Here is a 70,335-nt window from a genome sequence, read left to right as displayed (position 1 = left end):
TTCCAGCTGGGAATTGTGTGTGGGAGGGTTGAGACATGGGGCAGTATAGAATCCCAGACAGGTTTGGGTTGGAAGGGACCTTACAGCTCACCTCATTCCACAAGGCAGGGACACCTTCCCCTATCCTGGGTTGCTCTGAGCCCTGTCCAGCCTGGCCTTGGGCGATCCAGGGAAGGGGCAGGCACAGCTGCTCTAGAAAACAGAGAATTGCAGATTTCCAGCTCTGTGAGATGAGGACAAACTCTGCAGATTGGGTCACACCATTCTGGGAGATCAGGTCCAAGGGGGAATCCCTGATTGATGCCATGAAAAGGGGATCAGAGGCATTAAACCTCCCCGGACATACCAACCTATTTCCAGTTTGCCCCAAAGAGGAGGAAAAACAGGCTATGAACTCCCAGTGTCAACACTGATGAAAACCTGCAAGAAACCCCATTTTCCTGCACAATCTGCAGCTTTGTCCCTTCCCAAACACAGCCCCAAAGCTCAAAGCCCAACAAAATCCATACAAAGCCTTCAGTACCTGTCCTGTTCCAGAGCCAAGCCCTAATGAGCCAATCTGGCTTGTCCTTCTGCACAGAGGTTGAATTCCCTCTTCAAGGTTTTTACTGCCTCAGGAAAAGCTAAAAGTAGACAAGAACCCCCTTTACTCTATCAGAAAGGTGTCCTGGCCATGTTTTATCCTTGGAGCAATACAAAACCTGTGGCCAGGTGTGAAATATTTGCAGGTAGGAGTGACTCCCTCCTTTGAGCTGAAATTCCCGAGAATCCCAGAATGGTTTGGGTTGGAAGGGACCTCAAAGCTCACCCTGCCATGAGCAGGGACACCTTCCACTATCCCAGGTTTCTCCAAGCCCTGTCCAACCTGGCCTTGGGCATTTCCAAGGCTGGAGCACGCAGGATTTCAGGGTTGGCACCAGAGCCACGAGATGGCACTCCAGGATCGGCAGTCCCAGCTCGCTCCCCGCTCTCCAATCAGCACTTGGAAGATTTCCCTTGGTTTATCCCTTTATTGGAATGCAAACACGGCTGGGAAGGGCTGTCCCGGCCAGGGGAAGGAATCCCTTTATCGGGAATTCTCAGCACCAGTGCAGGAGGAGGATTTAGGAACTGCTGGACTTTGAGGCCAGGTCGGTCCTGCCTGGAATAAGGACCAACGTCCCACCCCGCTCTGAAAAGGCAGGTCCAGCCCTGGCTGCTCCTCCAGATCTTGTCCATCCTGGCAGGGCTGGTCTTCAGAGTCACAGTTCCCCCTGCACCTGACTCATTTATTCTTGGTCAGGGTGGTGCCTTGTGCAGGCTGAGCTGGAATAGAGACCAGACAAAGCTAAAGAATGAAGCAGGGAGTAAATAAATTATATAAAAATAGAAATGAAAAATAAGGGGGAAAAAATAGGGATTTAAAAAAGGGAATAAATTTGGAGGCCTCAATGGATCCACCTTGGGCAGCACAAGACCCCAGCCCAGGTGAACCCAAAATGGTCACAAAATGCATGACAGATCATGGGGTCTCTCACTTTTATCAGTTCTGCTCCATTTGCATATTGCAGTTAATCGTCCAATTACAGCTTTAGCCCATGAAGTCCCATCCTTGTTTTTCTCTCTCAGCCCACATTGTTTGTGCTCTTGGGCCTGAGATTTGGATCATTTGTCCTTGGTCCCCAGCTAGAGAAGGAATTGTTTTGTCTCCCTGCTCTGTGCAGAGAGCTCTCCATCCCCTAATGTGAACCCAGACCCACATACTAAAGCAGCACAGAATCTGAAAAATATAAAAGCCAAACCTGAGGCAGCAATAGTAATGAGAAAATTCCTGTGACAGACCTGAGGGCAAGTCCCATGTGCCCAAAATCCAGGGCTGGATCACTCTTGTGCTTGGACACAAGGGATTCCCACCAGCTGGGCTGGGAATCCCAGGGATTTGGGATCCCCGGGATGTGGGGGGGTAAATCCCACTCCCACCATCCTACATCACATCCTCCTCTACAGCCAGCTCAGTTCTTACACAGTGCAAGAAGACAATAATTAATTTCTGACCCAAATCACCTGGATCTCCCCCTCCACATCCCTGCTCCTGCTGGGGATGGAATCTCCAGGCCCCACCAGTGGTGGAGCCTTAATTTACCAACAAATAAAGCCAGCAGCCCCTTGTCCCTCAGCGCTGCAGAAATGAAGACACAGCAGGGACCTGGATCTCTCTCCTGGCTTCTTGCTGAGCAATTCCACTTGGGCCTGTCTGCAACTAGAGGGTGTTGTTTCATCAAAGGGGGATTACTTTCATCTGGCCACACCATTGTTTTCCAGTTGTTCAGTAACTGAGGTATCTCAAAGCTTGCTTTCATTTCAATCTCGCTTATAGTTTCCATATTCTCAAAATCTTTTGCCCGACAATCATATTTATAAGGCTTTCCTGTTTCATCTTCCCCAGAATTCCAGAATCCCCTACTTGTTGTAGCCCCACAAAAAGAGCCAACCTTGTCTTCCACCCCTCAGCCCTGCAGCGATCACAGCTCCCAGGGGCCCTCAGCAGAGCTGTGATGGACAAACCATCCTTGGCCACCACAAAGCAGCTCCTCCTGCCTCCTGCCATTCCATCAGAAATACACACACAGCCACCAGCTCAGAACCACCAGCTCTTTATTTGTGCCAAAAGCCTTGCTTGGGGCTGGGTGTGCACAAACCCCAGCAGCTCTCCCATCGTGGTGGATCTAAACAGCCTTGGCCAGTCCAATGCGGTTGTTGGCCCGGTCAAAGATGCTGTAGTACACCCTGATGAAGACATCTCCTAAGATCCAGAGGTCCCCAGAGGTGTCCTGGAAGCTGCTCATGCAAGATTCTTCACTTTGCTGCGTTCGAGCACGAGAAGGAAATTGGGGAAATGTGGGAAATCTCTTCTTGCATTGCCCTGGAGGCCTTTGGCCATTCATCTCCCAAGGGAATGGGAGAAGCCAAGGCCACTGGAGAGAACAGAAGGACCTTGAGAGAGGTTCCTGCAGCCAGGAGCTGCTGGTCCCCACTTACCTGCTCGGTGTAGGCCAAGGCTGACACAGGGTACTGGACCCCATCGATGACAAAGATGACATCAGGCATGGCAGGGATGGAGCTGCAGTTCACACTGTGCTGCAGGGAGCAGAGGAGAGGGCTCTCAGCAGGGAAACGTGTTCAGAGGGTGAGGAGTGAGGGGAGACCTCACTGGGGCCTCCAACCTCCTCCTGAGGGGCAGCAGAGGGACAGCTCCAATGTCTGTGACAGGGACAGGACCCAAGGAAGGGCTGGGGCTGGGCCAGGGCAGGTCAGGCTGGAGATCAGGGAAAGGTTCTTCCCCCAGAGGGTGCTGGCACTGCCCAGGCTCCCCAGGGAATGGGCACAGCCCCAAGGCTGCCAGAGCTCCAGGAGAGTTTGGACAGCGCTGCCAGGGTTGCCCAGGGTGGGATTGTTGGGGTATCCTGGGCAGGGGTTAGACTGGATGAATCCTGATGGGTCCCTTCAGCCCAGGACATTCTGTGATTTTCTGTCCCACTGACACAAACCAGAGAGCCCCAGGGTATCCCTGTCAGGGTTGCCATGAGCACGGGGCGGTTTCCCCACACGGTTTCCCCAGCCCTTGGCTGGGCTCTGCTGTGCCAGCTGCCTCCAGAGCCAGCAGGGTGAGCTCTCACCTCTCCATACTCGCCATTTGTGGCCCCAACGGTGCTCTGGATGCTCCTGATGCCCGAGGGGGGCCCGGCCACGAGGGAAGTGCCGGTGTCAATGATGGCCTGGCAGCCACCAGCGCACGCGACCTCCTGGCCGCCCACAATGATGCTGTGGAGAGAGACCAAGCAGAGGCTGTGAGAGAGCCAACGGGGCTGTGAAATAACCAAAGGGGCTGTGAAATAACCAACAGGGTCGTGAGATAACCAATGGGGATGTGAAATAACCAATGGGGATGTGAAATAACCAATGGAGCTGTGAAATAACCAAAGGGGCTGTGAAATAACCAACGGGGCTGTGAAATAACCAGCAGGGCTGTGAAATAACCAACAGGGCTGTGAAATAACCAACAGGGCTGTGAGATAACCAATGGGGCTGTGAAATAACCAACGGGGCCGTGAATTAACCCACGGGCCTCAGGGTTGGTTTCTAACTTCTTTTATAAGAGTTGAAGCTGGGTAACCCCGAGTGCTGCCTGTGAGCCTGCTCCTGTCTGGAGTTGCAGAGCCACCATTGCAGATCTGAACACATCCCAGCAGCTGGGACCCACTGCAGCCCAACAAAATGAGGTTTTGACCCATGATTTTGCTCTCCTCATCACCAGACATTCCCTAAATCACAAGACAGGAACTAGGCTGTGCCCCAGGCACAAAGCATCCTCATTTTGGGTGTCAGTTACCAAAGCACTACGGAGTTTGTCTCCTTATCCCCCTGCATCCCTCAGCCCTGGGGTGGGGATGTCACTGGAAGCCTCTGGTGCTGATGGGCCCAATGTCTCTTTAGAAGCAATGCTTTGAGGTGATCACAGAGCAACAGAGCTGGTTTGTCACCTGTCCATGGAGATCTGCCAGTAGCCCTGGTAAGCGACAGGGATCCAGTTGATGGGGCCAGTGAAATAGGATTCATCGATGCCCCCGAAGATGACCACGCTCCCTGCTGCCTCCCTGGATGGTGCAGGAAACAAAAACAAGGGAGATTTGCCTTGTGGTTCAATGCAGGGCTGTGTGTCCCAAGGGTAGGACACTGATTGTCCCCACCTCCTCACACAGCAAAGCAGCAGGGCCAGAGACTTTGGCACCAGGAGCAGTGCTGGGAATTGTTTCCCAGTGAGCCCTGAGCCCTCTGGGGAGGCTGGAAATAGGAGCCTCCTTGAGCCAGGTCTCATGAGCTCTTGGAGGCCTATTTGACACCCAAGATAGCTCAGCTACTTTAGAAGGCATAAAATCAGCAGGATGCCTTCTGTTGCAGTGTTGGAAACAAAAAGGTTTTAATAAAAGGCAAAATAACAAAACTGTCTACAGAGAAAAACTGAGCCAAGTGCAAGAGGTTCTTGCTTCTAGTAAAAAACCTCACAAAAGCGATTATTTTCTTTGTTCTCTTCTTTTTCTGGTAAATTGCCTAAACAGGATCTTTTTGGCTCCCATCCAATTAGCCATCCTTAAGTTTGAGGTGAAGTCCCCCAAACCTATGTGATGCCTTTTCCACCTAAGGGAAAAGAAAAACTTCTGAGCTTATTTCCTTTTTAAAGAGACAAAAAATAGCTTTGTCACTCTATCAACAAGAAGCACATTCCTACAGCCCCCAACCCTTGCACATGGTGGCACAGACACAATATCTGATGGCAGCAGTGACAAGGGAGGAGCCAGAGCCGCCAGCACACCGTGCATGAGGTGCATCCCTGTTGAAGATTGCAATGCAAAATGTTTTCAATTACCATCTATTGTCAAGTGGGCAGTTTGGCTTATCTCTCTCTTTGAGTGACCACATTCACACCTCCCTCTGAGGAGTCCTCTGCAGATAACAGCTATTGAATGTTCCTGCATGGCTGATAAGAACTACAGCATCCCATTGGGAGATGGGAGCCCAGAGGGAGGAGCCAAGCATTCCTACCCGGATATAATCTAGAGATTCTGGAACACCAGCACAGCTTCTGCACTGGATTGCCCAGAGGAACAGCAGCTGCCTCTTCTTCCCCTGGATCTTCAGAGGCAGAGACTGCACCTTTCTCCAGGATCCCTGCTCCAGCAGAACCAGCCCTGACACTGCAGGAGGGCTGAGCCACAATTCCAATGGGACTGCTGCCACCACCCTGACCCACAGGGTGTCAGGTTGGGTTCTGACTCTGGCAGTGTTGTTCTAGTGCACTGCATTGTTTATTTTGTCCTTTTTTTTTTCCTTCCCTAGTAAAGAACTGTTATTTCCTGCTCCCATATTTTTACCTGAGAGCCCCTTAATTTAAAATTTATATAAAATTTATAGCAATTCAGAGGGGTGTGGAGGGTTTACATTTTCCATTTCAGGGGAGGCTCCTGCCTTCCTTAGCAGACTTCTGGCTTTCCAAACCAAGACAATCCCCCCTTCCTCAGCCCCCCAAGCCCACGTGGCTCACCGGGACAGGTAGACAGAGAAGAGGTTCTCCTGCAGCAAGCTTTGGTTCACCAGGTTATCAAAGACAGGGGTGATGCCATCAGCAGCCAGGTTTGGGTATCCCAAGCCCAGGATCCCATCGAATTGGACGTGGACAAAGAACTGGCCGGGCTCAGCGGTGCTCAAGCCAAAGAGCTGGTTGGTGTCCACCAGAGAGGCCACCTGGGGACAGGGAAGTGAGGCCTGGAGCAGGCACTGGGATTCTGGTGTTAATCTGGTTAATTTGGGGATCCCCTGCTGTCGGAGCTCAGTGCATCCCTCCGGGTGTCCAGAGTTGCCAAACACCAGTCCCAGTCACTCCAGTGGAACAGAAATAATCTCTTTTGTTAAATATACAAAAAAAAAAAAAAACTTCTAAGGCTGAAATTCTCACTGAGGTTTGAGAGAGGAGAGATGTACAAGGTGCCCAGCTGGGAATTCCCTCCTTGTCACAGGGATGACAGAGAGGAGGCAGCTCAGGGATTCCATCCCTCACAGCACCCCCAGCCCCAGCAGGAGAAGCCCCAGCACCTCCTGCATCTGAAAAGGCTCCTGCAGACACCACTGCAGGTGAATGAGTAACACACAGACTCTGGATCTCTTCAGCTCTCAGAGCTCAGTGCATCCCTCTGGGTGTCCAGAGTTGCCAGGACCCCGCCAGGGGGCTCAGAGACCCTGGCACACAGCCCAGAGCATCTGGGGATTTGATTTTGACACAGGAAGGTAATGTAATGGTTCTTATAGGCTGTATGGAAATGCTATAGGATTTGTATCTTGTACTAGATTGGTTAGTGAGAATCAGAATGCTCAGCACAGGAGATTTATTGTATTGTAACGGGAACTTCGCTCTCTTGCCTTTTACTCTCTCACCCCCTCATCCTCTCTGCCCCTCTCTTCTCTCAGCCCTGCTCCAGCTGTGGCTGGCAGCTCCCAGCAGGGCCCTGCACCCAGGCCCTTTGCAATAACCCACAAGTTCCCAGCCCTGCCTGCAGAGATCTCTCCTCTCCATCCATCCTGACCGTCCCACCCCTGACGCTCCTACAACAGCGGGGACAGACGGAGGGCCCTGCTGGGAGCTGCCAGCCACAGCTCGGAGTAGCCCCAAAGAGGGAGAGAGAGGTAAAGAGAGAGAAGGCAAGAGTGTGGTTAAGAGGACGAGAGAGAACAAGGAAGAGTAAAAAGAGTGGAGTTCCCGTTACAATACCATAAATCTTCTTCTGTGTTGAATATTCTGATTCTCACTAACCAATCTAGTACAAGATACAAATCCTACAGCATTTACATACAGCCTATAAGAATCATTACATTACCATACTGTGTTACATTTTAAACCCTAAAAACTCCTCTTTGGGCCCTTCTGCCAAGCTGTAGGGTCTGCTCTGACCCTTGGAGCTGCCTGCAAGCAGAGGGTGTTGTTCCATCAAAAGGGGATCACCTTCAGCTGGCCACACCATTGTTTTCCAGTTGTTCAGTAACTGAGGTATCTCAAAGCTTGCTTTCATTTCAATCTCACTTATAGTTTCTATATTCTCAAAATCTTTTGCCAGGCAATCATATTTGTAAGGCTTTCCCGTTTCATCTTCCCCAACAGACTGTCCTACCCCCGTTGGCCCTACAGGTGGGATGTGGGATATTCCCCATGGATGTTCCCCACGGATGTTCCCCATGGATGTTCCCCAGCCGTTCCATGGGGACACTCACAGTGACGGTGTCTGAACCCACGGTCCCCTCCATCTCTCCTGTGCCGTAGTGGATGGACAGACTCAGCCCTGTGCTCTTGTAGGTGGAGGACTGAGAGGGGTCAAACATCTGGTGGGTTTCTATAAGTGGCAAAACACAGAATTAAACCTTCAAGCAAGGCCAAGCCTAAGGGACGTGTGGGAGAAGAAGCCCTGAGTTGCTCTACATTATCTTGCCTTCAAGAATAATTCAGCTGTGAGTATTTGCTGCTCATCCTTCCCCTCCTCCAGCAACTACAGGCATTCCCACCCCCCTTGGGCACGTGGGGAAACTGAGGCACAAAGCAGAAATCACATCACCTGAGGAATGCAGCCCTGAGCAGCCCCTACACCCCAAACATCCATCACTCACAGCTGCCATTCCCCAGCAGGGTGAATCCCCCTCCCCTGGCAATGTCACCCCAATTTCTGGGCTTGGTGGAGCCATTCCAAACCCAGAACATGCAGCTGGGCCCTACTCACGGCAGGCCAGGCTGGGGCAGGACACAGAGGGCACCCAGAGGTCGGAGGAGCCGGTGTCGAAGACCACGCTGAAGTCCTGCGGGGGGGTGCCAATGGAGATGGTCCCATAATATTCCACCTGCAGGCCAGAGATGGATTTGGAGTCATGAAACCAAACCTGGACCTTCCCCTGCTTCATGGAGACCCCCTGTGTGACCGTGTTCACAGGGGTCCGAGGATGAGGGAAGAGATGAGGATCTGACTCCATGTTTCAGAAGGTTTGATTTATTATTTTATGATATATATTACATTAAAACTATACTAAAAGAATAGAAGAAAAGGTTTCATCAGAAGGCTGGCTAAGAATAGAATAGGAAAGAAATGATAACAAAGGTTTGTGGCTTGGGCTCTCTGTCCGAGCCAGCTCACTGTGATTGTCCATTAATTAGAAACACCAACATGGGCCAATCACAGATGCACCTGTTGCATTCCACAGCAGCAGATAACCATTGTTTACATTTTGTTCCTGAGGCCTCTCAGCTCCTCAGGAGGAAAAATCCTAAGGAAAGGATTTTCCATAAAAGATGTCTTTGACACCTGTGCTTCCAGCAGAGCTCCTGGGGGATATTTCTCTGTTCAGTGTGGGCAAGGAGGGGTGAAGGATGTGAGTTAAAGGTTCTGGGATGAAGGATTTGGTTTGGACATAGGGATGGACATCCCACAGGCCCTGCCAGGGCTGTGTTCCGGGGGACTGGAGCCCATACTCACATCCAGGGCGTTCAGCAGGGGCTCGGTGGCCAACCCGGTTCCGTTGGGGAAAGCGTGCGGGAATTTGGTGCCGATGTCGTAGTGGTGATGCTGGAAGAACTGGTGCAGCAAATCCTTCTCCCTGAGGACATCTCTCAGCTTCTTCCCCCTCTCCAAGGGCAGCCTGGCACAAGGAACAAGGGAAATAAAAGAGGGAGATGAGATTTTGCTGCCTGCAGCTCCAGTGTTTGACACTTCCCTGATCCAACAGCAGGAGCACAGGAAACTCCCCCAAAACTCTGAATCTGGGATTTCCTCAAAAATCCCTAAACAGCCTAAGAAATCTGCCCCCTCCCCAGGCACACCCTCATTCTCTGCACCCCAGGAGCAGCTTTCTGCAGCCTCAGACCTCACCTGCGCTCCCCAAAGACACAAAAAGCCTCCAAATTCCCATTTCCCCCTCACTTTTCCCAGTGTCCCTGGCAGTGATGCTGCTGCGGCTCACCTGGTGACTCCCTGGCACAGGGCAGAGGCAGCACAGAGGAGCACGAGGAACCACATCCTGCCAGGACAGGCCAGGCCAGTTCCCTCAGGTTTATAAAGCCCATGAAGCCCCTGCCCACCCCCCGTGCCGTGCCAAGAGCAGCCAGGACCAGCAGGAGCTGCCCCCTCCCCTCCTTTGGGCACCCAGCCAAGGCAGGTGACAGCCAGGGCCTGAAGGACACAGCACACACGAGCCACACGTCACCTGGCAGGGTGGAATTGTCCCCTAATGCCAACCATGGTCCTCTCCTGGGACCCCATGCTCCCTTCTAGATCCCAAATCCAAACTCTCCATCCTTGAGGCCCCAAATCCTTCATCCCAACCAGGCACTGCCTGGCTGTGGGCATGGATCCAGAAATCCAGGATAATGCCTGTTGGAAGGGACTTTAAAGCTCATCCAGTCCCAAACCCTGCCATGGCAGGGACACCTTCACTGTCCCAGGTTGCTCCAAGCCCCATCCAGCCTGGCCTTGGACACTGCCAGGGATCCAGAGGCAGCCACAGCTTCTCTGGGAATTCCATCCCAGCCCCTCCCCACCCTCCAGGGAAGGATTCCTTCCCAAAAATCCCATCCATCCCTGCTCTCTGACAGTGGGAGCTATTCCCTGTGTCCTGTCCCTCCATCCCTTGTCCCCAGTCCCTCTCCAGCTCTCCTGGATCCCCTTTAGCTCTGGAAGGGGCTCTGAGCTCTACCTGGAGCCTTCTCTATTTGTGGCACTGTGTGCCAGGGTTTAGTTGAGGTGTTGGAGTGTCACAGACATGTTTTATGAAAAATCCTTTCTTTAGGGTTTTTTCTCCTGAGGAGCTGAGAGGCCTCAGGAACAAAATGTAAACAATGGTTATCTGCTGCTGTGGGATCAACAGGTGCATCTGTGATTGGTCTCATGGGGTTGTTTCTAATTAATGGCAAATCACAGTCAGCTGGCTCAGACTCTTGGTCAGACACAAGCTTTTGTTATCATTCTTCTTCTTGCTTGCAAGCCTTCTGATGAAATCCTTTCTTCTATTCTTTTAGTATAGTTTTAATACAATATATATGTCATAAAATATTAAATCAAGCCTTCTGAAACATGGAGTCAGATCCTCGTCTCTTCCCTCACCCTGGGACCCCACTGAACACCACCACACTGGGGCTGCGTTGGATTAGATGATCTTTAAGGTCTCTTCCAACCTGGTCATTCTGTGAGTTCTGTGAGTTCTCCTCCCCAGGTGAGCACCCCCAGCTCACCCAGCCTGGCTGCAGAGCAGAGAGCTCCAACCCTGGGATCATCCCTGTGGCCTCTTCTGGAATTGCTCCAGCATCTCCATGCCATGATGCTGCAAACCCCAGAGCTGGAGACACCGTTTGGGCTTTTCAGCCTGGCACCCTTGGCCATTTCAAAGAGCAGAGGGGCTCTGTGTGCCAGACACCCACTCCTGTGTGCAGGACTCTCCTGTTTGCAGGCCATAGATCTCAGAGAGATGCTGAGTAAGAATTTATGATAGATTTATGATAGAATTTGTTTTATTTTTAGGGTTGTGCTTTGTTTTAGCGGGGTTGGCAGTTCATCTAACCCCTCCCCTTATTACAGGGTGCTGGGGCTGGTTGCAGTAGCAGTTGCAGGGTGTGGTTGGCTGGTAAGTTTGGGGGTTTCCTTTGTGTCTTTGGTGCTTGTTATGGTTTATTTAGGGGGGATGTTGGTAGTGTTTGTTTATTCAGTGTTGTTGGTGGCGGATCCTTACCCAGAACCTGGGCCAGCTGGGGCGTTGTTGGTTATGGCCTTGGGATGGGGTTGGTTGTGGTGGTGGGGGCTTGCTGTAGGGTGTGTGTTGGGGTTACTGGGGGACGAGGGGACGGTGAATAGTGGGGGTCTGTTGTTGGTCCGATCAGATTTCGGTGGAGTGGCCATGCTTTATTCAAACTCCTGTGTGCAGGACTCCTCTGTGTGCAGGACTCCTGTGTGCAGGACTCCTGTGTGCAGGACTCTCCTGTTTGCAGGACTCTCCTGTGTGCAGGACTCCTGTGTGCAGGACTCCTGTTTGCAGGACTCTCCTGTTTGCAGGACTCTCCTGTGTGCAGGACTCTCCTGTGTGCAGGACTCTCCTGTTTGCAGGACTCTCCAGTGTGCAGGACTCTCCTGTTTGCAGACCCTCCTGTTTGCAGGAGCCCCCCAGGCTGGCACGAGGGGGCCCCTGTGGCTGCTGACGTGGGTGACCCCCCCTTATCTCTGACCCCGGGATGCAAACAGGACAAGGTGACCCTGTGGGTGCTGGGCTGGTGCCAGGCTGTGCCCGGAACAGGGAGCCCCGTGCCACTGGGATATTTAATGAAAAAATCCCTTTGCTAGGATTTCTTCTCTTGGGAAGCTTCTGCTTCTTCTTGTTTTGCTGCTTTGGAATGTGATTTGGAGAGTTGTTTACTCAGCATGTGAATTGTTTTAATTTAATGACCAATTTCAGTCCAGCTGTGTTGGGACTCTGGTCAGCCACAGGTTTTTATTATTCATTCCTGTTTGGCCTTCTGATGTCTCCTTTCTCTTTCTTTAGTAATATAATATAATATAATATAATATAATATAATATAATATAATATAATATAATATAATATAATATAATATAATATAATATAATATAATATAATATAATATAATATAATATAATATAATATAAATTTTCTGTACTTACATTATATTTATATTACATTATATTACATTATATTAACCTATATTAATATATAATGATATATAATTATAAGTCATGTATGATGATAATTATTTTAATTATTATGTAACCATAATAATATAATTACTATCATTATATTAACATAATATATGCTATTATCTATATTATTATAATTAATATAATGGCATAAAATGTAATATAATGTCATTATATAATATAATTAATATAATATAATATAATATAATATAATATAATATAATATAATATAATATAATATAATATAATATAATATAATATAATATTATATTATATTATATCATGTCATGTCATATCATATTATATTATATTATATTCATATACTATTATATATTATATTATATTAATATATAATTATATATTATTATAATTAAAATTTTATCATAATCATTATAATTATTATATAATTATAATCATACATGTATTATATTATTATAATACATAATAATATCTATATAACTACAATTAATAAAATGTCATATAATCTCATCTAGTATGATATAATATAATATAATATAATATAATATAATATAATATAATATAATATAATATAATATAATATAATATAATATAATATAATATAATATAATATAATATAATATAATATAATACAATATAATCTTTCACTTAATATAGTTAATATAATTAATACAATAATTTCTATAATTATATTTTATTATATTATATTAATATAGAATATTATATAATTATAATTAATCTATTATAATTGTTATAATTATTATGTAATTATAATAATATAATTACTATCATTATATTAATATAATATATGATAATATCTACATTATTAAAATGTAGCATAACATCACATTATGTCATACGATGTCATATAATGTCACAATATAGTATAATTCATTTAATTAATATAGTAATTTCTAATATGATATTATATTACATGATATTATAATAATACTGTGTTGTATTATAATGATATAATATATAATAATATGTTACTATAATTAATATATTATAATTATTACTGTAATTATTATTTAAGTGTTGTAATCATTATATTAATATAATATATAACAATATCTATATAATTATAATTCATATAATGGCAATATATATTATATTATATTATATTAAATTATATTATATTATATTATATTATATTAAAATATATTATATTATATTATATTATATTATATTATATTATATTATATTATATTATATTATATTATATTATATTATATTATATTATATTATATTATATTATATTATATTATATTATATTATATTATATTATATTATATTATATTTCCTAGCAGTAAAAGGACATTTCCTAGGATATTTCCCATTTCCTAAAAATTAAAAGGATATTTCCTATAAGTCAAAAGGCTATTCCCAAGGATATTTCCTAGAAGTTTCTTGCTAAGATGTTGTGGTGGGAGAAATATATTTCTGCTGGGAGAAAATAAAGAGGGGCTGTGGAAACTGATGGGCAGCATCCAGGAGCCAACACCTGGGGAAGGGATTTGTGATGCCACGGAGAATCCAGGAGGATCCTTAAAACCCCTCTTGAATTTCCTTCGGCCCTACAAACCCCGGGCGGCGCTGCGGGGAAGGAGGGACGCGACTGGACGAGAAAGTCGAGAAAAAGAAGGAAAAAAACCAAAATATCGCAACTGCGCCGCGTGCTCTGGGGGAAAACCAGCGGGGAGGGCTGTTTTGGGGGGGCGGGTTTGCTGCGAACGCCCAGAGCCGGGCCCGGTGCCGGGAGAGGCGGCAGCGGCACGGCGGGGCCGGGGGATCCCGGGGCCGGCGGATTGCGGGGCGTCCCCAAAGCGGGGCGGCCCCGCGGAGCCGAGCGCGCCCCGAGCGCTTTTGGCCCTGCGGAGCCGCCGTGGCGGGGGTGACGTGAGCGCTGCGGAAGTGGAGGCGGGCGGCGATGGAGGGAACGCTGGAACAGCACCTGGAGGAGACGTGAGGGGACAGCGGGGACAGGGCGGGACACGGGGGGATGTGGGGGACAGGGGGACACGGGGGGACACCGGGGATGGGGGGGGACATGAAGGCATGGGGAGGTATAGGGGAATGTGGGGGACATGAGGGGGTACGGGGGGATATTGGGGGACATTGGGGAATGTGGGGGACGCGGGGGAAACGGGGATTTGGGGGGATGTGAGGGGACAAGGAGGGACGAGGGGGACGGGGGGACGTTGGAGGATAGGGAAGCATGAGGGAACAGAGGGGGATATGGGGGGATAAAGAGGGACACGGGGGATGTGGGGGGACACGGGGGGAACATGGAGGCACTGGGAGATATGGGGGACATGGGGGGACACGGGGGATGTGGGTAACACGGGGGACACAGGGGATGTGTGGAGATAAAGGGGGACATGGGAGGATATGGAGGCGGGGGGGACAGGGGGGAATATGGGGGCCACAGGAAGGACATGGTGACACAGGAACGTGGGGGAACATAGGGACACGGGGGACGGGGGGATTGGGGGGGCACGGGGAACACTGGGGGCACATGGAGAGACAAAGGGGATGTGGGGGGGACACGTGGGAACGGGGGAACATGAAGGCACGGGGAGATGTGGGGGATGTGGAGGGACGTGGGGGGATATGGGGGGCACAGGGGGACGGGGAAACAAGGGGGGACATGGAAAGGACACAAGGACATTGGGAGACATGGGGGACACGGGGATAAAGGGAGACATGGGGGGACATGGGGAGGGGGGATATGTGGGACATGGGGGGATACAGGGGAGTATGGGGAGATATGGGGGGATATGGGGACACGGGGGGAACATGGATGCACGGGGAGATGTGGGGGACAGAGGGGGACACGGGGAATGTAGGGGACATGGGGGGACAGGGGGGACATAGGGACATGGGGAACGTGGGGACATGGGGGATAGGGGCAACATGGAGGGATATGGGGGACACGGGGGGACACAGGGAGACATGGGGTGATATGGGAGGATGGGGGGGACACGGGGAACACTGGGGGTGTCCCCCCCACAGGGGAATGATGGGGACATGGGGACGGGCTGTCCCCCTGAGGGGGCTGTTCTGTCCCAGCTGTCCCTGCTCTGAGCTCTGCTCTCTCTCTCCTGCAGCATGAAGAGCCCGGCCGTGGTGGGTGTGCTGTGCACCGACTCACAGGGCCTCAACCTGGGCTGTGAGTGAGGAGCTCCGGGCATGGGGGGCACTGGGGGGCGCTCCTGGCACTGCCCGGGCACTCGCAGGGCTCCTGGGGCTGGGGGCACCTGGCACTGCCCCATAGGGATTGGGGTGCCCCAGGTCCTGCCCCACAGGGGATTGGGGTGCCCCAAGTCCTGCCCATGCCCTCTGAGGGGCTCCCCAGGATGATGTTGGGGTGCCCCAGGTCCTGCCCCACAGGGGATTGGGGTGCCCCAAGTCCTGCCCCACAGAGATTGGGGTGCCTCAGGTCCTGCCCCACAGAGATTGGGGTGCCCCAGGTGCTGCCCCACAGGGGATTGGGGTGCCCCAGGTCCTGCCCCACAGAGATTGGGGTGCCCCAAGTCCTGCCCATAGGGATTGGGGTGCCCCAAGTCCTGCCCCACAGGGGATTGGGGTGCCCCAGGTCCTGCCCATACCCTCTGAGGGGCTCCCCAGGATGGGGTTGGGGGCACCAGGCGCAGCCTTCCAGACCCTCCCTGTCCTGCATCACCCTGGGGACACCTGCCCTGCCCCACTGCCCTGTCCCCTCCTTTGGGTGTCCCCAAGGGCCACCACCTGCCTGTGCCCACCAGGGTCAGCTCCTCCTGTCACCTTAATTTGGGATTTTGGGTGGAGGGAGAGGAAGCATTTGGGGAGGTGCTGGGACAGCCCTGAGGGAGGGAAATGGGCCCAGGGCAGGAGCAGGGAGAGAATTGGGCAGAACCAGGGAGGGAAATGGGCCAGGGCAGGATTGGGGAGGGAAATGAGCAGGACCAGAAAGGGAATTGGCCCCAGGCAGGAGCAGGGAAGGAAATGGGCTGGGGCAGAGAGGGAAATGGACCAGTGCAGGAGCAGAGAGGGAAATGGGCTCAGGAAGGACCTGAGAGGGAATTGGGCTGGGGCAGGACCAGGGAGAGAATTGGGCAGGACCAGGGAGGGAAATGGGCCCGGGCAGGACCAGGGAGGGAAATAAGGCCAGGAAGGACCAGAGAGGGAATTGGGCAGGACCAGGGAGGGAAATGGGCCAGGGCAGGAGCAGGGAGGGAAATGGGCCCAGGAAGGACCAGGGAGGGAAATGCCTGGGGCAGGAGCACCCCCTGGGCCTGGGGGATGATCAGGGCTGTCCCAGAGCAGTGCCCTGGCACAGGGAGGGGTTACCCATGGCCTCCCCCCTGCAGGCAGGGGCACCCTGTCAGATGAGCACGCTGGCATCATCTCCGTGCTGGCCCAGCAGGCGGCCAAGCTCACCTCGGACCCCACGGACACGCCCGTGGTGTGCCTGGAGTCAGACAGCGGGTGAGCCCCAGCCCTCTGAGCCCCCCCGGGCCCTCCCCTGCCCTGGCAGTGCCTGAGGGAGAGTCTGGAGCAGCCCTGGGGGAGGCACTGCCACAGGGACTGGGATAATGGGGGTGGAAAAGCAGGGGAAACCTTCCAGGGGCTGCTGGTTACTGCAGCTCAGGAGCTCTGCTCCCTTGGGGTCCCTGTGGGTGACACAGCCTGGGGATGACAAATCCTGGGGTTCCTGTGGGTGACAGAGCCTGGGGATGACAAATCCTGGGGTCCCTGTGGGTGACACAGCCTGGGGATGACAAATCCTGGGGTCCCTGTGGGTGACAGAGCCTGGGAACTCTGTGGGTGACAAATCCTGGGGTTCCTGTGGGTGACAGAGCCTGGAGTCCCTATGGGTGACAGAGCTTGAGATTCCTGTGGGTAAAGTATCCTGGTGTCCCTGGGAATGACAGATCCCTGTGGGTGACAAATCCTGGGGTCCCTGTGGGTGACAAATCCTGGGGCTCCTGTGGGTGGCAGAGCCTGGCGTCCCAGTGGATGACAATTTCTGGGATTCCTGTGCATAACAAGGCTTGGGATTCATGTGGGTGACAAATCCTGGGGTCCCTCTGAATGACAAATCCTGGGGATCTCTGTGGATGACACAGCCAGAGGTCCCTGTGGGTGGCAGAGCCTGGGATCCCTGTGGGTGACACAACCTGGGCACGACAAATCCTGGGATTCCTGTGGGTAAAATATCCTGGGGTCCCTGTGGGTGACACAGCCTGGGGTTGCTGTGGATAGCAGAGCCAGGGGTCCCTGTGGGTGACAAATCCTGGGTCCCTGTGGGTGACACAACCTGGGCACGACAAATCCTGGGATTCCTGTGGGTAAAATATCCTGGGGTCCCCGTGGGTAACAAATCCTGGGATTCCTGTGCATAACCAGGCTTGGGATCCCTGTGGATGACAAATCCTGGGGTCCCTGTGGGTGACACAGCCCTGATGTCCCTGTTGGTGACAGAGCTTGGGGTCCCTGTGGGTGACACAGCCTGGGGATGACAAATCCTGGGGTCCCTGTGGGTGACATCCTGGGGTCCCTGTGATAACAAATCCTGGGGTCCCTGTGGGTGGCACAGCCTGTGGGTGACAAATCCTGGGTCCCTGTGTGTGGCACAGCCCATGTCTCCATCGCTGCCCATGGGGTGGGGAGATGGAGCAGCCACGCTCTGGGGTGGGGATGGGCCCTCAGTGGGGGCTGCTCAGGGATTCCCCTGCCCCCTCCCCACCCCCAGCAGCCCCTGCTGGCCCAGCTGCCCCCCCAGCCCTTTGTCCTTACTGCAGGAACATCATGATCCAGAAGCACGACAGCATCACCGTGGCAGTGCACAAGCTGCTGTCCTGAGCCCTGGCACAGCTCTGCCCCAGCTCCTCCCTGCACTGCCCCCCTCCCTCTGGAGCTCCTCACCTGGGATGAAGGCTCTCCCTCCCTGCCTGCCTCTCCAGCTCACATTTCAGCCCTTGTGCTGCTGAGGATGAAGCATGGGCACCCCCCAGGCCCTGTAACAAGCAGATCCTCCCTGCTCTATTTGGGGGGGGGTTCATTTGTTGAAAAAAATTAATAAATTAACTGTAAAAACCTTCCTTCCTTCTCTTTGCTCTAGCTGGCAAGGTAACTTTTCCCACTGCCTTCATTAGCATTTCTCTGGAGAAACATTGGAACTCATGGAGGCTCCTCACCAGAAAAGCTTTCTGAGGAATTTCTCCCAGGAAACATTTCACCTCCCCAAGTTAAACATTCTGTGGGAGTTCTTGCTCACTGTGCCTTGGGTTGAAGTTCAAACCTGGCCCTGGGAGATGTGAAGGGATCTTGGCAATGTCCCCACAAATCCAGGCCCCTCTTGCTCTCACAGATTTTAAATGCCACAGGAAACAATCCTGCAAAAAAATGGGAGAGCTGCTGCACCCCAATGGTTCCTGTGTGCTGGGGAGGGAAAAGGAGCTGGGCTGCAGCAAGGGGAGGGGAAGGGGAGTTTCACAGCAGAGCATGAGGGAAAAACAGGAGATTGTCACTGCTAGAAATGAAGGGATGGGATTATTTTCAAGCCAAAATGATTTATTGCTCAGATGAACATCAGTTTCAGAGGCTGTGAGATTTTAGAGGAGCCAGCTAGCTCAAGAGTAGCACAAGATTTTTTTGTTATAAGGCAATATAGAACTTTCTAACCCAACAGAAAAGGCTACAGGATTTATTTTGCTTTTCTGACCTATCTTCTTTACTTATTTCTGCAGATACTTTTATCTAATGGGTGTTTAACTCACAAGTTTTAACTTAATATTTCTATTATAACTTCTAAACTCCCAGCCTACTCCATACTATTTTATTACTACAGTATAAACCTTTCACCATCTTACCCATACAGCTTCTCACTTTCTTAAGGCATATCCTTACTTACAACTATAGAAACATAAGGAATATAAATATTGCATAGAAAATGTTATATAACAATAAAATCATAATTATATTGCAGAGACCATCCCTGTCCACACTGATGCCAGTTTTCTGTGACCTCAGGAGTGAATCCCACCTGGGGTGGCACATCAGCAGGGGCAGCAGGGCTGTGCTCACCCAGGAGCTCAGGGCTGTGCTCACCCAGGAGCTCAGGCAGATTCACAGCAAGGCAGGAAGCTGTGAAAAATGCTAATCACTTGTGGTTTATTTAAATTTTAAAACGTTTAATAGTAATATAATGGTTATAAAATTAGTAATACAATTACAGTAATAATAATTTGGACAATTTGGATTAGGACAATATGAGGCAATAGAAACAAAGAGCTACAGACAGTCTGGGTGCCTCTTTCTGGGCAAAATAAACCTGAAAAAGGACCCACGTTAAGAGAGGATTAACCCTTAAAAGCAACAGCCTGTTGCATGTTCATACACCTCATACATGATGCATAAATTCCATTCAAGCACAGGATTCTGTCTGGTCATCCTCAACTTCTTCCTCTGAATCCTAACAGCACCTTTGAGGCAGGAAGAAGTTTGTATCTTCTGATAAGAGGGCAATAAATTATTTTTCTCTCTAAGATTGAGGTGTCCTGTGGCTGCTATTCCTCTGTGAGTCCTTTCTTTACATCTGAGTCCTTTATCTTGACATCTTCAGTGCCATGCTTTTTATAAGCTACAAGAACCTAAAATTTGGTGGGTGATTGCTTGATGATTTATCATCATGGTTTGTATTTTTGTTTGGTTTTTTGGGGGGGTTAGTTCTGGGGTTAATTCTGTGTTTGTTTAGGGGTGGTTGTGGAGTGATGATGACGGTTGTTTTTGATGCTAGGAAATATAGAGGAAGGTTATTGAAAGTGTATTGATGACAAATGGTTTGGATAATGTAGGGATATATGGTTTAGTTATTTGAGAAAAAAAAATAAAAAATGTCAAGATACTTTAAAGAAAAGTATCCTACATAGCATAGTTTCTATTTCAACATTTCTTACAACCTAAAACTATATTAAACATGCTACTTCAGAGAATTAATACAGCACCACTTTTAAACACAACACGTATAATATTGTTATGAATAAGAAGCTTGATTTGGCCAATATCCAAGCAGCAATCAGTTTATTATTTAATATGGTAAAGTATGAGCAATACAGCGCTGGGTACAGTGGGAGAAGTTTTCCCTCCAACTGCACACCCATAGTTGGGGCTTACAGGTATTTATAGGGGTACTCATCAGCTTTCTCAGCAGTTTCTATTCCAATTTTTACTCATCAGCAATTTCTATTCCCAATTTTTATGTCACAATTCTATACACTATTGTGATTTAGTTTTTCTCAGGATGAATCCCAAAAGGAGCATCCCCAGATGGTGCTGGTCTGGTTTCTGAAAGAAGAATCCCATCTGGTGAGGTCCAGCTCCCCAGATGTGGATCCACCTTTTAATTGCAAGGACTATAAATCTCATAACAGTGATGTCCAGCTTCCCTTGGTCAAAACTATAAATCCTTGAGGTGATGTTCATCTTCCTTTCTCAAGCTGTTTTTTTCTGCTTTATTAAGGTGTGAGATAAGCATGTTTCGTTGATATACATTCCAAAGCTACAGTTTCAAGGATGCAAGCAATATTCTAAAATTATACTTCAAAAGGTTATTATTGCAAAACTCTTTCAGGCTTAGCTACAAGCAAAAAGCAACATCCTTAACACTTTAATTCCAATGTTCCTAAATCAACCAAGGTTAATTGCAAACAAACGAGAGGTTCAAAGGCCTTCTTCCATGCTTTACTTTCCTCAGTTATTGTTAGAATTCATCTTTATAACTGTCCCGTGGTCGGTCTCCACACATCTCACAATCACAAATACACACATTGCCTGTATGTACCTGACACCAAACGCAGCTTGGTATTTCACAATATCCATTTTAATATTTGGAAAAAGCCAATCGTAAAATAGGTATTTTTCACAGAGCCAACCCCCGGGGCTGCCGCACGCTCAGTTTTCCATCCTGTCCCCGCTCAGTGATGCTGCTCCCAGGCAGGGACCGGGCTCAGCCCCAGCCCGGCTCGGCTCGGCTCGGCTCGGCCGGGTCCGGAGCTCTCCCCGCGATCACAACTTTGCAGGCTCCCCCTCCCTTTCCTGCCCTGCAGGATTTCTGCTCTGAACGCTCCGGGTTTCCTGTTCCCAGCTGGACAAGGGGAGGGACTGCCGGCCCCGGGGCCTCGCAAGCCGAGCTCTGCCTCCAGAGAAGAGGAGGAGGAGGAGGAGGAGGAAGAGGAGGAGGAGGATGGGTCCGTCCCCCCAGCCCTTGCCCGGCTCCATGTCCCGCTCAGCACCGACACCATCCTCATCCTCACCGCACGGGAATGAAGGAGCAGAATCTAGGCAGCCAGGTCAGGAAAGGGGGATTTAAACTTTGGGGCAGATGAAAAAGCTCTTAAAAGATTGAAGAAGCTCTGAAGATATTGAGGAAGCTCTGAAGAGACTGAAGAATCTCTGAAGATATTGAAGAAGCTCTGAAAACATTGAAGAAGCTCTAAAGATATTGAAGAAGCTCTGAAAGTATTGAAGAAGCTCTGAAGATATTGAGGAAGCTCTGAAGATATTGAGGAGGCTCTGAAGATATTGAGGAGGCTCTGAAGGTATTGAAGAGGCTCTGAAGAGATTCCTCTTTGCTGTCGACAGTCCCGGGGAGGATTTTCCAGCATGCCAGGGGGTAAGGAAAAGTTCCAGTTCATCGCCCCAGGTGCTGCAGGGTCCAGCTGCTCCCTAGGGCAGTATTCTGCCCCTGCCAGGGGTATGGGATGGGTGAGAGGATGGGAGCTGAGAGATCTGGAGTGGGAGAGCTGGCAGAGAGCTGTGAGGGATCCCCAGGCTTAGTGCAGCACTAAGGCACTTAAAGCTGAAGTGGTTACAGTGATTTGGTGGGAATAAGAAAGAAAATTGAACTGTTTCCAGACAGGAATAATGTGGAATTGTCAGAGAGTCTGGTGGAAGCATCACCTGAGTGAGTGCAGAGTGTGGTGTCTGCCCCAGCACAGCCCTGGGGTTCCAGGGAATGGTTTGGAATGGTTGGAATGGTTGGGAAGGGTTGGGAATGGTTGGGAATGGGAACAGAGCAGTGGAAGGTGTTCATGTGTCCTGACGCTCTCACCAGCAGGAGAGGGGAAGGAGGATGAGGAGCTGGAGGATGAGGAGCTGGAGGATGAAGAGCTGGAGGCTCCGGAGGCCCCGTCAGCTGGGAAGAGCCGAGGCTCAGGAGCAGCAGGAGCAGGGTGGGCATGGGGAGTGGTGTTCCACTTCTTCCTGGTGAGTGGGGAATGATCCAAACCCTCCCGGGGCTGGGGCAGGGGGATCTCCAGGACAGGCTGACCCCAGCACAGGACAGACTGACCCCAGCCATCCCAGGGCACACCCCAGCCATGCCATTCCCTGTGGAATGCCCCCTGAAAACGTCTCAGTGATGGACAGGAGGGTCCCCTTGCCAGGATGGCTTTTCCCTAGTCAAACACATCACCCCCAAGGTATGTCAAACCCCAAAAGAGCGACAAACCCCAAAGGGGTGTCCTGTCCCCTCAGCAAGGGCAGTGAGCTGAGAGCCAGGCACTGACTGGGAGCAGCACACACTCTTGGGGGCTCTCTGGGAGGACCTGGCACCTCAACACCCCTTAAAGCCACCAATTCTCTGTGCCCCAGGCTTTATCTTCCCACCAGTGATGAATCAAGGAGTTGTGAAGCTTGGAGAAGCTCTTTAAGGTCACTGAGTCCAGCTGTAAAAAAGCACCATGCCCCCAAGCTAGGAGAGCTTTCCTCCCTTCAAATCCACCCCGAGTGACTCACTGGCAATCATTAACCCCCTGCCAGCAGGGAGACAGCAGGAGTTAAAATTCAGGACACAAACTGGGTGTCCTTTGCCCCTGTGGCAGAGAAATCCTGGGAAACTGCCCCAGTTAATGTCCATCCCTGCTGCCCTCATCCCCTCCCAGTGAGCTCCACACTGATCCATCTGACCATTGCTGCAGTACTAAAAAATAACTTCAAAGGGAAAAGGATCCTATGAAAACTGAGCTCTAGGATGGGAGGGAAAGGGACAGGGAAAGGGGAAAGGGAAAGGGAAATGGGAAGGGAAAAGGAAAGGGGAAAAGGAAAGGGAAAGGGAAAGGGAAAAGGAAAGGGAAAGGGAAAGGGAAAGGGAAAAGGAAAGGGGAAGGGGAAAGGGAAAGGGAAAGGGAAAGGGAAAGGGAAAGGGAAAGGGAAAGGGAAAGGGAAAGGGAAAGGGAAAGGGAAAAGGGAAGGGGAAAGGGGAAAGGGAAAGGGAAAGGGAAAGGGAAAAGGAAAGGGAAAGGGGAAAGGGAAAAGGAAAGGGAAAGGGAAAGGGAAAGGGAAAGGGAAAGGGAAAGGGAAAGGGAAAAGGGAAGGGGAAAGGGAAAGGGGAAAGGGGAAAGGGGAAAGGGAAAGGGAAAGGGAAAAGGAAAAGGAAAGGGAAAGGGGAAAGGGAAAAGGAAAGGGAAAGGGAAAGGGAAAAGGAAAAGGAAAGGGGAAAGGGAAAGGGACAGGGAAAAGGGAAAGGGAAAGGGGAAAGGGAAAGGGAAAGGGAAAGGGAAAGGGAAAGGGAAAGGGAAAGGGAAAGGGAAAGGGAAAGGGAAAGGGAAAGGGAAATGGGAAGGGAAAAGGAAAGGGGAAAGGGAAAGGGAAAAGGAAAGGGAAAGGGCAACTTTATTCCTTCCCTTTGGAAAATCAGTTTTCAAAGGGTTTTCTGAGGATCTGCTGAGGCCAAACTCAGCATGGCCACCCCCAGCCCAGCCTGCTGGCATTCCCCAACACCAGTCAAAGTGTCCCCCACACCCCCACGAAATGAGCAGAAGGAAAAGCTTTTCCTCCCTCCTGATGCCCTGTGGCACCTCCCCTGCACCCCCTCTCATGCCAGGTCAATGTGCTCGTGATGGGGATGCTCAAGACCTTTGGGATTTTCTTCGTGGCTTTCCGAGAGGAGATGGGGGGATCCTCAGAGCAGCTCAGCTGGATCGGCTCCATCATGTCCTCGCTGCGCTTCCTGGGAGGTGAGCTCCTGTCCCAGGGCCCTGAGGGGGCTCTGTGCACCCCATTCCCATCCCATTCCCACTCCAAACTGCTCCCAGCTGGACACAGCTGGCACCCACACGGGTCTGAGCAGGAATGTGCTCTAAACACTGGGACCTTCAGATGGGATAGTGGGAAAAAATTGGAAATTGGGAAGAAATCCTTTCCTGTGAGGGAATCCTTCCCTTGTACAAGATTGTGTATGAGGATCAGGAGGGATTCTTCATCAGGAACTGGATTGACAGGACAAAGGGGAATGGGTTCGACTGGAAAAAGGGAAATTGGGGTTTGATATTGGAAAACCCTTTCTTTAGGATTTTTCCTCCTGAGAAGCTGAGAGGCCTCAGGAGGAAAAATGTAAACAATGGTTATCTGCTGCTGTGGAATGCAACAGGTGCATCTGTGATTGGTCCATGTTGGATGTTTGTAATTAATGGCCAATCACAGTCAGCTGGCTCGGACAGAGTCCAAGACAGCTGCCCTTGTTATGATTCTTTGACATTCTATTCTATTCTGAGCTTAGCCAGCCTTCTGAGAGGAAACCTTGCTTCTATTCTTTTATCACAGTTTTAATGTAATATATATCATAAAATAATAAATCAGCCTTCTGAAACACGGAGTCAGATCCTCATCTCTTCCCTCATCCTGGGACCCCTGTGAGCACGGTCACACATCCCAGCTTTACAACTTTCACAAAAGTTGTGGAGTTTTGATTATCTCCGCTAAACACTGTGTCCCCATGGCTGAGCTGTGTCCCCATGGCTGTGTCCCCAGTGCTGATCTGTGTCCCCATGGCTGATCTGTGTCCCTGTGCTGATCTGTGTCCCCATGGCTGTGTCCCCATGGCTGATCCCTGTCCCCCATGCTGATCTGTGTCCCCATGGCTGTGTCCCCATGGCTGATCCATGTCCCCATGGCTGATCCGTGTCCCCATGGCTGATCCGTGTCCCCATGGCTGATCTGTGTCCCCATGGCTGATCCGTGTCCCCATGGCTGATCCGTGTCCCCATGGCTGATCCATGTCCCCCATGGCTGATCCGTGTCCCCATGGCTGATCTGTGTCCCCATGGCTGATCCGTGTCCCCATGGCTGATCCATGTCCCCATGGCTGATCCATGTCCCCATGGCTGTGTCCCCATGGCTGATCTGTGTCCCCATGGCTGATCTGTGTCCCCAGTGCTGATCCGTGTCCCCATGGCTGATCTGTGTCCCCATGGCTGATCCGTGTCCCCATGGCTGTGTCCCCATGGCTGATCCATGTCCCCCATGCTGATCTGTGTCCCCATGGCTGATCCCTGTCCCCATGGCTGTGTCCCCATGGCTGATCCATGTCCCCAATGCTGATCTGTGTCCCCATGGCTGATCTGTGTCCCCATGGCTGTGTCCCCATGGCTGATCCGTGTCCCCCATGCTGATCTGTGTCCCCATGGCTGTGTCCCCATGGCTGATCCGTGTCCCCATGGCTGATCCATGTCCCCCATGGCTGATCCCTGTCCCCATGGCTGTGTCCCCATGGCTGATCCGTGTCCCCCATGCTGATCTGTGTCCCTGTTTCCCTCGCAGCCCCGCTGGTGTCCGTGCTGTGCTGCCGCCTGGGAGAGCGGCCGATCTCCATCCTCGGCGCTGGGCTGGTGGCTGGGGGCTGCCTGCTCAGCACCCAGGCCACCAGTGTCCCCTTCCTCTGCTTCTCCATGGGCTTCCTGCTGGGTGAGATGGGCATTGTTTTACTGCGGTGACAGTGAATCAGCTCCTTTAGCCTTAAACCTGGGGAAAAGGGGTTTTGTTCTGCAGGGGTTTGTTCAGCTGGAGGAGCTGAGGTGATCAGGGACAGGACCCAAGGAAGGAGCTGTGCCAGGGGGTTGGGATGGATCTTAGGAAAGGTTCTTCCCCCAGGGAGTACTGGCACTGCCTGCCCTGCCAGGGACACCCTGTGCTCCCAAAAACAGCCCAGGGCCCTCCTGGGTGGGTGAAGATCATACAGCCATGCACAAAGCTGTGTCAGGGGAGATTTAGGCTGGATCTCAGGAAAGGTTCTTCCCCAGAAGGTGCTGGCACTGCCCAGGCTCCCCAGGGAATGACAGCCCCGCGGCTGCCAGAGCTCCAGGAGGGTTTGGACAATGTTCCCAAGGATGCCCAGGGTGGGATTTGAGGGTGTCTGTACATGGTTGGATGTGATCCTGGTTGGATGTGATCTTTGTGGGTCCCTTCCACCTCAGGATATTCTGTAATTCCATGAAACTTCAGTGCCAAATCATCCCCAGCTCCTTTCTGTGAGAAACCCTGTGAACTCCCAAAGCTTCATGCTCAGAATAAAACATGAGTTTCAATATCCCAGTCCCAACCCACCTTGATAATTTCCTGGACCTACCCAGATCCTGGCCTTTTAAAATCCCTTATAAAAGGGCAGAGCCTCCCAGACACCAAACCCACCCACCAAATCTCGCTCTCCCCTGAGTGTGAGAGCAGAAATCCTCTCCTTTCACCCAGGAACTGCCAGCTTGGGACAGCAGCACATGGAATCCCCACACAGGAGCCCCTTTTGGGCCTGGAAGGGGTTTGTGCCTTCCCTTGGCCTCAGTGGGGGTGTCTGAGGAGGAGCTCTCTGGGCTGGGTTTCTGGAGCTTTCCCAAGGCTGGGTCAGGGACATCTCTGCCATGGGGCACCATGAGTCTCTCTGGGGTGGGAACCTTTATTCTCATTTTCCCCCTTCCCCAGGGGTGGAGTTTCTCTGTGGTGGGAGCCCCTGATTCTCATTTTTCTCAGGGATAGACTTTGCCTGATGGAGACTCTCTGTGGTGGGAGCCTCTTATTCTTGTTTTCCCCCTTCCCTCAGGGATGGAGTTGCTCTGGGGTGGGAGTTTCTTACTCTCATTTTCCCCCTTCCCTCAGGGACACTGTTTGCCTGATGGGAGTTTCTCTGCGGTGGGAACCCAATTCTGATTTCCCCCCTTCCCTCAGGGATGCAGTTTCTCTGGGGTGGGAGTCTCTCACTCTCATTTCCCCCTTTCCCCAGGGCTGGGCTTTGCCTGGTGGGAGTTTCTGTGTGGTGGAAACCCCTAATTCTCATTTTGCCCCTTTTCCAGGGCTGGGCTTTGCCTGGTGGGAGTTTCTGTGTGGTGGAAGCCCCTAATTCTCATTTTGCCCCTTTTCCCAGGGCTGGGCTTTGCCTGCTGGAGTCTCTCACTCTCATTTTCCCCCTTTCCCAGGGCTGGGCTTTGCCTGTCTGTACCAGGCCGCTGCAGTGGTCACAGCCAAGCGCTGCCGGGCCCGCCTGGGGCTCAGCAATGCCCTGGCCCGCTCGGGCATGGGGCTGACCTTCCTCATGGCCCCCTTCACCCAGCTGCTCATCGAGGCCTATGGATGGCAAGGTGAGAGGGCACAGGCTGCCCACAGCAGCTGTGGGTCCCTGGCAGTGCCCAAGGCCGGGCTGGATGGGTTTGGAGCAGCCTGGGACAGTGGAAGATGTCCCGGCCATGGCAGGGGGTGGGATGGAAGCAGCTTTAGGGCCCTTTCCAACCCAAACCATAATTTTTTTTGTTCCCTGCCTTCCAAATCAGCTGCCTCCAGCCTGCAGAGGCACCCAGCTCAAAGCTGCCAAGGGTTCTGTAAATTCCAGCTCCATGCACAGGAAAAAAATTAATATATAATATATAAATTAATTTCAAGGAGCCAAAACATTTCATTGACAAGGAGCTTGCCAGCGTCAGGGTGATGCACAGCCTGGATTGCAGATCCCTGCTGCTGTACAGAACCTTGCTTCTCACTGAGCACAAAACAATCCCTGAGTCCCCTGTGGCTGCCCCTGCATCCCTGGAAGTGTCCAAGGCCAGGTTGGAGCAATTTGGGGTAGTGAAGGTGTCCCTGCACATGGCAGGGGTGGAATGGATGGGCTTTGAGGTCCCTCCCAACCCAAACCATTCTCCCAGGATATCTCTGAATACCCAGGATTCTCTGATTGTAATTTGGCACCATTATAATCTGGAATTTCTCTCTGGAAGGCATTCAGAGTTTCAAACTCCTTCCTCTGAAGGCAGAGAAGCCTCTCCCATCCCAGCCATTCCCACAGCTGCCTTAGGGAGGCAAATTGGTTCCAGTCTGGATCAGCCCTACAGGGGCAAAGTCCTTCCAAAGCTGCAGCTGGATCCTGTTCCTTCCAATTCATCAGCTCTGACAGGGAATTTGGGGAGATCTGGAGGCTCTAAGAGGCTCTTCTTAAAATTCAACACACCAAGGAATGATTCTTCCTCTTCTAGGATAGTCTGGGGACATCTTGGTAATAATTAAACACTTAATCAGTCATTAAAATCAGAGTCAAAACACAGACCTCAAAAATCAAACCCAGAAATCCCTCATTAAAATCAAAGTCAAAGCACAGATCCCAGAAATCAAAACCAGAAATCCCTTATCAAAATCAGAGTCAAAGCACAGATCCCAGAAATCAAACCCAGAAATCCCTCATCAAAATCAGAGTCAAAGCACAGATCCCAGAAATCAAACACAGAAATCCCTCATTAAAATCAGAGTCAAAGCACAGACCTCAGATATCAAAACCAGAAATCCCTCATCAAAATCAGAGTCAAAGCACAGATCTCAGAAATCCCTCATTAAAATCAGAGTCAAAGCACAGATCTCAGATATCAAAACCAGAAATCCCTCATTAAAATCAGAGTCAAAGCACGGATCTCAGATACCAAAACCAGAAATCCCTCATTAAAATCAGAGTCAAAGCACAGATCTCAGATACCAAAACCAGAAATCCCTCATTAAAATCAAAGCACGGATCTCAGAAATCAAAACCAGAAATCCCTAATTTTACTGTAGTGTTTCAAGACCATCCTGAAGGTCCATCATGAGGAATGAGGAGAAGCAAAACAGAGCCCAGAGGTAGCTGTGGATTTGTTCTGTGCATCACAGCAAAATGAACTTCCAGCTAGAAAAGCAGGAATAAAATCCCTGTTTTGTTAATTCCTGCAGAAGGAGAAGGCAAACAGAGCTTTCTCCATGGCCAGTGAAAATCACACCCTGTTCTAAAATGCCATTTCCTGCTGCTCCCCCCTTCCAACCCAAGAACAAACCCATTTTTTCCTCCCCTCAGGTACTCTGCTGATTTTTGGAGGTATCATGCTGAACCTGGTGCCCTCCAGCATGCTGCTGTGGCCTGCCAGCCCCCATATGCCTCAGAAATCTGCCAAAAATCAACACCAGGGGTCTCCAGGGGCAGAGAAGGATCCAGAAACTCCTGGTGGGTGTTCAGATGGAAGAACCCAGAGGGAATTTCAGCTTCTCCATGCACAGGAGAGACTGGTGGTGCCCCATGGCAGAGATGTCTCAGAGCCAGCAGATCCATCTGCCTTGGGAGAGCTGCAGAAACCCAGCCTGGAGAGCTCCTGCTCAGAAACCCTCACCAAGGCCAGGAGAAGCCACCAAACCCCTGCAGCCACCACAAAGGAACCTCCTCAGCCTCTGCTGGACTTCTCCCCGCTGAAGGATCCCGTTTTCTACATCTTCACCTGGTCCTTCCTCTTCAGCCACCTGGCCTATTTCGTGCCCTTCTTCCACCTGGTGGCCAGAGCCAGGACCTTGGGCTTGAGCAGCAGGGATGGCTCCTACCTCATCGCCGTGGCTGGTAGGCACAGGGACCTCCACACCCCCAGCTCACAGGAAAACACCCCAATTCTGCCCCAAAGTGGCCCCAGATATGTCCTGGGATGGATCCTCCTGGGTTCTTCTCCCAGGGCCATGATCCCACAACCTCCCTGCTCCCAAAAATCCCAAATCTTCCCTCAAAAGGTGCTCTGGGCCCACCACAATCCCTGCTGGGCTTAAACCCACAGGCCAGAGAAGCATCCAAAACCCTCCAGTTGGACCCAAAAGGGAGAAATTCAATAGTGGGGAAAAATCTCCCACATTAATGAGGATCCAGGCATTTGCATTGGCACATCCCAAACTCCAAGTGGGGAAAATATAAGGCACAATCTCCAAAACCCAAACCCGTGCCTGGCTTTAAGGCACATCCCCCAAAACCCAAACCCCAAAAATTAAATTCATGCTTGGGTTTAAGGCACACTCCCTAAAAACCAAAACCCAAACCCATGCTTGGTTTTAAGGCACACTCCCCAAAACCCAAACCCATGCCCAGATCCAGGCATTTGGATTTGGAATATCCTCCTCAAAGTGGGGGAAAACAAGGCACAGTCCTCAAAAACCAAATCCATGCATGGTTTTAAGGCACACTTCCCAAAACACAAACCCCAAAAATCAAATCCATGCATGGTTTTAAGGCACACTCCCCAAAAATCAAACCCAAGCCTGGTTTTAAGGCAGATTCCCCAAAACCCAAACCCATGCCTGGTTATAAAGAACAGTTCCCAAACCCAAACCCCTGCTTGGTTTTAATGCACACTCCCCAAAACCCAAACCCATGCCCAGATCCAGGTATCTGGATTTGGAATATCCTCCTCAAAGTGGGGGAAAACAAGGCACAGCCCTCAAAAATCAAATCCATGCACGGTTTTAAGGCACACTTCCCAAAACACAAACCCCAAAAACCAAATTCGTGCTTGGTTTAAGGCACACTCCCCAAAAATCAAACCCAAGCCTGGTTTTAAGGCAGATTCCCCAAAACCCAAACCCATGCCTGGTTATAAAGAACAGTTCCCAAACCCAAACCCCTGCTTGGTTTTAATGCACACTCCCCAAAACCCAAACCCATGCCCAGATCCAGGTATCTGGATTTGGAATATCTACCTCAAAGTGGGGTTAAAACAAGGGACACTCCCAAAAACCAAACCCATGCCTGGTTTTAAGGCACACTCCCCAAAACCCAAATTCCTGCCTGGTTTTAAGTCAGGATTAACACTAAAGCCATCCTGGGGTAAGAAAGTGGCTCCAGCCTGAGTCAGCAGCAAATATTTTATTGTACAAAAATACAAAATTTTTATTTCTGCAGTGTTGGGGAATATTCAGCAGTGTGGGGTTGTGGAGGTATTAGGATCCCCAAGAATTAATGGGATATTTGGGATTAGGAGTGGGAGGGACACAGGGCTCAGTGGGACATGAGCTCATTCAAGAGCTCTTGATCTTTGCTTCATAAAAATGTAACAAGAAATGTAAAAAACAACTCTCAAAACTCCAACTCTGAAAACCCAGACTCTCAAAACCCCAACAACTAAAAGGCTGCTGAGCCTCTAAAATGTCTGGGTTTCTATAAAACGCCTGGGGTTTTAGAAAAATTAAATTTTAGATGATTATAATGATTATAAATGATGATATATATAGATGATTAAAATGATTATAAAATAAATAAAAAAATATTAGGGTTAGTATAAATATTCAAGTGTAACATAATGTATAAAAATAATATAAAAATAATATTATAAAATGCTGTAAAATAGAACTATATTAGAAAATATAATATGTAATATTGTATTATAATGTATAGTAAAAATAGAAAAATATTAAAAATATGCAAATACTAAATAATAAATACAGTAATGTGAAAGTATGAAAGTATAACTTACCTATATGAAATACACTTATAGAAGTTAATATAGTAATATAATAGAAAAAATATAATATAATATCATATTATACATGTATATTATATTAATTATATTACTGATAATAAACTATAATTGGAATAATACAGAACGTTATGAATAATATAAAATATAAAATAGATAAATTTATAATATCTAATAAATTTATATGAAGCAATAATATCTAAAAATATCTAGAAATGATACTATTTCAACCTTACACAAAGTCAATATATTACATATACTACAAATAATAAATAAAATACTATAAAATATAGCTAAATTTATATCTAATAAATGTATATGAAATAATAATATATAAAATATCTATAAATAATAGAATTTCTATATTACACAAAGTCAAGTATCAATATATTACATATACTACAAATAATAAAATACTATAAAATACTATAAAATACAGCTAAAATTATATCTAATAAATGTATATGAAGTAATAATTTATTAAAAATCTAGAAATAATAGAATTTCTATATTACGCAAAGTCAAGTCTCAATATATTACATATACTATAAATAATAAAAATCATTATATAAAATACTATAAAATACAGCTAGATTTATAATATCTAATGAATTTATATGAAGCAATAACATATAAAAATACCTAGAAACAACAGAATTTCAATATTGCACAAAGTCAAGTCTTAATATATTACACATACTACAAATAATAAATATAATCATATAAAATACTGTAAAATCCAGCTAAATTTATGGTATGTAATAAATGTATATAAAGTTTAAAATAATTTGTAAAAATAATAATTCATAAAAATAATTTGTAAAAATATCTGATAATTCATAAAATAATTTCTAAAATAATAATTTATAAAATAATAATTTATAAAATAATTTTATAAATGAATTTATAGTAATAATTTATAAAACCGTTTATAAAGTAATAATTTATAAAAATAAATATAATTGATAGAAACATCTAGAAATAACAATTTATATAATTTACAAATACTTTATAAAAATACCTAGAAATAACAGAATTTAAAGATGACACGAAGTCTCTGAGCGCTCCTGTTCCCTCAGGCATCACGGAGATGCTGAGCCAGCTGCTCTCGGGCTGGGTGGCCGACCACAACTGGACCAAGAAGTACCATTTCCATGTCACCTACCTGCTCCTGAGCGGGGCCACCAACCTGCTGGGGCCGCTGGCCACCTCCTTCCCCCTGCTGCTGGCCTACACCGTGGCCCTGGCCACCTTCTGTGGGGGCTTCATGGCCCTGGTGCTGCCCGTGCTGGTGAGTGCTGATGGGCCCAACAGGGCTGGGGCTGCTGATCCTGTCCCAAAATCAGAACCATCCCAAAACCATCCTGGGACACCAGAACCATCCCAAAACCATCCTGGGACACCAGAACCATCCCAAAACCATCCTGGGACAACCAGAACCAGAGCCATCCTGGGGCAACCAGAACCATCCCAAAACCATCCTGGGACAACCAGAACCATCCCAAAACCATCCTGGGACAACCAGAACCAGAGCCATCCCAAAATCACCTGGGAGGGACACCCAGAACCAGAACCATCCCAAAATCACCTGGGAGGGAGAACCAGAACTAGAACCATCCCAAAATCACCTGGGAGGGACACCCAGAACCAGAACTAGAACCATCCCAAAATCACCTGGGAGGGACACCCAGAACCAGAACTCGAACCATCCCAAAATCACCTGGGAGGGACACCCAGAACTATCCCAGAATGACCTAGAACACCCATGAACCAGAACCATCCCAAAATCATCCTAAGACACCCAGAACTATCCTAGATTGACCTAGAACACCCAGAATGAGAACCAGAACTGTCCCAAAATCACCTGGGACACCCAGAACCATCCCAAAACCATCCTGGGACACCAGAACCATCCCAGAATCATCTGGGGCACCCAGAACCATTCCAGAACCACAACCAGAACCATCCCAGAATCACCTGGGACACCCAGACCCATCCCAAAATCACCAGGGAGGGACACCCAGAACCATTCCAGAATCACCTGCGACACCAGAACCATCCCAAAACCATCCTGGGACATCCAGAGCCATCCCAGAATCACCTGGGACACCCAAACCATCCCAGAACCATCCCAGAATCACCTGGGACAACCAGAACCAGAACCATTCCAGAATCACCTGGTAAACCCAGAACCATCCCAGAACCACCTGGGACACCAGAACCATTCCAGAACCACAACCAGAACCATCCCAGAATCACCTGGGACACCAAGAACCATCCCAAAATTACCTGGGACACCCAGAACCATTCCAGAACCACCTGGGACACCCAGAACCATCCTAAAATCATCCTGGGTGTCCCAGAACACCCCAAAATCATCAGGGACACCCAGACCTGCAGCAGGGTCCCCCCTGGACACCCCAGGGATGCTCCCAGGGCTGGAGCCAGCCTGGAGAGGAGAAGGCTCCAGGGAGAGCTCAGAGCCCCTGCCAGGACCTAAAGGGGATCCAGGAGATTCCCTTGGTGCCCCTTCCAGAGCCTTAAGGGGCTCCAGGGAGAGCTCAGAGCCCTTCCAGAGTTAAAGGGGTTTCAGGAGATCCCCTTGGAACCCCTTTCAATGCCCAGAAGGGATCCAGGAGATTCCCTTAGAGCCCCTTCCAGAGCTAAAGGGGCTCCAGGAGAGCTGGAGAGGGACTGGGGACAAGGGATGGAGAGACAGGATGAGAGGGAATGGCTTCCCACTGTCAGAGAGCAGGGATGGATGGGATATTGGGCAGGAATTGTTCCCTGTGAGGGTGGGCAGGCCCTGGCACAGGTGCCCAGAGCAGCTGTGGCTGCCCCTGGATCCCTGGCAGTGCCCAAGGCCAGGCTGGACAGGGCTGGGAGCAACCTGGGGCAGTGGAAGTGTCCCTGCCATGGTGGGGTGGAATGAGAAGGGCTTGAAGGTCCCTTCCAAGCCAAACCATTCTATAATAAATGCAAAAATCTGCAATATCTCAGAGCTGGCTGCCCCCAGCTCAGCCCATCAGGCCAGGGCTGCTCCTGGACTCCCCTGGCAGGGGAACTGCTGTGCCCAGGGCTGTGGTGTCCCCTGAGCCCAGGGCTGGCTCTGGGCTCCCCGAGTGTCCCTGGGCTCAGCACCAGCACTGAGCACCCTCACACTGAAGGGGCAGCTGAAGGATTCACACCTGAGTGAGGGGAGCAGAATTTGGGGCCTGGCCACTGCTGCTGCTCCCTCCCGTGCGGGCCCAGCCAAAGAAAATCCTCTGAAACACCAAATAATAAAAGAGATATGAAATAACTCTCCCAAATAATGAAATATAGCGGGTTTAGATTAGATTTGAGGAAAAAATCCTTCTCTTGAGGGTGCTGAGGCCCTGGCACAGGTGCCCAGAGCAGCTGGGGCTGCCCCTGGATCCCTGGCAGTGCCCAAGGCCAGGCTGGACAGGGCTGGGACCAACCTGGGACAGTGAAGGTGTCCATGGCAGGGGTGGAATGGATGGGCTTTGAGGTCCCTTCCAACCCAAACCATTCTCCCAGGATATCTCTGGATACCCAGGATTCCCTGATCCAGGCAGGGAGGCACCATTATAATTTGGAATTTCTCTCTGCAAGGCATCCAGAGTTTCAAACTCCTTCCTCTGAAGGCAGAGAAGCCTCTCCCATCCCAGCCATTCCCACAGCTGCCTTAGGGAGGCAAACAGGTTCCAGTCTGGATCAGCCCTACAGGGGCAAAGTCCTTCCAAAGCTGCAGCTGGAGAGGAAATCCCTCAGGAAAAAAGAATTAAATCATCTCTTGTGCTTTAAAAAAAAAAAAAATCAATTAATCTCTTGTGCAATGCATTCCTATGAAGCCAGTCACTAATTATCCATTTTGGTTTCCAAAACAGGTGGATCTGGTGGGTGTGGAGAAGCTCCACAGCAACCTGGGCTTTGCTGCTTTCTTTGCAGGGATAGCAGCCATGGGAGGACCCCCTCTAGCAGGTGAGTGATGTTTAATAAAACCCTCACCCATCCCAGAAATGGATAAATCATGCTGCTGCTTCACTCTCCTACAGGGATCCATCCCAGGATGGGTTTTCTGTTCAAACAGAGAGAGAAAAAAACAGAAGTCCTATTTCAAAAATGTATTTTTATAGGCAGGCAACATTTTGGTTGGGAATTTGCAAAATCCAACCAGCAGCTTGGAAAATGCTGCCTGGAACAGAGAGAGAAAAAAACCCCAAAAATCCTATTTCAAAAATGTATTTTTATAGACAGGCAACATTTTGGTTGGGAATTTGCAAAATCCAACCAGCAGCTTGGAAAATGCTGCCTGGAGTATTTGGAAAATGCTGCCTGGAGTATTTAGAAAATGCTGCCTGGAGTATTTGGAAAATGCTGCCTGCAATATTTACAAAATGCTGCCTGCAATATCTGGAAAATGCAGTGAAGCCCTATGTGCAGAGCTCAGCCCTGAGCACAGCAGGGTAACAAACACATTTCCATGGATTTTACTCCCAGTGGTGCTAAAATAACACTGAACTTGGCCTGGAGGGGCTGGAGGGGAAGCAAGGACAGACTGAGCAAGGTTCCCACCAGGCAGAGGCACTGACACACCAGGAGAAGGCTCAGTAATCTCTTGTTTTGACAGAGATTACACAGCTCAGCCACCACAGCTCTGGGCCCTGAGATAAGGAGCATGAAAAGCCTTTGCTCTTCTCCCTCTGCCAGGAAACCAAGGCAGCTGGGAGGATTTGGGAGATTTCAAGTGCTTAGAAATGAGTGTCCAGCATCTCTAAGGAGCAGGGGAATTGTTCTCATCCAAACAGCTTGGCCAGGACAAAGCTTTCCCTTCCCTGCAGCCCTGGGCAGCATTTGAGGAGGGATTCTGCCCCTCTGCCCCATTCAGAGCTGCTCCAACCCTGGGGAACATCAGGAGAACCTGGAGCTGCTGGAGATAAGAGGAGTCCATGGAGATCTCCAAGGGTTGGAGCCAGGCTGGGAGAGCTGGAGCGCTCACCTGGAGAGCCGAAGGCTCCAGGGAGAGCTCAGAGCCTAAAGGGGATCCAGGAGAGCTGGAGAGGGATTTGGGACAAGGGAGGGAGGGACAGTGTCACTGTCATGTTTTATTAAATATCCTGGTGAAAGGATTTTTCATAAAATATGACAGTGACAGGACAGGACACAGGGAATGGCTTCCGCTGCCAGAGGACAGGGCTGGATGGGATATTGGGAAGGAATTGTTCCCTGTGAGGGTGAGGAGGCCCTGGCACAGGGTGCCCAGAGCAGCTGTGGATCCCTGGAAGTGTCCAAGGCCAGGCTGGATGGGGCTTGGAGCAGCCTGGGACAGTGAAGGTGTCCCTGCCCATGGCAGGGGTGGAATGGGAAGAACTTTAGGGTTCTTTCCAACCCAAACCATCATTTTTTGTTCCCTGCCCTCCAAATGAGCTGCCCCCAGCCCACAGAGGTGCCTGGCTGGAAGCTGCCAAGGGTTCTGTAAATTCCAGCTCCATGCAAAGTTTCAGCAACTTTCTTTCTATAAAAATTCTATTCTTTCTATAAAAATTAATATTCCCAATCAACATCCCTGGGCTGGTTCTGCCCTGCCTCTGGATGCAATTTCAAGGAGCCAAAACATTTCATTGACCAGGAGCTCCCCGGTGTCAGGGTGATGCACAGCCTGGATTGCAGATCCCTGCTGCTGCACAAGGTGTGCACTGAGCACAAAACAATCCCTCAGTTCCCCTGAATCCCCTGGCACAGCAACACAGCAGGGTCTAAACACCCTGGCTGTCACTTATCCACACTCACATTGCAGTTAAAAAAGTTAAATTTCCATCCAGCTGCAATATTTCTGCACTAATGGGAAGCTTTTTGCTCTCTGCAGTGGGTTTGTAAAGCAGGTTTCCTGCAAAAAGCTTTGCACAGAAATCAGGCTTAAGGCAGGTGGGATAAATAAAGGCCAAATAAAGCCAAGGAGCAAAACAATTCCTGATCCATCTCATTACAGGCAGAGCAAGATGGAAACAATCCAGAGCTCAAGGATCCAAGATAAATTCTACAATTTTCTCTTGCAATGCAGTTTTAAGTGTGAAAACTGAGTGAGATCAAAAACTCCTAATGAAATGTCCAAAACCATCTGCTCCTTGCAGAAAGCAGGATTTAAATGCTCTGGATTTGGTGCTCTCACCTCCTAAAAACCTTGAGTTTAGAATTACAATTTCATCAAACTCAAGTGGTTTTGCACAGTAGAAATAATGATGATGGATAATGAGAACTGCAAAGGTTAAAACTGCCTAATTTACATATTAGACCAAAGCCTAATGCAAGGAAAAGGTGACTTACCTGAAACAACCCAGAGCTCAGGATCCAGGATAAATTCTGCAATTTTCTCTTGCAATGCAGTTTTAAGTGTGAAAACTGAGTGAGACCAAAAACTCCTGATGAAGTGTCCAAAACCATCTGCTCCTTGCAGAATGCAGGATTTAAATATTCTGTGAGACCCTGGGATTTGGTGCTCTCACCTCCCAAAAAAATTGAGTTCAGAATTACAATTGCATCAAACTCAAATGCTTTTATACAGTGGAAATAATGATGATGGACAACGAGAACTGCAAAGGTTAAAACTGCCTAATTTACATATTAGACCAAAGCCTAATGCAAGGAAAAGGTGACTTACCTGCAAATCTGTTCAGCTGAAAGCCCTGAAATCCAGGGCAGGACCCAAAGGGAAAGTTTGGAGTCTCCCTCAGAGCTCCCCATGAACTGGCACCTCTGGATGCTGAAATAACCCAGCCCAAAGCAGAATAAACATAATTTTGGCAGCCTGGAGCAAGCTGAGGAGACAAGGGCACAGTTTATTTCCACAAGCAGTACAAATCACTGACTCAAAATGCAAAAGAGCTGAACCAAAGCATGTAATGAAAATTCTAGAAAATATTCCAGCCACCAGAGGACAAACTCCAGTCCCAAGAAATTTGGGTGGTGAAAAGGGAGAGGATGGAGTCATCAAAAGCTCTGCTGCCACACACGTATTTAGATGTTTGCTAAATTTTACCTTCTCCTTCCACTGAATTTTACTCCTCGGGGCATCAAGAATAAATAAAAATTCTGATTAAAGATCAGCAGTGCTATTTAAACAGCCTGAGCCAGCTGGTAGCAGCAGCAGTGCTGGGAATGTTTAGTTTGGATTACATTGCTGGGATTTACCAGCATTCCTCACAAAACTGCTGCTTTGCTGGGGTTTGAACACCACAAGCTCCTAATTCAGCTTTCTGCAGCAGGAGTGATTATTGTTTGGTTTTGGAAATGAATTTGGGGCACAGAGACTGGAGTTGCTTCAGAAGGTTGGGGTGTGATGGAGTTGGTGGCTGTGCTGCCAGTGAGGCAATGCTGGTAAATCCCACTGCACCTAAATCCCATCCAGCACCAAAAAAACCCCAGGAAAATAATTAAAAAAAAAAAAAAAAAAAAAAAAAGAAATATCCTGAAGGATATTTTAAGAATTGCAATGAATCAGAGCTCTACTGGAGCACTCTGTTCCTCTCACAAATAACTACGTCAGCATTTCTTTCCAAATCCCAGAGACTTCCAGGCAGCAGGAACAGAAACTCCTGGGAATGAACCCCAGGGCCATGGGAGAGGCCTCCAGTGCAGCAGCAGGGCATGGATCCCAGGAGGGGATGGGAAACAGGGGATGGATTCCACCAAAGGGTGGATCCAAGGAGGAGATGGATCCCACCACAGGATGGATCCCAACATGGGATGGATCTCATGAGGGGATGGATCCCAGCAGGGCATGGATTCCATGAAGAGGTGGATCCCAACAGGGCATGGATCCCAGCAAGGCATGGATCCCACCAAGAGGTGGATCCCACCATGGGATGGATTGATGGATCCCAACATGGGATGCATCTCAGCAGGGGATGGATCCCACCAGGGCATAGATCCCAGCAGGGAATGGATCTCACCACTGCCAAAGGGCAGAGATGGATGACAGAGATCCCAACATGAGATGGATCTCAGCAGGGGATGGATCCCAGCAGGGGCTGCATACCACCACAGGACAGATCCCACCATGGGATGGATCCTCTTCTCCAGTTGCAGCTCCTCCAGCACGTGGCTCCCAGGCCATCCCTGAGGAGCAAACACACACAGGGACTCCCCCTGAGACAGCAGTGAGCCAGGACAAACTGAAACTGGGCAAAAGCAGCTGTGCTGAGCTTTATAAACCTTCTGTGGAAATCCACGGCAGGGAATGTCAGTGCCTCTGCTCCAGCACAGATCCCAAACCTCACTGGCACCCTCCCTGAGCCCAGGACCTCAGGGACTGCATCCTGTCCCTTCCTGGGGTTAAAAAGCCAAATTCTGGGCCAGATCTGCTGTTTGTGGAACTCAGGGTCTGTATCCTGTCCCCTCCTGGGTTTGAGAAGCCCAGTTCTGGGTCAGATCTGCCGTTTGTGGAACTCAGGACTGCATCCTGTCCCTTCCTGGGGTTAAAAAGCCAGGTTTGGGCCAGATCTGCTGTTTCTGGACCTCAGGGACTGTATCATGTCCCTTCCTGGGTTAAGAAGCTCAATTCTGGGCCAGATCTGCTGTTTGTGAACTCAGGGAAGCCCATGGATGTCTGGATTCCATGGATGTCTGGATTCCATGGATGTCTCCAGAGGAATTGCATTTCACACCAGCAGCAGATCTGGCTCAGCTGCTGCCCCACACCCACCCCACATTTGGGACTGGATTAGGGGTTTTATGTGCAGCAGCAGCATCTCCCAGAAGAATCTAATTTAGCAGAATCTAAAACTTTGCAGATTTTAGACTCAAAGAGAACTCTCCACCTTTCAAAGTTCTGCCCAGAGCCCAGATGATTTGCCAGGACCAAACCCAACACTTGGAGGTCACTTTAAAAGGTGACCTGAACCCTCCAGACATTCCTGAGGCTCAGTGGAATTCAGCTTTTCCTTTTAAGTCCTCCCAGAGCTACTTTTATCAAGTTCACTTCCAGCTCCTGGCCTGGGGTGTCTCCTGTTAGACAAAGGACATGAAACTGGGTCTGCTCACAGAAGACAAGGCTGGAGAACATCTGGTTTGCAGCCCAGATGTTGCAAATACCAACATGTGCAAGTCATCCCTTCAATCCAAGAGAATCTTCCATCAGCCACTTTTGGCCCACTTACTTAAACAGGAAAAAAAAAAATAAAAATCAGGGATTAAATTCACATTAAATTAAACGCCATGTCCACTACAAGGATCAAAGTTGGCTCTGGGAAAAATGACCTGCATGTCATTTCCTTACAGGAAATGCTGCCCAGGAAGAGTTAAAATAATTTAAGGGAAATATCTGAGCAATTCTTAGATGAGAACACACATCCTTTGCCTCCCACCCACCTCCCTGAATTATTTTTTTTCCTGAGAAAAATCATCCAGCTTTAATAACAACCTTCTCTCCTGCAGGGTGGCTCTATGACTACACCCAGACCTACGCCTGCTCCTTCCTCTTTGCTGGAGCCTGTGCTCTCATCTCACCCCTTTCCTTCTTCTTCGAGCCTGCAGCCCAAAAATGGAAGCTAAAAAAAGCCAATTTGAACAAAAACTGAAGTTTTAAAGGCTGGGCTTTGATCATATCTACGTGGGAAAGCCATTGCCTGAACTGGGAAGGATCAACAGCAGCAACAGTGAAAATACCAGAATATTCCAAAAGAATTGGAATTTTTGGATGTCAGATTCAGTCTGGATAGCTGGATATTTGTGCTGATTAAAGCCAGCTGAGAAATGCACAGTGTGAAGTGTATGGGGGGAGTGCAGCCCATGGTGGTGCCTCTGCTCCTGAGCTGGGTTTCTGTGCCTCTCAGATTGAATCCTCAGCTCTGTCCTGACTCACTCACCTGGTGGCATGAGCAGCTCCCAGTGCCAGAGATTCCAGCTCATTTCTGCTCACTGGCCCTGGGGAGGGATGAGGGCAGGGAGATCCTTCCTTCCATGAGGATCCTGCAGGAGCTCCTCTCTCTGGGGCAAGGATGCTGCAGTGGGGCCACTCCACATCCCAGCACAGTCATTGCCACAGCACACAAGACCTGGGGGCAAAACCAGTTTGAATTAAAGCCAGATAATATAAATAATATAATAATATAATATAAACCACAGCACAGCAAAGTCAGAGACCAAACCCACCCTCCCCAGCTTCCCAACCCTCCAGAGACTCCTGTCATGGACATATTTTATGAAAAATCCTTTTATTAGGATCTTTTCTCCTGAGAAGCCTCAGAGGAAAAGAAAAACAATAATTATCTGCTGCTGTGGAATGCAACAGGTGAATCCTTGATTGGTCTTACGTGGTTGTTTTTGATTAATGGCCAATCACAGTCAGCTGGCTCCGACTCTGGTCAGTCACAAGATTTTATTATCATTTCATTCCTTTCTATTCCTTTCAAGCCTTCTGATGAAATCCTTTCTTCTATTCTTTAGCATAGTTTTAGTAGATAATTTTCTTTTAATATAATATATATAATAAAATAATAAATCAGCCTTCTGAAACATGGAGTCAAGATTCTCATCTCTTCCCTCCTCCTGGGACCCTGCAAACACTCCCAGGGATCCCATTCCAGAGGCAGCTCCAGTGCTGAGCCTGGATCCAACCAGCATCCCACAGATTTAATTTGGATGGATAAGACACAACACAGCAGCCTGGAATTTCTTTCCAGTAGTGAAAGTCCCATTTTTAAAAATCTGGTATTTAAAATTATTATTGTAAAAAATTTGGTATTTGAAATTATGATGGTAAAAAATTGGTATCTGAAATGATTATGGTAAAAAGTTCAGTATTTGAAATTATCATGTCAAACTGGGCTATTCATTCTAGCCAATGGTATCCTTCTCTTTACCTTTCCTTTTTTATTATGAAGGAGATTATGATATTATTTATTATTAATAATAAATATTAATAATATTTATATTATTACATTTCCTTTATTATAAAAGCATAAATATTATATTATATTATATTATATTATATTATATTATATTATATTATATTATATTATATTATATTATATTATATTATATTATATTATATTATATTATATGTTCTCCTATTAATTATTAAGGAGATTTAATTATCCTATTTTTTTATTACCCCTTTTATTCCTCATCACTTTTTTTTTAATATTAAGGCAGCAAGAGAGTGGTTTCCCCTATAGAAACACTCCTTTAAACTGTGAAACAGGTTATTTCAAGCCCAAAATGAGATGGTTTATATTTAATAAAAAGCTACAGAATGCTGTAACAGTTTCAAGGAGCTCCAACACTGTCACAGGTAAGAAAATTCCTCAATAGATGATGGACCAAATCCAGCGCTTACACAATTACACAGTGCCAAGAAAACTGTGCTTAAAACAGGGAAAAATTTCATGGAATGGGGAATCAGTGCTATAAACCAGATCATTTTTCATATGCTGTTTGACAGCTTTTCCTAGGAATCTGCAGGCACAAAATGCTTTGGGAATTGTCCTTTTCACTGGAACCATCATCAATTTTCACCTGAAACCATCATCAATTTTCACCTGAAACCATCCTCAGTTCAGACCTGAAACTTCAGCACCCACCACCCTGGGGTTGGGATGGAGCAGAGAATATCTGACCCAGGACAGGATCCCCAGTGGGGCATTTTCCAAGGCACCAGGATTTCTGGATAAAATTATTATTTCTGAGGTGTTTAAGGCACTGGGAGTTGCAGGGTGATGAACCAAACTCAGCCAATCCTGCACTGAGGCCTCAGCCAAGCCCTTCTGCAGCAGGGATGAAGCTTTCATTATGAAAAAATTTGAGTTTTCACCTTGTGAAACAATAAACTTCCTCACTCTCACCAACTCAAAAATACCAGCAGCTTTGCTGCTCTAACAGGAACCATGTGGGAGGATTTCCAATCCTAAAGCTTTAGGATTTTCACATTTCTTTCTGGAAGGCATTTTAGGATTTTAGGGGTTTTTCTGGCTTTTAACAGAGTGGGACCAAAGCTCTGTGGGGATGGAAAGAGCCACCCCAGCTGCTCCCACTCTACACAATTCCAACACCTTTTATGCTCTGCTCTCTCCCTGTAAATGAAGCCTCTGCTCAACACCTTCCTCCTTTCAACACAAGCCCTGTGGTATTTTCACCTCTTTTACCACCAAGAACCAACTCAGCAAGATGTGGTGTCCACACCTCCCACCCCATCCATACCCACTGGAATTGTTTTATATTATTTCTACGTTATTTTAATTCATTTATATGTATTATTTAAATTTTGTATTATTTTATATAATTTCAAATATTTCAATAAATATTATTTATATTTCATATTATTCCATACAAACGTTTATATATTGATATATAATTATTTATTTATACGTATTACTTATAATTTATATCACTTTATAGTATTTTAATATACTTAATATATAATTATTTATTTATACATATTACTTATATTTTATATAATTCCATTAAAAGGTTTATATATTAATATATAATTATTTTATTTATCTATACATATTACTTATATTTTATATAATTTTATAGAATTTTAAATACATTTTCTATATAATTATTTATTTATACATATTATGTATATTTTATATTATTTATAAATATGTTTTCTCTATTTATAGATTTATAAATAACCATATATTATTTATATATTTTTATTTATAATTTATAAATTGTACACCCCTGAGTGTCCTGGCTACCAGCTGCAGGTTTCCCTTCCCTGTTCTGTATTCTGCCTCACTGAAAGGCAGGATACAGCTGCTAGAACATGGATTTAGGCATTTCAAAGTACCCAAAATAAACCTCTCCCTGCCCCACACTCTGTGGTCAGGCTCTGCCCTTGATAAAAATCATAATTTACTGAAAACCAAGGCTGTGATTTTCCCATCTGCTCCAACAAAGTTCCCTCCAAACCTGCAGGAACTTAAGGAGAGTCCTGCCCTTTCTCCATCAGAGCAATGCCACCAATTCCTTACCCTTGTTTAGCAAAATTGGAGTTCTTATCCCCCCAATGTCACTAATTCCTTACTCTCATTTAGCAAAATTGGAGTTCTTATCCCCTCAATGTCACTAATTCCTTACTCTCATTTAGCAAAATTGGAGTTCTTATCCCCTCAATGTCACTAATTCCTTACTCTCATTTAGCAAAATTGGAGTTCTTATTCCCCCCTCTTTTGTTCTGCAGAGGAGCAAACAGCCCAGGAGCTCCCACATCCCAGTCCATGGATGGGCATCACCAGCCTTTATTTACCCCCAGAATAATCCTGCACAGGATTATTATTAATTACTGATTATTACAGCACCTTCCTCCAGCCGAAATTACCTCTTGTCTATCCAAAACTGTTGAGGAAATCAATTCCCACAGTGAGAAACTCCTGCACCATCCTCCAGTGGGCTGGGAGGGGGATGAAGAGTCTTCAAACCTTTGTTTTTTCAGGCTGGTGGTCAAACACTCCTCTGCTCACACCTGGGGCTCAGGAGCTCCCATTTCCCACATCCCAGCCCATGGATGGGCACCACCAGCTTTTATTTACCCCCAGAATAATCCTGCACAGGATTATTATTAATTACTGATTATTACAGCACCTTCCTCCAGCCAAAATTACCTCTTGTCTATCCAAAACTGTTGAGGAAATCAATTCCCACAGTGAGAAACTCCTGCACCATCCTCCAGTGGGCTGGGAGGGGATGAAGAGTCTTCAAATTTCTGTTTTTTCCACTGAGCAGGCTCAGGCTGGTGGTCAAACACTCCTCTGCTCACACCTGGGGCTGGGAAGGCAAGCACAGAACAGATGGTTCAGTTCCCCTGGCAGCTCTGAAAACCAAATTCATTTATTTACTAAATGCAGGATACAACACGTGCATGGGAGAAAGCAGCAGTGAGGATGCCAACACCTGCCCCAGGAAGGATTTTCCATCCCACTGAAGCCATGGTGCAAATAAATCACTTCCCAAAGCTGTTTTTGCATATCAGGGTGCTCGTGTGTGGGGAAATGCAAGAGCAGGGGTGGATAGGACACAAATGAGGTTAAAATCTGCAATCTGAGGTGGACTAGAAAATCCCTTTTGGCCCTGCTCCCTTCACAGAATCCCAGAATTTTTAAGGTTAGAAAAACCCTCCTGGATTTTCAAATCCCAGCTGTGCCTGGTCCCCACCATGTCCCCAGCCCAGAGCACCGAGTGCCACCTCCAGGGATTGGCACTCCAAACCTCCCTGGGCAGCCCCTGCCAAGGCCTGAGCACGCTTTCCATGGGGAAATTAGAAATCCTGAACATTTTCCCCTTACATTTCCTTAAAATTCCCTTACATTCCCTTAATTTTCCTCACATTCCCCTAATTTTCTTTACATTTCCCTTATATTTCCTTAATTTTCCTTACATTTCCCTTATATTTCCTTAATTTCCCTTACATTTCCTTAATTTTCCTTACATTCCTTAATTTCCCTTACATTTTCTTAATTTTCCTTACATTTCCCTCATTTCCCTTATATTTCCTTAATTTTCCTTACATTTCCCTTACATTCCTTAATTTCCCTTACATTTTCCTTACATTTCCCTAATTTCCCTTACATTTCCTTAATTTTCTTTACATTTTCTTAATTTTCCTTACATTTCCCTCATTTCCCTTATATTTCCTTAATTTTCCTTACATTTCCCTTACATTCCTTAATTTCCCTTACATTTTCCTTACATTTCCCTAATTTCCCTTACATTTCCTTAATTTTCCTTACATTCCATTTCCCTGACGATTCTTACATTTCCCTTACATTCCTTTACATTTCCTTACATTCCCTTAATTCTCCTTACATTTCCCTTACGTTCCATTTCCCTTATACTCCCTTAATTTTCCTTACATTCCATTTTCTTTACATTCCCTTAATTTTCCCTACATTTCCCTTACATTCCCTTAATTTTCCTTATATTTCCCTTACACTTCCTTAATTTTCCTTACATTTCCCTTACATTCCCCTCATATTCTCTTAATTTTCCTTACATTTCCCCTACATTCATTACATTTCCCTTACATTTCCTTAAATTTCCCTTACATTCCCTTAATTTCCCTTACATTCCTCACATTTCCCTTACAACCCCTCAATTTCCCTTACATTTCCCTTATATTCCCTATATTTCCTTACATTTCCCTTGAATTCCTTCATCTCCCTTACATTCCCTTAATTTTTCCCTCCAAAAGGAAATTCTCCCCTTACCCATCTGCAGCAGAAAAAATCAGCAGCAATGTCTAAAAATGATCCTGAGCATGAAAAATGCTTTGTGCAAGGGTGGTGCCCTCCCAACCATCCCTCCTGCTCCTGGGCAGGCAGTGGAGAACTGGATCCCTCCTGCACCTCACAGGCAGCATCTGGGAAAAAAAAATCACCAAAAACCTCCTGGATTTTTCCAAGATTTCACTGACAATAAATCAAACTCCTTGGAAAAGCAGTGCCAGGCTCAGCACTGTGCCCTGAGTCACCTGGGGGACATTTTCCTGCCCATGCACATGGGATAATCTGCCAAGGCCAGCTGGATCCTGATGGAAAATCACATTTGGAAGCACTTTAACCAGGATTCATTGGTTTAAAAAATTTCTAAAAATCGTGGTGCGGAGAAACCCAACACTCAGGAATTCTCCAAAGATCCAGAGACCTGCAGGGAACCAGAACTGGCTGGAAGGAATCTGAGTGACCAAAGGAACCCCAGAACAGCCTCCAATTTTCACTGTACCCCAACAAACACCTGAGTCCCTTTGGGGAAAAAAACTCAACAACTTCATTTAAATTTTTTTTTTTGAGCACTGACAGGTAGAGGATTGATACATTGAAACCTGATGAATTTTAGCACCACAGGATTAAGAAAAGAAGAACAAAATATGGAATTGGCTTCTCCAACAAGACAAGGATCACCCCTGGGTTGTGCCATCCAGAGCTGGGCTGCAGGGCGCCGTCCCTGGGAAGGAAACGCTTCTCCATTGCTACCAGGGATTTACTCCCGGGTGTAACCCTGAAGGAGGAGCCTGGGCAGCCTCCAGGAGCTGCTCCCAGTGCCTGCCAGGCCCCTTGGAAGGATTGATTTATGGGGTGGGCACCTGCTGGGTGTTAAACCTGCTTCAAGGGATGTTCCACATGCCAGCATAAAAAGCTGCTAAGACTCAGCTCGGTTCTATCAAAGCAAAGTCAGTGCAAACAGAGATCACAGCAGGAAGCACACTGCATGCCCCATACTCATTGGAATTATTTTATATTATTTATACATTATTTTTACATATTATTTTTATATATATTATTTACATATATTATATTATTATTATATTATTATTTACATAATAATTATATTATTATATATTATTATTTACATATATTATACATATACATTATTTATACATATTATTTATAGTATATATTGTTTTATATAAGCTTTGTATATCTGTATATAGATATTTTATTTTTATACACATTATTTCTATTTAATATTATTTTAGGATAAATTTTATATATCTGTATATGCATATTTATTTATATACATTAATAATATTTTATATTATTTTATATAATTTTTCATATATATTTATATATAATTATTTAATTTATTCATACATATTTATATTTTATATTATTCCATATAAACGTTGTATATTAATATATAATAATTTAATTTATTTATACATATTACTTATATTCTATATTATTTTATAGATTTTTAAATACATTCTATATATAATTATTTAATTTATCTATACATTTTATTTATATTTTATATTATTCCATATAAACTTTTATATATTAATATATGATTATTTACTTTATTTCTACATATTACTCATATTTTACATTATTTTATATAAATTTTATCTGGTTTATATATAATTATTTAATTTATTTCTACATATTATTTATATCTTATATTATTTTATAAAAATGTCTATATGTTTATATATAATTATATATATTTATATATATATAATTATATATATATCTATATATATTTATATATATTTACTTATTCATACATATTATTATACTTCTGTTATTTTACATTATTTATAAATATATTTTCTATATTTATATATACATTTATAAATAATAAATATATTATTTATATATTTATAATTTATACATTGTACACCCCTGAGTGTCCTGGCTACCAGCTGCAGGTTTCCCTTCCCTGTTCTGTATTCTGCCTCATTGAAAGGCAGGATACAGCTGCTAGAACATGGATTTAGGCATTTCAAATACACAAAATAAACCTCTCCCTGCCCCACACTCTCTGTGGTCAGGCTCTGCCCTTGATAAAAAAACCCCTAACTTCTGTAAGAATTAAAAATTAAAAGGAAGGGTTATACATTATATGGGAATCTTTGTGAAATCTCTGCTATCAGGTGTTTTGGGAAGCTTGTACCTCCCAAATACCTCAGAAATGGGGAAAGAGAGAAGGGAAATGTGATTGGGAAATTGGGATAAAAAGGAGGCTGCGTCCTCCAAAAATGGGAGAGATCCCAGGGAAATGCCCCATGGCTTCTCCCTTTATTGGAATAAAGCCAAAGGACTCCACTGTCTCCTTTTTGGACACAAACCTCTGATGTTTGTGGGTTAATTTTCCTGACAGCTTTGGGTTTAACCCCATCCCTGGGATCTCCTTCTGACCCTTTCCAGGGCTTGTCTGAACCCAAATTTACAGCAAAGCTGCTCCTCTGCACTGCTCCCAGCACATTCATTAACCACAGGGGGAAATCTCCAAAATTCCCATTTTAAAGGAGAACAAGAGGCTTTTCCACAGCACAAAAACCACCCCAGACAAGGTGCTTCAGCTACCAACACTGCTGGGGTTCCTGTGTTCACCTTAAGCCACATAAAGAAAGCCAAAAGCAATTTAAAATAGCTGGTTAAGGATGTGACACCAGGGCCTTCCAGCAACAGGAAATGTGGCTGTTCCTCCCTCCCCTGTTTGGCAGATCCCTCGTGGTCTGGGCTGTTTACTTGCCCTCACACACAGTGATAACAGGAACACTCTTTTACTATTTTTTTGGTGCTGGTTTCCCCCTGGCCTGGAACATGTCCTGCAGCTGTGTTTATGATGCAGAGCCTTATTAAGCTGCATTTCACCAGAGCCTGAATTAAAAAGTTTCATTTCTGAGGAGCTGGAAGCCTTCATAGGAGGTGGGAGTTGTTTGGAAAATAAAAATAAAAATGTTTAAAGATACCATGATGGCTCTCACTGAAGTTCATGGGAATTTATCAGCGACTCTAATGAACAAAAATTAAAGCAGATGTTGAAAACCCAGAAGTTTGAGCTTTAGCTGAGATCCTCATGGGAAAACTTTCCAGCCTGCAGAAACCACAAAGGGGATGGGAGCTCTTGCTCATGGCCATGGACAATTCCAGAAGTAATTCACGGGTCAAAGTCTCTCTTCCAAAGCAGACTTTGCCTCTGAAGCCACCACCAATCTTTGCAAAACTTTCCCCTATAGATATCCCTCACGTGGACAAGATAGAGCCAGGATTGTACTCTGGAAGGAAGAGGCAAAGGGTGTTTTTACAACACCCCAGGGACAAACAGAACACCAATAAACTGAGCTCCAGCCCCTCAAGCCTTGGGACAAGCTGGGAAGGAGTCACAGCCACCCTGGCAGCACAAGGGTGGTGACAGGGATGGGGTTTTTGGGACTGGGCTCTCCCAGCCTCAAGCTGCTCTTGGGTGCAGCTCTGAGAGCCACGAGGAACCCAAGGCACCCTGAGAAAGCTGAGAGCTCAGAACAGGCTGTGCCTCAGGGCCAGAGGGGAAAGCTGGGCTGGCACAGCTGAAACACAAGGTCTTGGAATCACAAGAGCTCTGGAATAGTTTGGGTTGGAAAGAACCTTGAATCTTATCTTGTTCCTGTTCCAGGGCGCTCCAAGCCCTGTCCAACCTGGCTGTGGACACTTCCAGGGTTGGGGCAGGCACAGCTGTTCTGTGCCAGGGCCTGCCCCCCCCCCCTCACAAGGAAGGATTTTTTCCAATATCAACCCCAAATTTCCCCTTTTTCAGTTGAATCCATTCCCCCTTGTCCTGCCAGTCCAGTTCCTGATTAAGAATCCCTCCTGGTCCTCGTTCACAGTCTTGTCTTCACCCACCCAAGAGGAGCAGCATGAGAAACACCAATATCCCCTTTCCTCACCATCCCACAAGCCTCAACAGCAGCTCAGGTGGTTCAGGACCTCATCCTGCCCTGCACCTCTGCCCAGGTCAGAGCTGGAGCAGCCCAGGCTGGCAACAACCAACACAATCCCTGGCCAAGGGAGCTGCAAACACCTCCATGGCCCAAAGGACATCTCTTCTCCACGGGCAAACAGCTCAACAACCACCCCAGGAGACCTCACTGGCTTCCCTTCACTCAAACCCTTCCACACCCCTCCTCAGACACACATTTGTGTCCCTTGCCATATCTAAAACGTGCACAGGCTGCACATGTGCAGTAAATGTGCACATTTTACTTTATAGAATGTGCAATTGCACAGCCTGGAAATGCAGCACATGGATGTGAAGGGAGAGGCTGGCTGCAGGATGCAAGAGCTCCCTGCACAAAGGGCAGCAGTGCCAGGGAACGCTGCCAGCTCGGGGCTGGGTCAGGCTCTGTGCGTTGCTAAACCTTGGCCTGACCTCTCACTGCTTCTGGGGACAGGAAATACTGAAGGGAGCTAAAAACCTCCAGCCTGATCTTCAGATGCAATAGCAGAACTAGGCATGAAGGTCAAGGCAGGCAGATAAGGATGTGAAATAGCTGTGACCCACAATTAATCCACAGCTCATCTGTGGAGCCCAGCACAACCCAACCCCATCCTGGGACAGCACACAGGAGCTCAAACCCAAGAGATGGGCTGGGAGGTGGCAACTTATTAATGCCCAGCACCAGCAGCATTTTGACAGCATCCACACCCTGGATTGCAATGTCTAATTAATACAGCCCTGGAGTGGGGTAAAAGGGGGAAAAACAGGCAACTTTTGTGCCATGTTTTCTGCTCCTGCTACAGGCACCACAAAGAGGATGAAGGGCAGGAGGCTCCTGTCAAACCCATCAGAGCACGTGCACTGACCCAGTCCCTCAGAGCTCGCTCTGCTTAGCAGTTTACCTCACCCAGTTCTCAAGGCAGCTCTAATTACACTCAGGCACAGGGCTCTGAGCCAAGAACCGCAGGAAACACAAGGGGAATCACAAAGCCAGCAGCCCAGGAGCCTTCCCAGTGCTCTGCCTGCCTGACCAAACCCTTTGCAGGCTTTGCCCCAGACCTCAGGACACGAGGTGGGAGCATTTCCTCCAAAAAAGCATTTGCCATTTTATAGTAAACCAGCAGCATGAGGCTAACACAAGCTTGTTATTGGCCGTGAGCAGAATCTGGGCCATCTGATGTTTTAAACTTATTAATTCAGCTGCAGTTGGTAAAAGCACAGTTCTAAAAAAATGTGTGAATTCAAATAACCTGCTCGCATCTAATCCGCTCGCGTTGCTCTCTGCTGCAGTGCAGTTAATTAAATGGTTCTCGTTATAAATCCACTTTCCCCAGAAGTCTCATTAGCCAAATTAATATGATGCATATAGAGCACTTAACCCTTCCAAGAGACTGCTTTTAACAACAGCCTGGCTCTACCTGGCCACTGGAGCATCCCTCTAAGCCCTTCAGAAGGCAGAGGGGCAGAGGCAGCACTCAAAAAACAACTCTCTATGGCAAAGTGACTGCAGGAGAAGCATCCCACAATACATCCCACGGTACCTCTGAGTCTCTGGAATAAATGCATGATGTAAAGGAGACAGGGAACCATCTCCCAGTGAAACACACAGTGAAATCTGACTCAGAGAGGCAGAACTCTACTGGAATATAGACACTGACATTTCAAAGCACACCTAAAAAGTGGGTTGGTGCCCAAGGTCTGACACAAACACCTGGGTACCTGAGCAGGTGAGGAGCTTGCCAAAAAGAGCCCCTTTTTTGGGGTACACTGGCAGATCACCCATCTCCTGTCAGCATCAAGGCCCCAGCCCAGGCAAAGGGGCTGAAACACATCTCCCATTATTGCTACCAGCCCCAGACCTATTGTACAACACTTCGAAGGAGATTCAGAGGTTGTATCTCAACAGCACAAGAAATACATTGCAAAAAATAGGAATTTAAACTACAAACACCAACTTCTAGAAGAAAAGGCATCTCCTGAGTCTCCCCTCTCCAATCCCCTTCCCTCATAACCAGCAATATCTGCAATTGCTCCCATTTACAACAAAAAGCTTCATTTCAATTATTACAGCAGCATCCCACAAACACAGACAATTTGCCAAATCATTGGCTTGGCTTGCCTTATCAACACATACAAATTATAAACACTACTCTGGGTTAAAGCAGTGTTAATTCAAGCAGTTCATGAAGTCAAAATAACAGCTCCAGCTTGCCAAGCTGAGAACATGTAGCTTTATGTGCAGGGCCCTGTTTCTCAATGGGAGCCCCCAACAAACAGGGAAGCACATCCAAGAGTTGGGTCCTTCACCCCCATTCCCAAGCAGGAGGAGCAGCACGGTGACTGAAGAAACCACAATTAGTAAGCATTAATAAACTGAAGAACCAAGGCAACAAAAGGTGAACAACAATCTTCTTTTACATTACAACTCAGTGCAACCTCTTCCAGCCCCTTACCTGTTTCAGGGATTTACACAGCGCTTTGCCACCTTGCAGAGCACAACCACAGCATCCGTCGGGCTGAGAGGCATCTGCAGCCTAGCAAAGCTCCTGCCCGGCTGCAGAGGGTTATCCATGGCAGTTAAAGTGTGTCAAGGCAAACAGGGCAAGCGTTCAAGGTGTCTTCATGGCACATCACATGAATTCTACCACAAAAGCACAGCACAGGAGCTCCGACGATGCAGTCGTGGCTTCCTCTCGACGGCCGCGGTGCTCAGGCGCGCCCCGAAGTCTCCTGCAGCAAACACGGAGTTGTGCTCCTGCACGGGAACAGCTTTCCAAAGCTCAGGAGCCCCCGGGACAGGAGAACTACAGCACACAAGGTTTTCAGGCTGCTCCTCTCCCCGTCTGCACTACACCGGAGCGCGCGGCGGGGCCGGGACGCGAGCAGGGCGCATGCACATCCGAGGCGTGTGGAACCACGTGTGGCTTCAAAACCGGTCAAAATAAGGCACTGAGACACCACGCAAAGGTTTAAATTACCGCCTCCAGCTCTCAGGAACTCTTCATCCATTCAGCACTAAACCCACAACTGCTGAAAAGCCCCTGGAGATGGAGGAGCGCCTCGCGCACGGCAGGAAAGGCTTTATTAACAGCATTTAAACACTTTTTAAGGACTCATTTCTCTTTTTCTTTTGGCAATTTTGGTGCAAAGGTGTTACGTGCAAAGATTCAAAGCAATTTCAAAACTTTTTTTTTTTTCTTCAAACTTAAAAAAAAAAAAAAACCAAGAATCAAAACTAAAGGCAAACATGTTGGGTGAACAAAATAAATCAGAGAAACTTAAAATTCAGCAACTCCAGCTCTTCCAACCAGCGAAGCCCCAGACTTGGCCACCGTTCCGAGGCGCAGGGTTGGTGCTTCCCTGCTTCTTGCGTGCCCCGTCCCGCTGAGGAGAAACGCAGCAAAGTGCCCCCATTTTCACTGCAAACACGGGGGCCACCACAGCAAGGCCATCAGACACAAATTCTTCTGCCTGGTACCACAGGTCGATCAAGGCAAAAGTGTCGGTGCTCTCCCTGCTTCTTGCTCAAGACCCACAACTATCAGCTCAATTGGGCAGCAGCAGCAGGAGCCCCTCCGCTGCCAACACAGGGGGGGCCAAACGTTTGTCGTCAATTCACTTCCAGGCAGAAAAACCATTTTCCTCAAAAGAAACAATTTATTTAGAATGAAACAAAATCAGCTCAACTGTGAGCGCATGTTTGAGTGACAGCTACTTTTAAGCTGTGTGAGCCATAAAAAGGGTATTCCTTTACTTTTCCAGCAATCTTGTGTACACAGCACAAAGCAAAGAGGTCATTTTTTTTTTCCACTTAAAACACGGGCATTGGCATCACAATAGCAGATACACAACTTTTTTTTTTTTTTTAAAGCTGCCATTTTAGTAAAATGCACAAATACTAAACAGATAAGCTTTCTTCCACCAGGAGGCCCATGTAAATTCCACATAAGCCACAGCTTCTCTTCCCAAAGGTCCATTAGAGCTTGGTATCCCATGCTGTTGTCTTCTGCAGTCCACCAGATTTGCTTGCAGGAGGAAAAAAAACGTTATTTCAATACAAATGTGTACACCAGATTTGGGTTTTTCCCCCTCCCTACATTATACAGATGAACATAAAGAGCTACGAGGCCTTTCTGAATATTCTACTTGGACTTTAAAAGCACCAATACCACCCATGGGCATGAAACCTCAGAATGAAGTTGCCTTCTAGGGATACATGCAAAACAAGTAGTGCAGGGCTTCTTTTTGGACCAGGATAAAACTAGGCTTACAGTATTGATGATTACTCAACTTGCAGTAATATTTGTTGGGGCGCATCGAAATCATTAACCAGGAGAAAAACCAACCTAATTCTTGTTAATTCGGTTGACTTTCCTCACTGGGTATTTCCTGAAGGCAACTTATCAACAAAACCATGAAATGTAGTGTTACACAGCTCTTTTTGCTCTCACTCTGCTGTGCAGTTCTAACAGCAGACAATGCCAATATTAAAAGGTCAAATCAAAGACACACCCAATAAAATTTAAAATTGTTACTATTCGAGTCATATCTCCCAGCCATCGTTCTCACACAATGGGAACTGCACGAGGATGAATATTCAATGAACCATTCTCTGCACCACCCGGTCTGCTTTAAGCCTGATACAAAAATCACCTCATCGTTCAGTCTACCAATCATTGGAGTATCTGTCCTTCAGTGCTATAAAGAAAACAACAGGGGGACAAAGGGGAAAGAACCCCAAAAGCTCCAGAGCCACATGGCAACCATTTCTTCCCCTCTGGGCACACAGCACTCCCCAGGAGCGCTGCCCTCAACACTGTTTTGCTTAGAGCCAGGAACTATCATTTTCCAAGGCATTTTTTTCCCTGAGTCCTCAGAGTTTTTGAACTTGTCTTCACAATTTTGATTCACTCCTCCTCCTCATTAACACCTCAGGCCTTTCACCTCAGTTACCATCAACCAGAGGGTTCCAAAACCCACACAAGAAATTAAAACTTGTTCTTTGTAGAACTTGGCTCTCCATAGAGGCCAAGAAAGTTGTCACCGAAATATTCCATCTTTAACATCCTTGAAGGAAAGAAAAGAGAGAGAGAGCAAGGTTTGTCTGCCTGGCAATAATGCCCTTTTCTCTCTGGGAGGCTGACAAGGATGTGTTGGTATTTTTGCCCCTAAAACCTCTGGATTGAGGATAACCTCAGTGTTCCTGTGGCAAACAAAGCCACTGGCCAGGGGCCAAGGAAGTTGCGCAAAGTTTCCAATCGAAAGAAATAAACAACAAACTAAAATCTCAAACAGAACCACGAGTCATTTGAGGTTCTTTCCCCAAAGCATAAAGCACAAGGATGAAATGATTCAGGAAAAGCACATCCTTTTTCCAGACTAATTCAACACACTAATGAAATAGAAGAACATCAGCTGCACACGAGGTCGGGAGGGAATACTGAGCTCTCACCAGAGCAATTTAATGCCAGACACAAGGAGAGAGCCAACACTGCTACATCTGGTTTGCTCTGCACACAGTGGTATCACCCACAGGCTTCTAAACTTTCAGCCAGCTTCAGTGGACAGTTACTCCAATGGGGAACACCTCAGACCAAGGAGGAAAGCACAGCCCGCCCAGCCGGGAATTCAGTGCTGGCAAAAAAAACCTCTCCAAGTTTTGCCACAAGAACCCTCAGAGGGTGTTAAAATCCTTGCTTACAAAACAGAGCAGCAACCACAAATAAACCAGATTCAAAGGAGAAGCAGGTGCTCCATGAAATAAGGAACCAGAAAACCTGGAGTCAAACACGGCCTCGCCTGCTCCTCCTCGCCCTCCAGCACAGCACAATTTCACAGCCACTGGCAGGTGGAACCACTGTGATTTCCCAAAAGGAAAATTGGAAGTGCACCTAGCATGCTCTTCCCAAAAGGCTTCCCAAACCAAGCTGGCTTTACAAGCTATGTTGACCCCAAGTTTTATGGGTTTTTAAGCGGGTGCCTGCTGCAGATCAGTGGAACAAATGCTGCTCTCAGTGTCCAACACAAACTTTAGTGCTTTTTTCCCCCCAGTTTTGGGCAATTTAAATTCTCAGCTGTTTCCAGTCTCTTTCCTAGAAAACTCTTGCAAGTGATTTCTGTCAGATGACAAAAACCTCCCAGAAAACTCCCTCTGAATGCAAGCAGCACTTGCAGCATTGATCACCTGCTGACACACAACAGGCACCTGCTCCAATTAAAACATTCTTTTCAATAAGTGGTAAACACGCTGTATCTTCTTAAACACAGTGATTTGCATTTCTGGTGTCATTCCCAAAAATTCTCCTTGTTAATAGGAAGCTGAACAGCTGAATTCTGCCATCTCTTACATTCACATTGAAGGACAACCCAGAAATTCTGGATTTTACTCTCAAATTTAAGAGCATTAAATGAGGCTTTCACCTTTTCATTTAGAAAGAAAAGTAGCTATAAAAACCAAAATCTGTGTTTAAGAGATGCTGTCACATTGGAATTCTCAGTTCACCACAATGCTTGGGATGCTGGGTCCACTCATTCTGGGCAAATAAAGGAACCAAAGCCCTCTTAAACCACAGCCCTCTCTGACAAGTGGTGCAGTAACAAAAATTCCTATTTTTGTGACAGAAACTCAAGCAAGTTCAGTTACACCCATAAAATACATTCAAGACATTTCCTCCTTCGTCTCCTATTCGCATCCTATTCCACACTTTGAATTTGATTTTTGCCATGCAAGTTGTAACAGAAATCAACTCATGCCTGTATCAATTATCCAAGGAATCTACTGGAGTATGGACCAAGAGAGGCAGTGTCACTTCTCTCTTGCCCAAATCCCTGAAAACATGGCTAAGTGCAAGATTACATTCTGGGTTTAAGTGCAAGATTACAATTTTAGGGCCTGTAAAGAGATACAGTGAGATTTACACTTCAGTTTAGAAGCTGCTGCAACACCCTTTTGGCTGTTAAACAGAATATCATGAAATTAGATCACATCAGGGATTGAAATCCCTTCTCCCCTCCTAAATGCCTGAATTACCAAAGGTGGCTGAGACAGCTGGAGAAAAGTGCCCAATGATTGGGGGAAAATAGGAAAAAATTAACTACGTTATTTGGAAAAAAAAACAAAAAACAAAAAACAACAACCTGCAAACTGTTTCATCCTTGAATCACAGGAACAAGAGCTCAAAACTCAGCATCTCAGAGTATTTTTAATATTTCTCCAGGATGCTAAAACCACTTGACTCCAGGTGCCCATGATAAACCTCATGTAATGCCCACTGTACACTGTACCTGAAAAGTCCCTAGCAGACAGCAGTTCCTTGCTATTAACAAAGAGGTAAAATGTTAATGAGAACTTTTATGTAATTAAATTATCACAGAATGAAAAGCATCTCTGGAGAGAAGCACTTACTTGCTCAGTTTGCATTGTGGAACCAGACCCCACTGAACCTGCAACTCTTAGAAAACAAAACAAAACAACAAAAAAAAAAGGCAGTAAAACCAAAACCCCACAATATAACTCAAGTTCTCCTTAAAGCACCTCCTTGTTTCCTGCACACCAGAGTGAGCACAAGACATTCCTGGTTTGCAACAAAGTCCTCAGCTCTCCACCAAACCTAGCCACTGCTACAAACCCAAAGTGCACAAATGGGATACACCGGGAAATCAGGGAAATACACCTGTTAAAAAGCCCAGTTTCAGTGCATGCACCTGGGGGGGCTGGATGAAAAAGGAATCCCTTTCCAAAAAGGAATTCAGTGTTCTGCTGTGTACCCGAGAGAGCAGCTGCTGCTCACCTGAAAAACGTCGACCTTGAGCCACGCGACTCAACGGGGAAACCACTGCGGCTCCCGAGGGAAGGGATCCCAAAGGGCCCCTGGCCTGAGGCCCACACGGAATTTCAAGGACTCAAAAGAGGAGGTGACACCAGTCTGTTATTAAAGTTAGGGTTTTCCATTTCCACTGAGTGCTTTAAATCTGGTCTGTTCGCTTTGGAGCTCTCTCGAGGACGAGCTCTTGGGATTTGCTTTAAAATACATGAAATGAAAAAAGGACATGAATCTAAATTAAGAAGACAGGAGTTTTTCTTTTACCCCCCCCTCCCCCCCCCCCCCCCCCAGTTTTTATTATTTTTCTATTTTCTGTAAATCAAAGCAGGCTGAGCCTCCCTGCTGTCCCCATTGATAGGGAAATTCTCAAAATATCCTATTCACACTACTCCTAACCAACCTCTCTGGCTTCTATCTTTATAGAAAAATGTAGTAACAGAAAATCGGCCCGGGAAAGTCACCTACAAACAAAGATCTATTTCAAATAATGACAGGGCTGGCTAAGGCTGTATCCCATAGCACCTGGCACACGCTGGAGGGGCTGCATGGAGGAGTAGGCAGGGTTGGGAACAGAACACGAGGGCCTTAGGATGCCCCACGGACAATGATCATGACCAGATAGTCGTCCTCTGATTTGGCCAACGCCTTGGCCGTGGAGTCCAGGAACTGCTGGGAGAAGTCGCAGGGCGGAAAGGCGTGCAGGACCCCGCTGTTCTCCTTGTCTTTGTTCCCCCCTACAGGGAGGCTGATCACCCCAGCAGCCTGCTTTTGCTTTAGGTAGGACACCAGATTCCTGAGCGGCCTCTGCGTGGAGGTGGTGGCGGCCTCGGCAGCCCCGGCTGCGGGGCGGTTGTCGGAGGCGCCGGGCACGGCCAGCAGGATGGCGTATCCATTGGGACCCGCCACCTTGATGCGCCGGTTGACCTCGTCCAACTTGGGCTGGTCCAGACGGAGACGTTGGGTGATCTTGAGCTGAGCCACTTTCCCACCAGTCGCTCCCTCCACCAGGAGGCTGCTGGCGACTCCGAGGTCCCCCTGGAGCAGGTGCATGTTCGACGGGAAGTTGCTGTTCTTCAGCAGGAGCATCCCCTGCCAAGCCAAGCACAGCTTGGGCGCCGCCCCGGCCTGCGCTGCTCCGTCCTGCTGCTGTTTTTGGGGAGGAGGTTTGAGCCGGGAGCCTCCACCACCACCCTCCGCCGCCCGCTCGTCCTTTTTGGCCGGACTTTTGCACTCCAGGGCGGCGGCGGCGGCGCGATGCTTGCGCTCCCGCTCCGCGGAATTCTTGCGGTCGCGCTTTTCGTTCTGCCCCCGCTCCAGGCTGCCCCGGCGGGACTCCCGGATGGGGGACGGTCGCTCCAAGGGGAGCAAGCGGGATGAGCGCTCAGGGTCACTACTGTAACGCTCCCGGCCTCCCAGGAGCTCGGGGCTGCGGTCCGGGGGAGAGGTTGTGGCCAAGCAATGGCGCTTTCGGGAGGAAGAGGAGCGCTCGCTGTCAGGGGAACGGTCCAAGTGCCGGCCTCCATCCTCGGCCAGCCTCCGTTTCCTAGGCTGATCCCTACTGCTACTGCCCAGCTCCCTCTCCCCGCGGTCCCGCTCCAAGGACCACCCGTCCCGGCGGCGCTCCAGGCTTTCCAGAGGGTCATAGGCAGCTGCCCGATTACTCCGGTCCCGCACAGGGGGCGGCGGGGGCACCCACTCTGTCTCAGAATAAAGGTCTCTGTCACGGTCTCTATAGAGCAAAGGTGGCGTCCTGTCCCGGGCCCCCCGTAGAGGGTCAGGGGGGGCTCCCCGGTGAGCCCCAAAAGCAGCCGCCTCCGCCACGAGCTCGTAATGAGCCGGGGGCGGCAAGGGCAGGGGCTGCAGGTAGGGCTGCTGGTACCGATGCTCCGTGTCGGCAAAGTCCACGCGGAGCCGGCGATCCGGCCCCCCCAGGGGGAAGCCCCGCATGTGGGTGCAGGCCGCCTGGGCAGCGTCCAGGCTCTCGTACTGGATATAGGCCCAGGAATCCCCTTTGCGGTAATCGATGGTGCGGATGGTGCCAAACCGATCAAACTCCCTGGCCAGGGCAGCCAGGGGCACCCAGGGCCCCAGGCCGCCCACCCAGAGCCGGGTGGTCGGGGTGGCTTTGCCGTACCCGATCTTGATGGGGTTGCGCAGCAGCACCTTCCCTGACATGGCCAACTTGGCCCGGTGCGCCATGTCCAGATTCTCAAACTTAAGAAAACCATAGGTGCTGGTCTGCCCACGCCCCGGCCTCTTGATGTCCACCTCAGTGATGACCCCAAAACGGTCAAACGCTCGCCGCAAGTCCGACTCGCTCACGGTGATGTCCAGGTTGCCCAGGAACAGCGTGCGGTTGGCTCTCTGGTCATCCTCGGGGCTGATCTCTTCCTCGGCGGCCGCTCCGGCGCCTCCTCCTCCTCCTCCGCGGAACCCCCCGGCCGCCGCCACACCGGCCACGCGCTCCAGCCCATAGGCCGGCCGCACCCGCGCCTCGTAGAAGCCGCCGTAGTCCCGCTCCCTCTCCAGCTCCCTCGGCAGCGGCGGCGGCGGCGGGAGCCGGCCCAGGGCGAGCTGCTGCAGCCGGTAGTCCCGGTATCCCAAAGCTCCTCCGCTGCCCGCCGGGGACAGCGCTCGCTGCGCGGCCCCGGCCGGCGGGTGCCGCACGGCGGCCGCCACCGCCCCGACCGCCGCCGCGCCGTAGGGAGACTCCTTGTCCAGCAGCGCCGGGGAGCGGCTGCTGCGCCGGCGGCCGCTGCCTCCGCCGACATAGACGGCCTCGATCTTGAGCGGGCGGTCGTAGAGCACGAGGCGGCCGCGGGCGTGCTTGGCGGCCCGCGCGTCCTCGGGCCGGCGGAAGTTGACGAAGGCCACGCGCTCGTCGGCGGCGCCGGCGCCGGGCGGGAGCCGGCTGATCTTGACGCTCACGTCTCCGAAGCGCTTGAACTCGTGGAAGAGCCCGTCCTCCACCGCCTCGTCGCTCAGCGCCGAGCCCAGCTCGCTGATCTTCAGCGTCTTGTACTCGCCGCCGCCCGGCTCCGACGAGGAGGACGAGGAGGAGGCGGCGGCGGCCGCTCGCGATTCGCCGCCGCGGCTGCTGCTGCTTCGCGACGCCTCCGCGGTTTTACCGCTGTAGCCGTGCCGGCCCCCGCCGCCCGCGGCCGCCGCCGAACCGCTCTCGTACTCGCGGCTGCCGGCGCGGCCGCCCTTGTCCGCGTGGGCGCCGCGCCGGCCGCTCCCGCTGTTGCTCTCGCCGGACGCCGCCGCCGCTTTCCCGCCGTTGGAGCCGCCGCCTCCGCCGGACGAGCCGCTCGGCTTCTTGCTGCCGCGCGAGGAGGAGGAGGAGGACGCCGAGTCCTCGCCGCCCCGGGAGCGCTTGGCCTTGGCGGGCGAGCGCTCCTTGCCCTTCATGGCGGCGGCGGCCGCGCTCCCGCCGGGCCTCCCCGACCGCCCCGCTCACGCACCCGCCGCCATCTTGGGAGCCGCGCCGGTAGCGCGCGCCGCCCCCCCCGCGCCCATTGGCTGCTCAGGGCGGCGCCCTCGCCCATTGGCCGGCGTCGCGGGGGTGCTCCGCCCACCTCCTAGCGCTGCGCGTTCCCATTGGCCCGCTGCGCTGTCGGTCTGCCAGCCAGCCCCGTGCTCCCGCGGGGGGGGCGGGAATTGCCGCCCTCGCGCGCCTACCAGCCCCGCTCGCTCATTGGACAGTTAGAAAGGGCGCGGCGATCTCATTGGACGGTCCTACCTGTCAATCGTGGCTGTTCAACCATGGGAGGATTTTGGCTGCCCATTGAACACTGGGCTGAACTTATCTCCGCCTTCTGATTGGCTCGCTTACCTGCCAGTTACAATAATGGTCCTGCGGCCCCGCCCCGCCCCTTGCCATTGGCTCTGTCGCTTAGATATGAGTTCCCATCGTACCTCTCAAAATCTCGCGAGTTCCTCTGTCCCCGTCTCCTTTGCTCATTGGTCAGTAGTTAACATATCGTCCTGATCTGATTGGTTAATCCCTACGCCGCTCACGAAAAAGCGCGCCCCGCCCCGCAACTCCGTTCCTGGTTTATCATTGGGCGAGAAATCGTCCCCAGGCGTCTGATTGGGTGCTTATAGACAGAGCGCTGATTGGCTAGGACAAAAATCAATCAGGGTTGTTCTGGCACTGATTGGTCGGTGCGGGGAGAGGGGCGTTCCTCGGCAGAGCTCGCAGTGCGGCGGCGCCTGAGGGCTCAGAGCGCGGTTTGCCGCGGTGCGGAGCGGAGCTGCGCCAGTGCTCCGTGTCCCTGCCCTCAGCCCACCAATGCACCCACCGGGCTGGGCTGAACCCACCGCGGGGCGACAGGAGGGAGCCCGGCTTCATTCAGTGCCTGCCTCACCCTCTCCCTGTTTCCCTGTGGGTGTCTGCGCCAGGCAATGCAGGGAAGCGCTCCCGGTGGATGCGGCAGCCCCGCAGCTCTCTGAGGCTCCCCGGGGCCGGGCCCGCGCTGCTCTGCCCGGTGTGGAGCCCTGCGTAACTGCAGGGAGTGTCTGACAACACGGTCACTCCTTGCTCGGGGCCAGCAAACCGATTGAAATATTTCCCATTTACAGCTTCACATCCAAGTGGTTATGCTGCTACATTCCTGCGCTCACCCGCAGTCCCATATTTCCTTGGGGAGTTGGAGCTCAGAGGTTCCCAGAGATGAGGAAGAAGTTTGGGTTAGGTCTGAGGTGAAGGAGACCTCAGGGTCAGGGAATCCCGGCTCCCGTCGAGCAAGAGTGCTTCTAATGCCTGTATTTTGTGTGGATCCCTCTATAGTCTCTGTATTTTGTGAGGATCCCTCTATAATCCCTATATTTTGTGAGGATCCCTCTATAATCCCTGTATTTTGTGAGGGTCCCTTTATAGTCCCTGTATTTTGTGAGGATCCCTCTATAATCTCTGTGTATTGTGAGGATCCCTTTATATTCTGTGTATTTTGTAAGGATCCTTTTATATTCCCTGTATTTTTAAAGTATCCTGTTGCCACCTGTGGCCCTGGGTGCTTCCTCCTCTTCCTCCTGCTCTGCTCTGCCTGTGGGAAATGTAGATGAGAAAAATAATATGTTCAAATGGGGAGAAAGCTGGGGCAGGGCTGAATCCAACAACCATGCTGGAACTGCTGCCCCTGCATCCTACAATCCCATAAATCATCCCCCTAAACACCAATTTCCCCCAATAAAACCTGAAGTTCAACAGCCAAACTCCAATTTCACCCTCTACCCTCCAAGCTGGATTCCCCCAACCCACAATTTCACACTCCAAACCCTCATTTCTCCACCCAAAGCCAAAATTCATCCCCCTTTAAAAGCTTTAAGTGTCCTGCCTAAGCTCTGATTTCACACCCCAACCCTAATATCCACAGCCCCCTCTTATTCCATCCTTCAAACCCCAATTTCATACTCCAACCACTCATTTCACCCCCTAAATCCTAATTTCATCCCCTGTGACCTAATTTCACCCACCAAACCCTCATTTCATTCTCCCAAACCCTAATCCCGACATCCCAATTCCCAATTTCTTCCCCCAAGAACGAATTTCATCCCACCAGATCCTGATTTTTATCCCAAACCCCTATCTTCATACCCCAAACATTAATTTTGTGCCAACAAACCCTAATTTCAACCCACAAACCCTAATTTCTCCCCATTATACTCCAATTTGATCCCATCAAACCCTATTTTCAGCCTCCAAACTCCAATTTCATCCCCACAACTGAAATTTCACTTCCAAATTCCAATTTCACCCCACCAAACCACAGCTTTGTTCTCTCAAACCCCAATTTCACCCTCCAAACTTTAATACCATTCCACAAGTCCCCAGTTTCACTCCCAAATCCCAATTTCACTCTCCAAACTCTTCATTTCACCTTCTAAACCCCAATTTCACCCCACCAAACCCCAGTTTGATCCCCCAAACCCCAATTTCGCCCTCCAAACTCCAATTTCACCCCCACAACTGCAATTTCTCTTCCAAATAAAAATTTCACCCCACCAAACCCTATTTTCACTCTCCAAACTCTTCATTTCACCTCCTAAACCCAAATTTCACCCCACCAAACCCCAATTTCACCCTCCAAACTTTAACACCATTCCTCAAAGCCCCAGTTTCACCCCCAAACAGGAATTTCACTCTCCAAACCCTTAGTTTTACCTTCTAAACCCAAATTTGACCCCACCAAAACCCAGTTTGATCCCCCTAAACACCAATTTCACTCTCAAAACTTTAATACCATTCCACAAATCCCCAGTTTCACCCCCAACCCCCAGTTTCACTCTCCAAACTCTTAGTTTCACATTCTAAACCCCAATTTCACCCCATCAAACCCAAGTTTGATCCCCCCAAACCCCAATTTCACCCTCCAAACTTTAATACCATTCCCCTAATCCCCAGTTTCACCCCCAAACCCCAATTTCACTCTCCAAACTCTTCAGTTCACCTTCTAAACCCCAATTTCACTCCACCAAACCCCAGTTTGATCCCCCAAACCCCAATTTCGCCCTCCAAACTCCAATTTCACCCCCACAACTGCAATTTCTCTTCCAAATAAAAATTTCACCCCACCAAACCCTATTTTCACTCTCCAAACTCTTCATTTCACCTTCTAAACCCAAATTTCACCCCACCAAACCCCAATTTCACCCTCCAAACTTTAACACCATTCCTCAAAGCCCCAGTTTCACCCCCAAACAGGAATTTCACTCTCCAAACCCTTAGTTTTACCTTCTAAACCCAAATTTGACCCCACCAAAATCCAGTTGTATCCCCTTAAACATCAGTTTCACTCTCTAAACTTTAACACCATTCCCCAAATCCCCAGTTTCACCCCCAACCCCCAGTTTCACTCTCCAAACTCTTAGTTTCACATTCTAAACCCCAATTTCACCCCATCAAACCCAAGTTTGATCTCCCCAAACCCCAATTTCACCCTCTAATACCATTGCACAAATCCCCAGTTTCACCCCAAACCCCAATTTCACTCTCCAAACTCCCAGTTTCACCCCCAAATCCCAATTTCACTCTCCAAACCCTTAGTTTCACCTTCTAAACCGCAATTTCACCCCACCAAACCCCAGTTTGATCTCCCCAACCCCAATTTCACCCTCCTAATTGCTATTTTCACTCCCCAGAGCTAACTGGAGAAGTATCCAGTCATTCTTTTTGTCTGCCATCTAAACATATCAAGATCCAGCAGTTCCTGAGAAGGAATTCCCTGGAGTGGGAAGAACTCATGGAAAACTGTGATGCTGCAGCTCCTCTGGACCATGTGTGACAATCCCAGCATGAGTGTTGGAAATCAGGAGAGCAGGAGGTGCAATGTTCCCTCTCTGGGAATCTGATGGCTCTCAGGAGTTAATCCAGCACAGGGAGGATGGAATGGGATTTTTTTAGCTGTGGCTGTTCCTGCCCTGTCATCTTTTGGCATCCTGAAGTCATGGGAGGGTTTCAGTGGTGGGTAAATGGCTGATTGTGAAATCATCCAAGGTTGGAAAAGCCTTCCAAGATTATTGAGTCTGACCTGTGCCCGATCACCAGCCCAGAGCTCTGAGTGCCACCTCCAGGGATGGGCACTCCAAACCTCCCTGGGCTGGCCTGTGTCGGTTTCTCGGCTGTTTGGGTGGCCTGGAAAGGCTCGGGGATGGCCTTGTATTACTGTGCCTGAGTGGGTCGCAGCTGGTGAGAGAGAGATGGTGAATTTTGTTTCTTGATCAGAAGGTTTGATTTATTAAGATATTATATATATAATACATTATGACTATACTAAATAGAATATAGAGAGAGGTTTGCAGAGCTGCTAGCTAAGCTAAGAATAGATAGAAAGGAATCCACAACAAAGTTGTGTTCAAGGACTCAGTCCCCTAGCTTGCACTGGTGATTGGCCCTTAATTATAAACATAGGAAATGAGCCAATCAAGGTGTTCCTGTTGCATTCCACAGCATCTGATAATAATTGTTTACCTTGTCTTCTGGAGCCTCTGGCCTCCCGAAGACGCAGAAATCCAAAAGAAAGGATTTCTGTGGAGAAATGTCTGTGACAGCCTTGGGCAGCCCGCGCTCCCAAGGACGAGAAGAGACTTCAGATCTTTTCTCGGTCTCGGTGTTTATTAATTGTTTATCTAAAAGATTTTCTCTCGGCCCGACAGAGGTCTGCTCAGCAGCCAGCCATGAGCACACTGAGAGCCCCCGGGGCGGTCACCTATCTTTATACTCAAAACTACGTATACAATATTTATCATTTTTCCCCAATACCTTTCACCCTTATTAACCAGTGCACTTTTAGTAATAACCAATCCCAAAGTGCCAACATCACCACAGAAGATGGAGGCCAAGAAGAAGAAGAAGAAGAAGAACAGGACACGCCCCAATTCCTCCATCTTACTTCTTTAGACCCCCCTATACAGAAATCTTAAACCCTGTGTTTCACACTCTAATTAACTTATCCCTTCACCATTTACCCCAGTGAAATCCTCCCATCCTCATACAGGTGTCGTCTCCTGTGCAGGATCAAAGTCCAGCCACCAGACACTTCTGGCAACATTCCAGGACCTCCGAGCCCCCCAAGGGTGATCTCGGTCACTCTGCACATCAGTCCTGAGGTGCTGAGATCCCACAGCCTGAGCACCCTTTCCATGGGTTTGACAGCAACACCTCCCTCCCAGAGCTGCTAGAAAGGGTTTTGGAGCTGACTGAGCAGTGAGAGCCAGCAGCCAGCATGTTTTGGGGAGCAGAATACCCCAATGTACAAGAAGAAAGCATCACTGCAGTCTGAATCAGATATCCCCACATCCCATGCAGAGATCCCTCCCCTCCAGCTCCTCTCCTGCATCTCCAATTGTGTCTGTAGGATTATGGAACCCCAGATTTTTTTGGGTTGTGGGACCTTAAAGCTCATCTCCTTCCACCCCCTGCCCTGACCAGGGGCATCTTCCACTAGCCCAGCTTGCTCAGAGGAGCTAAGGAATCACTCAATGAGATGAGAGAAAAGTGCACAGAAAACCATAATGTGCCATATTTCAGCTTCATCTGAAATTTTTCTCTTACATCTGGTAAAACCTGGCACAGCTCCATGGCTGAAGAAGAAATGCATCGTTTTAACAACAAGTGATAGAGAGACTTCTGTCTCCAAGGTCCTCTCCCTTTCCCAATGGTGCCTGGGGTTGGGAGAGAAAGACAGGGATTAAAATTCCTCAGCAGATGAGTCACAGGGTAAAAGACACCTTGGGGGGGAGCACTGGGCCACATCACCACAGGAACGGGCCCTCCTGATAGACATTTAATCTGATTTCACTCCTGAACTGCTCCTTCCAAGGGGAGACTTCTCCTCCTGGATTTTTCCACCTCCGCATCAGCTGCCGGGGATGTGGATCTCTGTGGATCTGCACGGATCTCTGTTTGGCAGCTCTGGTGTGTTTTGGAGCGGGTTTGGCGCTGGGAAAAGGCATCTCAGCACTGGGAAGGAGCTCTGGAGAGGATCACGTTTGTCAGGCCATGAAAAACGATCTGGCACAAGCAGGAATCTTCCCCTGGGCCCAGGCTGGAGAAGGAGCGCTGTGCTCTGCTCTGCCTGTGCTTAGATAAAAGTGTATGAATAATTCAGGTGCCAGATGGCCCTTGAGCCCCTGGCCTAGATCTAAACATCTAATTACAGCTGGTGTCCCTGGGACTTGGGCATCCAGGTCCCACTGCAGAGCTGGGCTCATCCCACAGGATACCTGGATGTCGCAGAGCCACAGAAATTGGCTGTTCCCTGGGAAGAAAACCAAACCAACAACAGAAAAAAAAACCAAAAAAAACAAAAAAAAAACCCAAAAAAAAAAAAAACCAAAAAAAACAACAACAACAACAAAACCAAAAATATTATCGTGGGGTTTAACTGTGTGTTTTCCTTTCCAAACCCAGCTGGAGCAGATCGCAGAGGAGCAGGTGGGGCTGATGGATGGAGGAGGAGATGCAGTGGGCTCCTTGGATGGATCCCAGAGCTCCCTCCCCAATCCCACAGACCCACCAGGCTGTGAGCCCCTCTGCTGGGGAGGCATTCGCGTGTTTGCAGTTTTGCATTCAGCCGAGATGTGCTCGTATCCCAGCTGCCTGCTGGAGACATGGAAATCCATTAGCTCCACTTAGGCGAGGCCACAAGAGCCCTCCGGGGAGCGGCGCTGCCGCGATCTCCGACCTGGAACGGAGGCGAAGCTTCCCCCGGAACGGTGGCAGCGATCCCCGCAGTGGCCCGGCCCTCTCCTTGGCCAGCAGGACAGAAAGCGGAGAACATGCCCGCTGCGGGATGCCGGGGAGCTCTGGCAGCGAGCAGCGAGGCGGCACCTCGAGGAAACACGGAGGGAGCGGATTTGTCCCCGCTGCCCGGCGGGATGGGATGGAGACAGCTCAGCATTCCGCACCCGTGCCCGTGCCGCTGCCGAGTTAAACCGCTGTAAAACCAAGCTCTGCTCAGCATCGTCCCCGAGGGGTTCGGGTCACCAAGCAGCGAATTCTGCGGAGCATCCTCAGCAGCAGCACCCGAGACCCCGCGGCTCCCCAGCCTGGTGGGCCGGGGAGTGCCGGGGCTCTGCCCGCAGAGCAGGGAGAGCAGAGAAAGGGAAGGGAAGGGAAGGGAAGGGAAGGGAAGGGAAGGGAAGGGAAGGGAAGGGAAGGGAAGGGAAGGGAAGGGAAGGGAAGGGAAGGGAAGGGAAGGGAAGGGAAGGGAAGGGAAGGGAAGGGAAGGGAAGGGAAGGGAAGGGAAGGGAAGGGAAGGGAAGGGAAGGGAAGGGAAGGAGCCAGAGCAGAGCAGGGAGAGAAGAGAAGAGAAGAGAAGAGAAGAGAAGAGAAGAGAAGAGAAGAGAAGAGAAGAGAAGAGAAGAGAAGAGAAGAGAAGAGAAGAGAAGAGAAGAGAAGAGAAGAGAAGAGAAGAGAAGAGAAGAGAAGAGAAGAGAAGAGAAGAGAAGAGAAGAGAAGAGAGCAGGGACAGCAGAGCAGAGCAGGGCAGCAGCCCCTGCCCGTCCCGCTGCCGGCAGAGGGCAACGCCAGCCCGTGAATTACCGCATCTGAGCCGGCCCCGCCGCCGCAGCCCAGCCCGAGACCCTCTGCCCTGGCTCCTCACCCCCCTCCGCTCCCTTTTCTTCTCCATTTCGTCTCTTTTCCTCCGCTGCGTGGGGAGGGCTCGAGTTTAATAAGTAATGAAGGAATTTATGGAGCCATTAGCACGGTAATTGTTCGCTTTCCACCTAATATTCCGAGATTAATGGAGAGGGAAGAATAAACCCCCAAAGTACAGGGAGAATTAAGGCAGGATCAGGGATTGCATTGCAGGGCCACATCCTTCTCTAAAGCCCTGTGTCCTGAGGAGACCTGATGCACGGCCATGAACCCAGAACTCCAGAGCTTTGGGCACCCAGGGATCCTCTGTGCTCTTGGTCCTGTTCTCCTCCCCGGGGCTTGCTGAGAATGGACGTTGACGTGTGTACAGGATGGAGCCACCAGACTTTGGGTGCCCATCCCCGATCCCTCGTGGTGC

General features: G+C 48.4%; 4 protein-coding genes across 4 annotated transcripts; 2 read left to right on the top strand and 2 right to left on the bottom strand.

Moving 5' to 3' along the window:
• Positions 1 to 2,705: 2,705 nt before the first annotated feature.
• On the bottom strand, positions 2,706 to 9,584 carry LOC131092906 (embryonic pepsinogen-like). Its single transcript, XM_058039866.1, has 9 exons — positions 9,529 to 9,584; positions 9,045 to 9,207; positions 8,298 to 8,415; positions 7,798 to 7,916; positions 6,080 to 6,279; positions 4,521 to 4,634; positions 3,657 to 3,801; positions 3,019 to 3,117; positions 2,706 to 2,843 (listed from the first exon to the last, which is right to left on the bottom strand). Exons 1-9 carry the CDS (start codon positions 9,582 to 9,584, stop codon positions 2,706 to 2,708), a joined length of 1,152 nt encoding a protein of 383 aa, XP_057895849.1.
• Positions 9,585 to 14,104: 4,520 nt separating this feature from the next.
• LAMTOR5 (late endosomal/lysosomal adaptor, MAPK and MTOR activator 5) lies at positions 14,105 to 18,329 on the top strand. Its single transcript, XM_058039751.1, has 4 exons — positions 14,105 to 14,208; positions 15,354 to 15,415; positions 16,596 to 16,713; positions 18,030 to 18,329. The coding sequence occupies exons 1-4, from the start codon at positions 14,174 to 14,176 to the stop codon at positions 18,088 to 18,090; spliced, it is 276 nt and encodes a 91-aa protein (XP_057895734.1). The 5' UTR covers positions 14,105 to 14,173; the 3' UTR covers positions 18,091 to 18,329.
• A 3,213-nt stretch (positions 18,330 to 21,542) lies between these two features.
• On the top strand, positions 21,543 to 41,373 carry SLC16A4 (solute carrier family 16 member 4). Its single transcript, XM_058039819.1, has 9 exons — positions 21,543 to 21,901; positions 22,343 to 22,494; positions 24,113 to 24,245; positions 25,828 to 25,971; positions 27,471 to 27,632; positions 29,360 to 29,890; positions 32,867 to 33,078; positions 35,678 to 35,771; positions 41,223 to 41,373. The coding sequence occupies exons 1-9, from the start codon at positions 21,892 to 21,894 to the stop codon at positions 41,363 to 41,365; spliced, it is 1,581 nt and encodes a 526-aa protein (XP_057895802.1). The 5' UTR covers positions 21,543 to 21,891; the 3' UTR covers positions 41,366 to 41,373.
• Positions 41,374 to 59,106: 17,733 nt separating this feature from the next.
• RBM15 (RNA binding motif protein 15) lies at positions 59,107 to 62,259 on the bottom strand. Its single transcript, XM_058039762.1, has one exon. The coding sequence runs from the start codon at positions 62,222 to 62,224 to the stop codon at positions 59,399 to 59,401; it is 2,826 nt and encodes a 941-aa protein (XP_057895745.1). The 5' UTR covers positions 62,225 to 62,259; the 3' UTR covers positions 59,107 to 59,398.
• Positions 62,260 to 70,335: the final 8,076 nt, after the last annotated feature.

This window comes from Melospiza georgiana, chromosome 23, assembly GCF_028018845.1.
Source record: "Melospiza georgiana isolate bMelGeo1 chromosome 23, bMelGeo1.pri, whole genome shotgun sequence".
Taxonomy (NCBI): Eukaryota; Metazoa; Chordata; class Aves; order Passeriformes; family Passerellidae; genus Melospiza; species Melospiza georgiana.
This window is presented reverse-complemented; position numbering and strand designations above follow the sequence as displayed.

What these genes read in the sequence shown, in the direction of transcription:
- LOC131092906 (XM_058039866.1), bottom strand. Translation starts at nt 9,584, where the DNA reads ATGTGGTTCCTCGTGCTCCTCTGTGCTGCCTCTGCCCTGTGCCAGGGA. An exon ending in TTCTCTGTCTACCTGTCCCG is followed by an intron (nt 4,635 to 6,079) that starts GTGAGCCACGTG and finishes TGCACCATCCAG; the next exon opens with GGAGGCAGCAGGGAGCGTGG. An exon ending in CCTTGGCCTACACCGAGCAG is followed by an intron (nt 2,844 to 3,018) that starts GTAAGTGGGGAC and finishes GCTCGAACGCAG; the next exon opens with CAAAGTGAAGAATCTTGCAT.
- LAMTOR5 (XM_058039751.1), top strand. Translation starts at nt 14,174, where the DNA reads ATGGAGGGAACGCTGGAACAGCACCTGGAGGAGAC. An exon ending in GAACAGCACCTGGAGGAGAC is followed by an intron (nt 14,209 to 15,353) that starts GTGAGGGGACAG and finishes TCTCTCCTGCAG; the next exon opens with CATGAAGAGCCCGGCCGTGG. An exon ending in TGCCTGGAGTCAGACAGCGG is followed by an intron (nt 16,714 to 18,029) that starts GTGAGCCCCAGC and finishes TCCTTACTGCAG; the next exon opens with GAACATCATGATCCAGAAGC.
- SLC16A4 (XM_058039819.1), top strand. An exon ending in CTCGCTGCGCTTCCTGGGAG is followed by an intron (nt 24,246 to 25,827) that starts GTGAGCTCCTGT and finishes TTTCCCTCGCAG; the next exon opens with CCCCGCTGGTGTCCGTGCTG. An exon ending in GGGAGGACCCCCTCTAGCAG is followed by an intron (nt 35,772 to 41,222) that starts GTGAGTGATGTT and finishes TCTCTCCTGCAG; the next exon opens with GGTGGCTCTATGACTACACC.
- RBM15 (XM_058039762.1), bottom strand. Translation starts at nt 62,224, where the DNA reads ATGAAGGGCAAGGAGCGCTCGCCCGCCAAGGCCAAGCGCTCCCGGGGC.